The sequence below is a fragment of the Electrona antarctica genome (genome assembly GCF_951216825.1).
Source record: "Electrona antarctica genome assembly, chromosome: 2".
NCBI lineage: Eukaryota > Metazoa > Chordata > Actinopteri > Myctophiformes > Myctophidae > Electrona > Electrona antarctica.
Genome location: NC_136807.1, coordinates 867,921 through 937,920, shown reverse-complemented (window position 1 = coordinate 937,920; position 70,000 = coordinate 867,921). Strand labels below are relative to the sequence as shown.

At 43.5% G+C, this 70,000-nt stretch overlaps 1 protein-coding gene and 1 long non-coding RNA gene across 2 annotated transcripts; both read right to left on the bottom strand.

Annotated features, from left to right (window-relative positions):
• Positions 1-36,993: 36,993 nt before the first annotated feature.
• LOC306936151 (complement C1q-like protein 2) lies at positions 36,994-47,854 on the bottom strand. The gene is made up of 4 exons (XM_079519620.1): positions 47,784-47,854; positions 39,757-39,840; positions 37,690-37,818; positions 36,994-37,332 (listed from the first exon to the last, which is right to left on the bottom strand). The coding sequence occupies exons 1-4, from the start codon at positions 47,836-47,838 to the stop codon at positions 37,043-37,045; spliced, it is 558 nt and encodes a 185-aa protein (XP_079375746.1). The 5' UTR covers positions 47,839-47,854; the 3' UTR covers positions 36,994-37,042.
• A 7,699-nt stretch (positions 47,855-55,553) lies between these two features.
• LOC306937101 lies at positions 55,554-68,278 on the bottom strand. The gene is made up of 3 exons (XR_013791585.1): positions 68,187-68,278; positions 61,161-61,229; positions 55,554-55,602 (listed from the first exon to the last, which is right to left on the bottom strand). It is a non-coding gene; the product is annotated as an uncharacterized lncRNA (long non-coding RNA).
• Between the last annotated feature and the right edge of the window lie 1,722 nt (positions 68,279-70,000).

The following is a 70,000-nucleotide window of genomic DNA, read 5'->3' as shown; positions in this document are numbered from 1 at the left end:
AGTGAGGGGCGCTTTACCAACCCTTATCATCTTACATCAGATTCGCGATATCATAACATACATAACATTATATGCCGATTTGCTCAGTGACAGTCGAAACAAACATTAAACTCTGTTCATTGTTAATGGCATTTAATGTTTGTGTTATAGTGACAAAACAAACATTAAACCTGTATATAGGAGGGGCAAAAAAATAAGGTTTTCTTAATTTCCTGAAAAACATTATATGTTTCATTTCCTGAAAAATGGGACATTTTGGAGTTAGGTGGTTTCTTCCTGACAGCAGAGATATGCATTATTAGGCCACAGATTATTTTAACTCTGAGAGCCTTAGATACAAAGGGAACCAAATGGACCATGAAGGGACCAATACGGGTCCATTTGGTTCCTCTTAACTATCAACTATTTAGCTGTGTGTGGATTCTGTGGAACCCTGGTTGGAAAATCCTCATGGACCCCTCCTGGTGGTCGAGAACCAGTACTGTAAACAAAGGCCTATTCATACCCTCGGTGACAACCGAAAACTACAACATGACGTCACGCCGCAAGAAAACTACAACATGACGTCACTGGTGGTAAGAGACTCACCGCTCACCCAAAACACATCTCTCTGTTTTTACTAAAACTACAACATGACATCACTGAGCCGCGGTGGTAAGAGACTCACCGGCGCCGCTCACCCAAACACATCTCTCTGTTTTTACTAAAACTACAACATGACGTCACTGAGCCGCGGTGGTAAGAGACTCACCGCTCACCCCAAACACATCTCTCTGTTTTTACTAAAACTACAACATGACGTCACTGAGCCGCGGTGGTAAGAGACTCACCGCTCACCCAAACACATCTCTCTGTTTTTACTAAAACTACAACATGACATCACTGAGCCGCGGTGGTAAGAGACTCACCGCTCACCCAAACACATCTCTCTGTTTTTTACTAAAACTACAACATGACATCACTGAGCCGCGTGGTAAGAGACTCACCGCTCACCCAAACACATCTCTCTGTTTTTTACTAAAACTACAACATGACATCACTGAGCCGCGGTGGTAAGAGACTCACCGCTCACCCCAAACACATCTCTCTGTTTTTACTAAAACTACAACATGACGTCACTGAGTGTAGGCCTATATTTGTTAGTGTATATATTATACCCTATTATATTATACCTTATTTGTGGTTGATGGAGGATAAAGTCAAAAGTCAAACTGCACAAAAACCTTTAACTATCGTTGTTTTACCCAAGTAGCCTAAGTAAAAAGCACTTTTGTTTGGTGAACAAAGGCTACACTCCTGTCGACTCTGTAGTGTGCATGCTCCTGTAGTGTTCGTATAATTGATTTATTAGCACCATATCATGACCACTTGTATAATTGATTTATTAGCACCATATCATGACCACTTGAATGGAGGGTACGCACGTGACATCATCATCATACCCGGAGGTTATGCAGGAACGCCTACAGAGTGGCAAAAAAATACTTTTCTGGCCTTGACAGCCCATAAGGAGAAAAGTCCTAAATTTGTGCATTAAACGATGTTAAAACATTTTGGGCATTTGGTGTTTTAAACATTATGTTATAATTTAGCTATTGAAAAATAGCAGATCTACAAGCTCATAGCGCGCCACCGAGTGGCGCGCTACGAGCTTGTAGGTCTGCTATTTTTGAAAAATCGTGAAAATATTTATTTCAGAAAACTGGAGGATTTAGAAGACATTTTTTAAATGTCGACGTCAGGTCTAAATGGGTTAAATTACGTTAAACTCAGTTTGCCTCTCACTTTGCCACTCGATTTGCCATTCACTTTATGCATGCGCATACCCTCTATAATTGACAGAATGTAGAGATATTCTGCTTCTTTGGGGCGGCTGTGGCTCAGGAGGTAGAGCAGGTCGTCCAATGATCCCTGGGTCAGCGGTTCGAGTCCCGGCTCCTCCTCCTGTCCACATGTCGAAGTGTCCTTGGGCAAGACACTGAACCCTACATTGCCTCCAATGAGTCGGTCGGTGTGAGCTCGCCACCGTTGGTGTGTGAATGTGGGAAGTGAGGACGCTGGCGTCGACTGTTCGTCACTTCACCTCCCAATGTATGAATGAATGAACCGTTGTAAAGCGCTATAAAAATGCAATTCATTAAAAAATGCAATTCATTCCATGACAATGTTGATTTACAATATTACAATCACAATGTTACGTAAAATAGGCTTTGCATGTGAACAGTGTAACGACGAAACTAATAAATAACACACATACAGTACATGTTTAGTTGAGTGTTTGCGCTTTTGTTGTTTATCAATCTGTATTAAATACAGCTAAAATACATTTTATTTTAGCTCTTAAATTTTTTTGCACTTTTTCCAGACACATGCATGCACTGTGCTTTTGGCAGTGTTATTTTATTCTATGGTGTTAATTGTTAAGCCAATTTAAAGCAGGACATACAGTTGACAGATAGATGGGTGGCCTGTTTGTATTCACATTCATAATTAGTGCATATCATTTTGAAAACATGGATATCATGAAAACATGGATATCATGAAAACATGGATATCATGAAAACATGGATATCATGAACAAAACAAATGATCCTTCATTGAACTGGTCATTGGTGTTATACTGTATGCTTTCTACCACCAACTTTGTCCTGAATAAACTATAGAAATGATAACAAAAGAGATTAACTCGTTTGTTTTGGTATGAATGTAGAATATAGGTAGATTTGACACTTCTTGTCATTCTATAGTATAGTTTATATGTATAGTGTCATTATATAGATATGTTCTAGTTATAGTTTATATGTATAGTGTCATTATATATGTTCTAGTTCTAGTTTATATGTATAGTGTCATTATATAGATATGTTCTAGTTATAGTTTATATGTATAGTGTCATTATATAGATATGTTCTAGTTACGTTCTTAGCTTACGCATGTTTCGCGATAAATGCATTTTACATATGTGATGTATTCCCATGCTTTTTGTTCTTGCTTAATGTAAGTCGCTCTGGATCAAGAGCGTCTGCTAAATGCCTAAATTGTAAATTGTCATTCTACAGTTCTTAGTTAATTGAACAGGACTTTGCAGCTGCAGACCTTGAGGTCTCGTCGTGGGCGGGGCTCACAGAGAACAATCCTCATTGTAGTACAATTAAGGCCACATGGGAGGAGCAACACACACACGTGCACACACACACACACACACACACACACACACACACACACACACACACACACACACACACACACACACAGTGACACACGCACGCGCACACACACACACACACACACACACATAGTGACACACACACGCACACACGCACGCACGCACGCACACACACACACACACACACACACACACACACACACACAGTGACACACACACACGCACGAATGCACGCACGCACACACACACACACACACACACACACACACACAGTGACACACACATACACACGCACACACGCACGAACGCACGCACGCACACACACACACAGTGACACACACGCACGCGCACGCACACGCGCCCACACGCACGCACGCACGCACGCACGCACGCACGCACACACGCACACACACACACACACACACACACACACAAATGCAGCAGAGAAACCAAGATGGTGCATGGGTAAAAGGATGAAGGGAAAGGAGGAGATAGCGATGGGGGGGGTGAGGGGTGTCTGTCCATGTTGAGGAAGGGGAGGGGATGCTTTGAAGGGGTTGGTGGGTGGGGTTGGTGGTGAACTGCAGGGCATGTGGAATCGGGGGCAAACAGGAGACAGCGCCCTACCCTACCCTCTACAACACACTCCCCTTCCCTGATGTCAGATCAGACTCACCGCCAGACCACATCGCTACACCACATGGCCTCCGACCGCATGGATCCAAGTACTTTCCTTTGGGTCGGTCTTTATTTTCTCTTTCATTTATTTAGATTTTTTTATTGGGGTTGTTGCATTTGTTTGTCGCTCCCTGTATGTGTATCTGTCTTTCTCTCTCTCCCTCTCTCTCTCTCTCTCTCTCTCTCTCTCTCTCTCTCTCTCTCTGACTATCCATATACTTACAGTATAGTTTTCTTCCTATTACCTTCTTCAGTTTTATTTAATCTCCTTTATTCATTGTGTCTTTCTGAATATGAATATTTCCTGTTTTCCGTCCTTTACCGTAAACCTGTCTTGTGTATTTATTTTTTTGGTCATTTCATGGGACAGCTCTGTGGTGTGGAGCTGATGGGGCGGGGGGGGGGGGGGGGGGGGGGGGGGTGCTGCCCAGCTGGAGTATACAACCTGAGATCCAGACAAATTAGTAAAGTTCTTCTTTCTCTTTCTCTGTTTAAAAACGCCATTGACAATGAAGGGAAAATGTACGTCATAATGTGCCTCATTACGTCATATTGTCTCTTTATTGTTAATGGCATTTAATGTTTGTGTTTGTTTTACATCACCATTACATCACCTAATGAACATGAGTTTGACTTTAATATATTAGGATTATTTAATCTAGGCTACTTGTTGACCTCTCTCTCTCTCTCTCTCTCTCTCTCTCACACTCATTCACTCACGTTCTCCCTCATCTCTGTCATTCAGTGTGTCTGTATATCTCTATATGTTGCAGCCATGTCCAAACTCAGGGTTTACCCCTTTGAGCTGCAGTGTCCCGTGGCTAACCGGTTATGACACTGCATGGCGTCCCTGGCCCCCTAAAAGGGTGTGTGTGTGTGTGTGTGTGTGTGTGTGTGTGTGTCTGTGTGTCTGTGTGTGCGTGCGTGCGTGCGTGCGTGTTTAAGAGCCTCAAGGAAGGGAAAGCACATGATTCCTCAGTTTAATCTCACGTGAGAGAGAAAGAAACACATGACGTAGCCATTTTGTCTCATGCATATTCTGCATTGCCTCTCTCCCTTCTCCTTCTCCAGGTCAGGTCAGACAGACAGACAGACAACGTCCATCAGTGGCTCACGTTTGGCCTACACGTCGCCTCACAGCTCGACTGATTTCCTCTGGTGTTCAGAGTGGATTGGAAGTTTTCTAGCACCATTTGAAATCGGTTGCGTTGAAAGGGAACTGCAATAAGCTAGCACAGACCAGTGCATATTCATCATCATCATTTTTCGACCGCGGTCGAGATCATGGATTTCACAATGCCACGCCAGACTTCCCGGTCCTTCATTGCCATCCCCAGTTCCTGCTTACTGATGCATGTGTCCCTAGCGATGACATCAGGGAACGACAGTTTTCTACCTCTGGTTGATTAGATTAGTCGATGGGTGGCTCTTCCAAGACAGATTTTGCGTTCTCATTAGAAGGCGGGTATAAGTGCCATCCAACCGTTTCTCTAGTTTCTTTGAAAGTGTCCATGTCTCAGAACCATAGAGTAGAATCGGCTCAACGGTCGTCCTAAATATTTTTACTTTTAATATCTTAGTGCATATTAACGGCATGCGTGTGTCTCACTCACAAGTGAGTGATTTTGAAAGCATCATGACGTTTTCATAAATAACAGACAAACTTAATCTGCAATTTAATTTAAAAAAAAGTGTGAATAAGGCTTAAACATAATAATGAACCCCATGCGTGCTTTCTGGGCAAACATGGCTCTGATTTGCCATTTTCTGTGAGATTTGGTGTAGAGGAGAAAAAGGAGGGGATCAAGTTCAGACCCCTGGGGGACCCCAGTTATAGGGTTTAAGTGGTTAAACTATAGATATGCTATATGTCTATGTGACCAACTTATTAAACTATAGATCTGCTACAGTATATGTCTATGTGACCAACTTATTAAACTATAGATCTGCTACAGTATATGTCTATGTGACCAATTTATTAAAATGCAGGACATTGATTTGTGTGGGATGGTAAAATGTCATAATCATTTCAAATGTTTAAATGTAATGGCAGACTGAATAATAAACATTATGCTCTAACCAGGGTGTGAATGATTCAGCTCATGTTTCTGTAATCGTGTTGAGTGTATAAACTGCTCTAAAGTTGTTGCAGCTGCTCAAATGTAACGTATTTCTTTGTCACTTGTCAGTTTTATATGATGTCTTAAGACAGTTTGAACAACAGAAAGTCTGCTGTCTGCAAAGTGAGTTGCAGGAGGAAGGAAATCAATTGTAAAATGTTATACATCGAATGTGTGTGTCTTTATTAACCTGTCATAATACATCACCAATACACCAAATAGTTTACGTAAGGAGAAGTCCTGCACGCTTCAGCCAGAAGAAGGTAGAAGGGCTCGTCGGCGCTCATCAGGGACAGCTTTTTTGATGAATTGAACAAGGTGGACCCTCTTGTAAACAAGTGTAATGCTTTATTGGGTCGTCCACTCACAGTTAACAGTCTTTGTATTGAGTTGTGCTTGAAATGTGCTGTAATTCTGCAAACTGTTAATAAATATCATCATCAATCAATCAATCAGCTCGCATCACAGAGAAGATTATGATACCTGGGAAGTGGCTGTCACATAGTCCTGTCACATAGTCCTGTCACATAGTCCTGTCACATAGTCCTGTCACATAGTCCTGTCACATAGTCCTGTCACATAGTCCTGTCACATAGTCCTGTCACAAAGTCCTGTCACATAGTCCTGTCACATAGTCCTGTCACATAGTCCTGTCACATAGTCCTGTCACATAGTCCTGTCACATAGCCTCCTGTTCCTTGGGGTTAGGATCCCTGTCACATAGTCCTGCCACATAGCCTCCTGTTCCCTGGGGTTAGGATCCCTGGTCACATAGCCTCCTGTTCCCTGGGGTTAGGATCCCTGGTCACATAGCCTCCTGTTCCCTGGGGTTAGGGTCTGTCACATAGCCTCCTGTTCCCTGGGGTTAGGGTCTGCCACATAGCCTCCTGTTCCCTGGGGTGGGCACAGGGAAAACAAGGCCCCCTGTCCGTCCACACCAAACACTAGACTGGATTATTCATCCCTGTTGTGGTTATAATAGCTGTGGCGTGGACTCTTGCCATCCACTGGAGTTAGAATCATTTTTTTAAACTATTATTGTTGTAGTGTTTGGTCTGGAGGGACGGCCGTTTAAAAGATTCACCGTACAGCGGTTGTGTTGCCCGGCGCAAATAGCCGATCTACAAACGTTGCATTAGTTACGGCCTCGATACTAATTGAGGATGTGGTTAAAACGTTTGGATGTTTGAGGGAGGGAGGATTTTCTTTGGACAGGGTCTTGTGCTGGGGCGGACCCACTTAAGGGTCTTGTTCTGGGGCGGACCCACTTAACACTTTGATTGCTACAAGATCTCGACAGGCCTATTTGGATGTTGCTACCGTTTAACATTGCACAAAGGCCTTGTTCGGGGGCCCACAGCAAAATGTTCTCTTATAGCGAGAATCACACGCATACATCAAAAGAAAGCTGAACTTGTCCACTTCAATTTAAAAAATAAATCTTTATTTTACCATGTTCCATTCTGGAGATATTGACCTTTTTGCAACACCTGCATTTGCCTGGAAGTGGTTATCTTGAACAGCGAGCAGAGTTATGGATGGTTTAAAGTCAGAGACATTGACAGGCAGATATAAAATTGAACCCAATAAATATCCTATACATCCTATACACCGAATGAAAGCCCTGAATGTGTACTTTTACGAGGAAAAGAGTAAACATTGATCCCATGTACAGTTAGACAGTAATTGGTTATTGAATGCAGCTTGTGCCCACCAGATAACTTCAGAGAAGACATGGACGTGAACTCCTCAATATTCACAAAATAAGGCCTATAGCGACATATAAATACTATATACCGTATGAAACAGAAGACTCTCTGCTTTCATAAGAAAAAAACTTCTACTGTAGTAATAATAAAAATCACACCCATGTGAAGTGAGTGGTGCAACTCTGTCCCATATTCTGTTCTCTGCTTATTCAATACAGCTCGCTATATACGGACTGAGGCAGAAAGTCATGTAAACCTTTTATTTACAGTTTGGTCTGTAAACTTCTACTGTAATAATAAAAATCACACCCCTGTGAAGTGAGCGGTGCAACTGTTCTCTACAGTTGCACCGCGCAACTGTAGAGAACAGTTGCACCGCTCACTTCACAGGGGTGTGATTTTTATTATTACAGTAGAAGTTTACAGACCAAACTGTAAATAAAAGGTTTACATGACTTTCTGCCTCAGTCCGTATATAGCAAGCTGTATTGAATAAGCAGAGAACAGAATATGGGACAGAGTTGCACCACTCACTTCACATGGGTGTGATTTTTATTATTACTACAGTTGTATTGTTTATTGGATCTTGTTTAGTCGATACACTCAATTGTTTTAGCTCATGCTCATTTGATTTAGCTATTTTGTCTCATCTGGTTAAGGAAATAGGTAGCTGATATATTGCACTTTTACCTTAGCGCTAGGTATACTCTTGGTTGCTTGTTTTTGCAGAAAATGCACTAAAGACTTCTGGTGATTAGTAGTTTTTGTTCCCTACCTATGTTGAATACACTTATTGTAAGTCGCTTTGGATAAAAGCGTCTGCTAAATGACTGTAATGTAATGTAATGTAATGTAGAAGTTTTTTTCTTATGAAAGCAGAGAGTCTTCTGTTTCATACGGTATATAGTATTTATATGTCGCTATAGGCCTTATTTTGTGAATATTGAGTTCGGGTCCATGTCTTCTCTGCAGTTATATCTGGTGGGCGCAATGTGCATCCACCCAGTAACCAATTTATGACAGACTGTACATGGGATCAATGTTTACTCTTTTCCTCGTAAAAGTACACATTCAGGGCTTTCATTCGGTGTATAGGATGTATAGCATATTTATTGTGTTTATTGCTATATCTGCCTGTCAATGTCTGACTATAAACCTTCATAACTCTGCATCCTTTAGATGATGATTCACTGCTTTCATTGTTTTGATCGCAGTAACATTGGGGGGGGGGGTCATGGGCACATTGGGCAGCAAAAGTCTTGATCGTACGGCTATAAAAAGTCCCATTCCACCGTTCGGTTCAGAACTATAGTATAACGGTGAGACGCGTTGTCATCATGAGCTGATTTTGTTTTTCAAGCTAGTATAGGGAACATGCCTGGGCATGCACGGTTTAGGACGCGGAAAAGTTCGTTATACATTACACCCGGGTCGATTACGTCCCCGACGCGTTCATTGCGGTCTTATCACTACAATTATAATGAATAAAAAAGCGTTACAATCACACGTCTGAGCGATCTCCGATTATGACGGCTCTGCATGGCGATACGTGATCCACCAACGGTAGACTGTCTGTTGTCATGGCGGCCCCTCTCGATACTGTAGTTCGTTTGTTAGTTCGTAGTATTGTAGGCTCGGGGATCGTTTGGTCGCTACAGTATGAAGAAGTAAACATGCATCTGTCCATGTGTGTTGCAGACGTTGTGCAATGTCTGGTGCAGAATCTGCAGATCATGTGTTAGGCAGCGTAACAGCTTTCCGTTCATGTTTTTTCCCGAGACATGAGCCCCCATCTCGCAAGGCCCTCCTCCTGCAGGAGAAACAGGAGGGGAGGGGGGAATCGAGTATAAAAGCCAATAGGTGGAGGAAAGCCTGGTGAGGCGAGGTTAGGTGAAATTTGATTCTTTTCACACACAGGCTAGATCGGCATGGGCGCATCCATTACACTGGCTTCTACACGTAAAGCGGCCCGCCCTCCTGTTTTCAGGAGGGGAGGGGTTTTTTTTTTTTTGTTTTTTTTTTCTGATCACGTGAGCGGGACTAAGCAGCAATGATAGGGCGATGGTTCTTCATTGTCCGGGTGGGTAAAAAGATGAATGAAAGTATGCTATAAAAAAGTGATTGAAACGTATTGATACGTGATTCGCACCCGACGTTTGATTAATTGATAACGTATTGATACGCGATTCGCGTCGGCTGTGTTAAGTGCACTTTCCGCTACATTTTCTTTTTTTAAGAGGTTGTCTTTCCTGTATCAATTTCAACAATGTTTGTTTAGTTTTCTGTTTTGTTGTTTTTGTTTTTTTCGGTTGCTTGTGGTGCCTCGTGCAAATGAGCGAGCTCAACGAAACGGACCTTTGTATGATGTCGTTAGGATGGTTTGATGTTGAAAATCCTCTGCGTTGAATCGAATCGTCCTTCATGTCAAGGACCCCCATTTGAAGATATATGCCAAGGACCCCCATAAGGCCAAGGACCCCCATTTGAAAATATATGCCCAAGATTTTTGCAGCCCTAGTGATTTTCAACCATTTTCATTTCAAGGGCAGTTTGACCTGGATTAGGCAATTAGCCTACGGCCCCCTATTTAATGGCATATATATATATATATATATATATATATATATATATATATATATATATATATATATATATATATAAACTTTATTACAGGCTCGTGGCCCCACAAGGTAAGACAATAAATCACATACAAGAGAATAAATAAAAATACAATACATTTACCCTGCAGCCCCACAGGTTACTACTCTAATCGTAGAAGTATACCTGACCAGAACTACGGCCTGGGTCTGTCTCTGGGACCCCCAATTAAATTTATATTGTAAAATCACTGTTCATTTAACTCTGAGAGTGTTAGCCTACAAATGGAACCCAATTTGGTTCAACGTTTGTACTCTCTCTCTCAAGCCCTGACCACACCAAAGGGTCGAGGCGGTTTTAGCGTTAACTCCTTGCAACCGTTTGGACCCAAGGAGTTGCATGGTGACCCTTTGATGTTGGTTAGGGCTCTACAGACCCTTAAGGGTCCATTATCATCTAGCTGGGGACCCCCTGGACCCCTAGGGGACCCCCTGGGACCCCCCTGGACCCCTTTAGGAACCACCGTGTTCGAGGACGCACCTCTAATCAGTTCCTCCTCCAATAATCGATGAGCATGGAGAGACGCAGAGCTGACGAGTGACTCCGTTTGTGCGTTTCGTCTTTTTTTCCATTTCTAATGTAATATAAAGTTTGTTATCTTTTAATGCTGTTCATGTTGTGGATGCATGTATTTTTTTTCTTCTTTTTTTCTAGAAATGTAATCTGATAAAAAAAATGTCACAGTCACTATAAAAAAAAATCTAAAAAGTTTATATACGAATGTAACCGAGATAATTATTGTAAAACAAATAAACAGTCTTTCTGTTCACGTTGGCTTGTCTCTGTCCCTCACGTTTCTGTTCATGTTGTAGAGATGGGATTTATGGCTCTTTGAAGGGAGCCGGATCTCTGGGATCCGTTCCTTTCAAAGAGTCGTTCAAAAGACTGGCTCTTTTGAACGACGTTCCCGATGGGGGGGGGGGGGGGGGGGGGGGGGTGTGGAGAGGGGTGGGGGGTGTGGAGAGGGGTGGGGGGGAAGGGGGGCAAAAAAGTCTGCCCAGTGTCCCCCCCAGTGCCTCCCCAGTACCTCCCCAATATCTGCCCAGGGCCTCCCTAGGGACTCCCCACTCCCCAGTGCCTCCCCAGTTCCCCCCCCCCCAGTTGAAACCCCCCTGCCCCCCTCCTCCTCTAAAAAGGAACGGCTCCCTACTGTGAACCGGATCCCATCGTTCCTTTCAAAGAGCCGTTCAAAAGATCCGACTCGTTCACGAACGTCACATCTCTATCATGTTGGCTTGTCTCTGTCTTCACGTTTCTGTTCACGTTGGCCTGTCCTCATGTTTCTGTTCACGTTGGCTTGTCTCTGTCTTCATGTTTCTGTTCACGTTGGCTTGTCTCTGTCCTCATGTTTCTGTTCACGTTGGCTTGTCTCTGTCCCTCACGTTTCTGTTCACGTTGGCTTGTCTCTGTCTTCACGTTTCTGTTCACGTTGGCTTGTCTCTGTCTTCACGTTTCTGTTCACGTTGGCTTGTCTCTGTCTTCACGTTTCTGTTCACGTTGGCTTGTCTCTGTCCTCATGTTTCTGTTCACGTTGGCCTGTCTCTGTCTTCACGTTTCTGTTCACGTTGGCCTGTCTCTGTCCTCATGTTTCTGTTCACGTTGGCCTGTCTCTGTCCCTCATGTTTCTGTTCACGTTGGCCTGTCTCTGTCCTCATGTTTCTGTTCACGTTGGCCTGTCTCTGTCCTCATGTTTCTGTTCACGTTGGCCTGTCTCTGTCCTCATGTTTCTGTTCACGTTGGCCTGTCTCTGTCCTCATGTTTCTGTTCACGTTGGCCTGTCTCTGTCCTCATGTTTCTGTTCACGTTGGCCTGTCTCTGTCCTCATGTTTCTGTTCACGTTGGCCTGTCTGTCCCTCATGTTTCTGTTCACGTTGGCCTGTCTCTGTCCTCATGTTTCTGTTCACGTTGGCCTGTCTCTGTCCTCATGTTTCTGTTCACGTTGGCCTGTCTCTGTCCTCATGTTTCTGTTCACGTTGGCCTGTCTCTGTCCTCATGTTTCTGTTCACGTTGGCCTGTCTCTGTCCTCATGTTTCTGTTCACGTTGGTCTGTCTCTGTCCTCATGTTTCTGTTCACGTTGGCCTGTCTCTGTCCTCATGTTTCTGTTCACGTTGGCCTGTCTCTGTCCTCATGTTTCTGTTCACGTTGGCCTGTCTCTGTCCTCATGTTTCTGTTCACGTTGGCCTGTCTCTGTCCTCATGTTTCTGTTCACGTTGGCCTGTCTCTGTCCTCATGTTTCTGTTCACGTTGGCCTGTCTCTGTCCTCATGTTTCTGTTCACGTTGGCCTGTCTCTGTCCTCATGTTTCTGTTCACGTTGGCCTGTCTCTGTCCTCATGTTTCTGTTCACGTTGGCCTGTCTCTGTCCTCATGTTTCTGTTCACGTTGGCCTGTCTCTGTCCTCATGTTTCTGTTCACGTTGGCCTGTCTCTGTCCTCATGTTTCTGTTCACGTTGGCCTGTCTCTGTCCTCATGTTTCTGTTCACGTTGGCCTGTCTCTGTCCTCATGTTTCTGTTCACGTTGGCCTGTCTCTGTCCTCATGTTTCTGTTCACGTTGGCCTGTCTCTGTCCTCATGTTTCTTATATCAGTGGTTCCAAACTTTTTCACGTCAAGGACCCCCAAATTGACACTCATTAGCCCCGCGGACCCCCATTTGAAAAGATATGCCAGAGACCCCCCCCCCATGAGAAGATTTTTACGGCTCTTGCAGTGATTCTCAAACGCGTTTCGCCGTTTGGCTTCGTCAGGTGCTTGCATACATGTACAGGTGTGAATTTCACAGTCATTTATAGTGACAACCCATCATCCCATGATCAGATAACTCCGCCCCTATACCTATATATGGCTACACAGGTCATACAGTTGTATAAATGTATCAAAGTGGGCAGGTTAAGAATGCAATATAAATGCAATATATATAAAAAATCACACCCGTGTGAACTGAGTGGTGTAAGGTCTTATATAGCCTGATCAGCTCTGATCTGACGTAATGTCTGACGTAATGAAATCACACCCGGGTGAACTGGGTGACGCAACCATGCTCATTTTTTGAGCACAGACAGACAGACAGACAGACACGTAAACTAACAAAGCCAGTCGTAGGAGTGGTTTACACCACTCAAAAATAATAAACAGACAGAAAATATATACAATACAACACAATGTTTAACAAGAAACCCAGTGTGGTGTAAACATGAGGTGCTTACATCCACACAAAATGTATATATACATATTCAACATGACACCTTAACACTTTGATTGCTACATAATCTACCCAGGCCTATTCTGATGTTGCTACCGTTTAACATTGCACGAAGGCCTTGTTCGGGGGCCCACAGAAAAAATGTTCTCTTATAGCGAGAATCACACGCATACATCAAAAGAAAGCTGAACTTGTCCACTTCAATTTTAAAAATACATTTTGATTTTACCATGTTCCATTCTGGAGATATTGACCTTTTTGCAACACCTGCTTTTGCCTGGAAGTGGTTCTCTTGAACAGCGAGCAGAGTTATGGATGGTTTAAAGTCAGAGACATTGACAGGCAGATATAAAAATAAACACAATTGATTGATTGATTGATTGAAGAATTTATTAACAGTTTGCAGAATTACAGTACATTTCAAGCACAAACTCAATACAAAGGCTGTTAACTGTGAGTGGACGACCCAATTAAGCATTACACTTGTTTCCAACAGGGTCCACCATGTTCAAATCATCAAAACATTTAGAGACGTACAAATAGACACTTCTATAGACAGAACAGGAATTCATCAAAAAGGAGGTAAAAAGGGAAAAGAAATATATACAGTGAGGGGAAAAAAGGGGGGGGCGGGGGGGGGATTCAGATTTTACGGGGGCCAGTTTCGAATTGCAGCCATCCGTAGGTGCCCTTTGAGAGCGGTTTTGAAGGAGTCAAGGGATTCGCATGTCTTAATGACAGTTGGTAGGGCGTTCCACATTTTGGTGGCATAGGAGCGAAAAGAATTTAGTCCCTTGTTCAGGAGGGGCGAACTCCATTTGCGACCGCGACGGGTCGCTTCGACGGCTGTCTGAGTCGTCGCAACGAGTGCCCATCGTCGCGGGTGCCTGACTCGTCCCGACGGGTCGCCACAGGTGCCCATCGTCTCGACGGGGGCCTGTTTTTGTCGGTGTTTCTGAGTCGTCGCGACGATTGCCCATCGTCTCGACGGGGGCCTGTTTTGTCGCGACGATTGCCCATCGTCTCGACGGGGGCCTGTTTTTGTCGGCGTTTCACCCGTGCGTCGGAGAACGGGCGCTCGTGCTCGCATCTGCCTCTCTCCCTCCATCCTATGTGTGTGCTTCCCCCCCCCCCCCCCCCCCACCCGACCGCCTCCCCCTGTGGGGTAGGGGGTCGGGTGGGGGTCCCTGCGGACCTTTGGGGGGGGGGGGGGGGGGGGTCCGGGTCCCCTTGGGAATCCCTTTACGCATGCCTTCATTTGTCCCCGTGAATTGCTGGAACTTGTGTTCCACGGCCTGCAGCCTGCAGGGCCCTGTGAGAATGATAGACAGTTTAGACACTGCACGTGCACACATAGACATAAAAGGGGGCTTGAGCCCCTGCCCTTTTACCCGTTGGTAAAAAGGTGCCCTCTCCAGACCATGAATTATAGCCGATCTACAAGCTCACAACGCGTCCCAGCGCGACGAGTTGTGAGCTTGTAGATCGTCTATTTTCGGTACGCGATACAGCGCGCAACGAAGTATGCGCGCTGATTTGTACTAAAGAATGTTTATGAAGGAGTGAATTATTATTGAATGCTAGGGTTTTAACAAATTGCCTTTGTTATGCAGTACGATCTATAGGACTGAAACCCTGGCTGCCTGCCTCTCCAAGGCCCATGTACTGCTGAGAGGAAGACGTTTGTGTTGTATTTTATAAAGGCTCTGGTTGAGGCAGATATTCTGGCTGTAACGAAGACTCTGACTAGGACGTTGGGCTATATGACATATGACATGTATGACAATCCCTATATTTGGGCCCGAGCCGACCTAGTGCTGATATCGGATAGATATGTATATGGATAGATCTAACTGGCTTAGTCATCGTGACAAGCATAGTCGGAGAGTATATAACTAGGGTCGGCTGCAGGGAGAAGGCAGAAGTCGAAGCATCCTGGTTTAAGTTCTAACCGGACACCACTGCGGGGTCCTAACCTAGTAATCAGCAATACAGCATTGAGCTATTTTATATGACTCCTCTTGAGAAAGCCCCCAAGCTGGGCCCTGGCTATCTGGCTGGCAGGCAGGACTGACTGGCTGACTGACTGACTGACTGACTGGCTGGCTATATAACTGGCTGGCTGGCTGGCTGGCTGGCTGGCTGGCTGACTGGCGGAAAGCCACTGGCTGGCTGGCTGGCTGGCTGGCTAAGTATATGTATGTTCATGTTGGACCCATTGTAATTTAATTTCACATTTCTTATTTGATTTGTACTAAAGAATGTTTATGAAGGAGTGAATTATTATTGAATAAAAATGGATGACTAATAGATCTTAATTACTTTGTTGTGGTACTTTAAGGTTTATTTAGCATATTTAGAGTTATTTTTGCTCTAAACACATTGATTATAGTCCTAGATAACTGTCTAAAACCTTAAAAGAAAAAAAAACACTCCGCAGAATCCCTCCTGCCGTAATCACCGCAGAAAAACAGAAAAAAAACAGCAGATTCCGTTTGGCCTTACTTATAAGCACATTATAATGCATTATAAATTAGCTTATAATGCATTATAAAGGCGACCTTAATATAAAGTGTTACCAAGTTGTATTTCAAGATATGTAGAATTCAGTTCTTCCTAGTAACAATAACGTTTTGGGTCTGGGTTATCTGACATGACAGGCTGTGCCACTCTGGTTTTTGTGCTTTCTGCCGCGCGATGTGCTCGCAGCCAAGTCTTGACTCTGGATTCCAGGACCTGAGCGGAGGTCCATACTGTCTAATAAACATCAGAGCCGACACACGTTCTGTATGCAGTCGCGAACGGAGTGATGTTATGAGGTTCAATGTTCATCAAACTAAAGCCGCACTCGCATTCTGCCGAGCATGGAATGAGCATATAAGGGGTACAAGTGCAGCTGGTACCTTTCTCCCTCCACATTCTATGTAGGCCTATAGTCCCTAAAAGCATTCACTGAAGATTTTTCTAAGGGTTTTCTAAATCTCACCTGCACAACCCAATATTATGCTGTTGTTACAAATTTAATGCAGTAAACATGAACGTGCTGTCACAGATGATCCGATCATCTGTGACATCGGCTGAATGTAAATGCACACGCAAAATGGGGGTCCCCAATATGGTAGCCTACATCTACTTTTGTCAATTGTTTAAAGCTTACAAAAGAAACAAAAAGGATTTGTTTGAATGTATTGACTTTTGAGGACTGCATACGCCTCTGTAACTGTAATAAACAACATTAACAATATAATCAGAATCCAGTCTTTATACTTTATTAATACAATGGTTTTAAAATTGCAGTCATTTTAAAATTGCATTAATTTCATTATGTTGATGGTATTTATTTAAAATGATTTAAGGACGTTTGGTGGTTCATTCGTTTTGTATAAAATAACAGAAACCTTTGAGGACAAAAAATGTATTGTATTACAGCTGCTTCGATATAAAGGACATTGTAAAGCGACTACGTGAGAAATAAACTTTAAAGTCGCTGAGAGGCGATGGGATGGGCTATGTTGTCAGACGCGCTCCGCTCCACAAACAAAAGGAATTCGCTGGGTCCAAAACAATGCGTTTAAGGGGTTTTATTAAAGAAATGTGAATAACTCAAAGAGTGCTCAAACAAACAGCGATCAACATAAATAAAAGAAAGCAAAAATAAAGCGGTCAACAAAAGGTATGGCGTTCCATACCCCCCCTCTCTCTCACTGTGTGTGCCAAACAGGTGACGTTTATGAATTAATCAGGCCCCGTCAATCAAGCGCATTCATTTCATTGACCAAAGATATAATCAACATAAACACACATTGCAACAATCCCATTCATGGCTCCTATACAGACATAATTTCCTTAAAGCAGTAAATTGAATGAAAGAATGAATGAATGAATGAATGCATTAATGAATGGATGAGTAATTTATTTCGGTGCTGAATAGTTCAATGGAAAACTTAAACATGTCTGTCTGTCAGCGTGCGCTGACAGACAGACAGACAGACAGACAGACAGACAGACAGACAGACAGACAGACAGACAGACAGACAGACAGACAGAATACGTCGCAATGCGCGGCTTTCGCAAAGAAGCAGATATGAGCTCGTAGATCGGCTGAATGTAAATGCATTGTATAGTGTGATTTCTGTGTTATCTATTGCGTTGGGGGGGTCTCCCAGGGACCCCCCAGAAGGACGAGCGTGAACACATTCCGTCTGCGTGCGTGCGCTCTCTCTTTCTCTCTCTCCCCCCCCCTCTCTCTCTCTCTCTCTCTCTCTCTCTCTCGTGCGTAAAAGGAAAAAAAAAAGAAACACTTGACTTTTCAATAGGCCATTAAACGTTCAAATCGAATAAAAAAAAAATCCTTATTTCCGGAGGTTATTGAAGTTATATCAATCGATAAAATGTGATGCAACATATGGTTATTGGATTAAAATAATGGAAGCAATTCACGGGGACAAATGAAGGCATGCGTAAAGGGATTCCCAAGGGGACCCAGACCCATTGCAAGTTGCTGTACTCTGTCGTCGACCCTAAGCCATTCCAGCCTGTCGAAGTGGGCAGGGGTGAGGTGGGTTCGGGGGGCTAGATCAAGTAGGAGCCTGACCAGTTTGTTTTGGGAAGTCTGGAGCCTGGTTTTAAGGGCCTTTGAGGTGCTGTGGTACCAGGAGGTGCATGCATAGTCAAAGAAACCCTGTACAAGGGCTCCTGTTAAGGTCTTCAAGGTGTTTTTGTTGACCAGTGAGGAGATCCTGTAGAGGAATCTTGTTCTATGGTTGACTTTTTTGATTACGTTGGTGGCCATTTTATCACCGGAAAGATTAGCCTCCAGGATGGAACCTAGGTAGGTAATTTCATCTTTACGTGTGATAACATTGTCACCCACTCTAACCAAGAAGCCATTTGCCTTGCTGAGATTACTAATAGAGCCAAAGAGAATGGATTCAGTTTTTCCCAGGTGTAAAGATAGTTTGTTATCAGCGAGCCAGGTGCAGATTCTACCGAGTTCAGAGCTGAGGGCATTTTCAACCTGCAGTTTGTCCCTGTCCGAGACCAGCAGTGCTGAGTCATCTGCGAACAGGAACAAGTTGCAGTCACAGGCTGAAGTCATGTCGTTTACATATATTAGGAACAGTAGAGGCCCTAGTATGCTTCCTTGTGGAACGCCACAGCTCACTGGGAGGGGGGGGGACAGTGTTCCGTTCACTTCCACCATCTGTTCTCTCCCCTCCAGGTAGGATTGCATCCAGCTCACTGATGTGCTATCGAAACCAATTGCTTTTAGCTTGTTAACCAGTATGGAGTGGTTCACGGTGTCAAAAGCCTTTTGGAGGTCCAGCATGACCATGCCGCAGTATTTGCCAGCGTCCACCTCTTGTTTGATGTGGTCGCTTAAATAGAGAAGGCATGTGTCAGTGGAGTGGGATGTTCTGAAGCCAGATTGGAACTCGTACAATAATTTGTTAGTGGCAAGATACTTTTCAACCTGTTCATAGACAATTTTTTCCATCACTTTCGAGATGGAACTAAGAATAGAAATAGGGCGGTAGTTGCCGGGGTCTAATTTACTCCCTTTCTTGTGCAAGGGGGTTACTTTGGCCAGTTTGAAATCTTGGGGGACCTGTCCCTGTTTGATGGAGAGGTTTACTATGTGGGTGATGATTGGAGCTATAGAGATGGCTGAGTCTCTGAGAAATTTGGAGGGAATGTTGTCATGGCCTGTGGCCTTGTGGGGTTGGAGGGCACTCAGTTTCTTAATTATCTCATCAGTTGTTACCATAACTAGTTTAAAATCGTCTTTACAAACACCTAGGTTTATATGCTATACATCCTATACACCGAATGAAAGCCCTGAATGTGTACTTTTACGAGGAAAAGAGTAAACATTGATCCCATGTACAGTTTGTCATAAATTGGTTACTGAATGCACCTTGCGCCCACCAGATATAACTGCAGAGAAGACATGGACCCGAACTCAAGATTCACAAAATAAGGCCTATTGCGACATATACCGTATGAAACAGAAGACTCTCTGCTTTCATAAGAAAAAAACTTCTAAGTTGATCTTGTAACCGGGCTCAGCTCGGGAGGGCTCAGCCCTAAGACTTTAAGTTGGTTGGAAACCCAGAAACTACCGTTATTAGTCGCTTACAGGTTGTCTAGACAGGAGGTTACTGATATATATAGCGGGATTATATATATATATGCATGTTGTACTATTGTCTTAATTGTATATATATACCTTCTGTCTATTGTATAAAGCCTTATTGAAATGGTGTGAATAAACATGAATTCACTTGCCAGCCCTGTTGCGTCCTTTAAGTACCCCTAGACACATAAAGGAAACGTAACATGTAGTAATAATAAAAATCACACCCCTGTGAAGTGAGTGGTGCAACTCTGTCCCATATTCTGTTCTCTGCTTATTCAATACAGCTCGCTATATACGGACTGAGGCAGAAAGTCATGTAAACCTTTTATTTACAGTTTGGTCTGTAAACTTCTACTGTAATAATACAAATCACACCCCAAAAGTTTATTTGGAATATTAAAGACGATTCTATGATTGCACTGCTTCCACTGCTGCTTTATTTCCATGTGTGATTCATAGTATCTTGTTACTTGTAGTATTATTTTCTGATGGTGATAAAAACAAAGTGTGGTGACTCAAAACTAGTAACTAAGGTTTTCAAATAATTGTCGTGGAGTAAAGTACAATATTTGTCATTGATATTTAGTAGAGAAAAAAACTAGAAAAAGTGCCCCTCGGGGCACAGGTCTCCATATAGGCCAATGTGAAAAATGTGCTATTGGGATTTCTATGTGTGTATGTAGGACTAGTAGCATGTCAAAGTTTGTGCTATTGCCATTAAAAATGCATTGGGAGTTTAAGTTAAATAACTCATAAACTACAAAACATTTCAAAGTCAAAAGTTCCGGCATGTGTACCCACAGTAAGCTGAATTATAAAAAGTGTGAATGGAGTTTCTAGGTGAAAGTGATTTTTTGACGTGCCAATATCTGCCATTGAGCCCCATTGTAAATTTCTCAAATTTGAAAGCACTATATTTCTAAAACTATGAAACATTTCAAAGATTCCTTGTCAGGCAAACATGTCCACCATAAGATGCACCTAAATAGGTTTGAATGGGGTTTCTAGGTGTAAGTATGTAGGTCTAGTAGCATGCCACAGTTTGTGCTATTGCCATTGAGAATGCATTGGGCGTTTAAGTTAAATAACTCAGAAACTACAAAACATTTCAAAGTAAAAAGTTCCAGCATGTGTACCCACAGTAAGCTGAATTATAAAAAGTGTGAACGGAGTTTCTAGGTTAAAGTGATTTTTTTTATGTGCCACTATCTGCCATTGAGCCCCATTGTAAATGTCTCAAATTTGAAAGCACTATATTTCTAAAACTATGACACATTTCAAAGATTCCTTTCAGGCAAACATGTCCACCGTAAGATGCACCTAAACACCTTCATTCACGTCACTTCATTCATCCGTCCCTCTCATCCATTCACAAATCCTGTCAGCCAATCACACCACGTCATTTTCCTCACGTTACCTACCCCGCGTCAGTCGAATACTCGACCAGGAAATCACCCCGCTGTCAGTGTTCCACCACACCAGCGTTACACAGCAGAAGCGGCCATAGCACTGTCTGTCAGTGTTCCACCACACCAGCGTTACACAGCAGAAGCGGCCATAGCACTGTCTGTCACTGTTCCACCACACCAGCGTTACACAGAAGAAGCGGCCATAGCACTGTCTGTCAGTGTAAAGTATTCCGTGTAGAGCCCGTGCCAGTCCCTGGCCCCGTGTGTATAGGCCGCGTCGGCAGGAGATAGTTTGGACGGAGGCGCGCTACTTGACATGAACACAACGCTCGGCGAGCAGAACAGCTTAGAGTTCTCATCGGGCCTGAAAATTAAGGCCCGGCCCTACCCTACCCTAACTGGGTCGGCCCGAGGCCCGGCCCGACCCTAACAATTACCATAATGTCAGGCCCGAAAACCCGAAAAAGCCCGAGTGAAAAAAAAGAGAAAAAAAGGAAAAAGAAAAATGCCACTATATGGCCGCGGCGCCGTGGATTATTGAGACGACCGTGTCAGAGAACGCACTAATAGTCTAGTCGCCGAAATAAAGGATTTATGTAACTCACGTTAATTGGCTGATAATGTTCCATTTTCAACATTCTAATGGTTTCCAGCAATTTCCAGGGGTGAGTAAACATCTTCTGAATCAAAGTAGCAGCGATCCTCTGAAGTGACACAGTTAATTATGTCCAATAGGCTACTGGCAATATTATGACAATTGTCAATTTGGCTATAATCTACTAGGTTACTGTATAGTTTACATTAATCATTGCCTCTCAAACCCACATACCACGCGTAATGTGCGTTGCCTAACCTAAAGAACAGACATACAAACCATCAACATGCCGCTCGATGGCGTGTCGAGTCTGTCGACAGCTTGCAGATCTTTTATTTTGGGCAGTGGGCACACAACGAGGCGCGCTGCGCTACGATGGGGAAATTAAATAGCTGTAGGCTACAGCGCGCTGCGATACGATTTGTAAACCAAATAGCTGTAGCCTACAGTGTGACTGTAACATTGCTTGGTCATCATGTAACTATATTACGTGCAGGCGCTTTCATAGTTATATGGAGCATTTACCGTTGATTAGGTAGCCTAATTTAGCTTATTCACCCAGCTGGGTTCAACGAGACAGCAGTGTCTCGTTAAGCCCCGACGTTTCCAAAACGAGCTATTGCGGATAAATCGATGGTCTTATAAAACATTTAAGCATATGGCAAGTTGACTTAAGTTATATAGTTGATGCTGAGCAGTAAGCAGCTCATTTGGTTGGCAAACCAGAGGCCAGCCAGCGGTAGCAAGTTCAACAACCACCGTTCTATTCTGTCACTTTGGTGCGCTGCTGCCTGCTGCTGATCATCGCCTCCTCCTCCTTCAGTCACATATAGTATAATAGCCTAAACTGTAAAAGTTAATCGCCAACATTCACCAGCTCAGCCCTCTTCATATTAAATAAATTAAACAAACAACAGAATTGTTATTTTTGTTATAATAAAATTATTAAAAAAAAAAGAAATCACGGAAAATCACAGAGCCCGAGGCTCGGCCCGGCCCGACTAATTATCGTGCATTTTGGGCCCGGCCCTACCCGAAAATGTCGGGCCGGGTCGGGCCGGGCCGGATTCGGGCAGAGATTGAGAACTCTAGAACCCAGGCATCATCAACAACGGCGGACCCGGCCATTTAAATCCGGAGGATCTGTCGCTCCACCATGGTACTGAGGTAACTCACTGTTTGGCTTCCGTGGAGTGGTCGGGTGAAGTAGCCTAGAGCTCAAACAGACAACGGTCTGAGGAGGATCTGAGCGTTTGGGTTTATTTTGTATTTTTTACGTCTATTTTGTTTATTTATGTATTATTTGGGAGGGGCCTGTTTATTAAACAGTTGATTTATTTTGCATTTGCTGAACTGAAGCATTTAAGTTGTTTTTTCACCTGAACTGAAGCATTTCAGTTGTTTTTCACCTGAACTGAAGCATTTCAGTTGTTTTTCACCTGAACTGAAGCATTTCAGTTGTTTTTCACCTGAACTGAACCGAACTTTACCAATAAATCTTGTGAGGTATCATTTTCATTTAAATAAGGACGCAGTGTGGTTTACTGTGGAACATATTGATACTGAATATAATTGTGTTTATCTATTGTTTAGTCTATTGTCCGATTTACTGTGATATATTTGGTGGTGTTTGTACGTTAATGGGTGCATTTTTTAATGCATGTGCCCATGTGGGTTTTGCTCTTGAGGTAGCTCCTTTCGGAACCCTACGTTAAAGCTTCTGACATTTTGATGACTTTATGTAGGGTTCCTTATCACCGGATTCAAGCGACATGGGATGCAATCTGACTTTCCCTGTTTTACCTCTGTGCTGCGGTGTGGGTGTCACGCTGACATATTCCAAAATAAGCATATGAACGCTATAGGAGACAACGAACCTTCTGACCCCCCCCGCGAACGGCTCAGAAGCCGTTAAGTATTTTTAATGTTTGTACGACCGTTTTGGCAGCTCTGAAATTCTCTCTTGTTGACATCCCTTTGTACCGCCTCCAGCATATCGGTTGGCTAGCTGCGCCTCCCTACGCGCCTCGTAGGCGCAGCTAGCCAACCGAGATGTCAACAAGGAGGGACCGAAGAGAGAATTTCAGAGCTGCCAAAACAGTCGTACAAACATTAAAAATACTTAACGGCTTCTGAGCCGTTCGCGGGGGGGGTCAGAAGGTTCGTTGTCTCCTATAGCGTTCATATGCTTATTTTGGAATATGTCAGCGTGACACCCACACCGCAGCACAGAGGTAAAACAGGGAAAGTCAGATTGCCTCCTATGTCGCTTGAAGCCGGTGAGACCGGACCCTACGTGGTAGGTCCAAAGGAGCTCAACCCGGGGGGTCCGGAGACGGGCTACTCTTGAGGTTAAAGGTATTTAAACCCCGACATATTGTCGGATGAAAAGCCGACTGGCAACCCAAGCACATTTAAAGGGCAATCCGCTACAGTATGTAGGACTAGTAGCATGCCAAAGTTTGTGCTATTGCCATTAGGAATGCATTGGGCGTTTAAGTTAAATAACTCCGAAACTACAAAACATTTCAAAGTAAAATGTTGCAGCATGTGTGCCCACAGTAAGTTGAATTATAGAAAGCTTGCAGCTATATTATCTTCTTTCTTCAAAGTAAAGTATCAGAGTAAAGACCAGAGTGGGATTTGAACCCACAACATCTGGATCATGTGGACAGCCACTTAACACATTGCGCTACCAGGCTGTCTGTGTCCTGTCATGGTTTCTCCTCTGTATTATCTGATTAACATCCACGATAACACTTAAAAGCACTAAAGACACCTTTGATGCACATCACCATTCAAATGCTCTGTACATGATCCCAAGGCCCCATTTGAAAAGTGACACCAAGAAGAACAACTTACAACCTAAAATCAGTGACACCCTTGTTAAGATGACGTCCATGTGAGCCAGAGGTTGTGAGTTCAAATCCAGCTGAGTTCCTCCTACTTTCACTCATGTTGAAAGCATGTTTTGGAGAATAACATCCAGAAGAACACTGGAAAGAGATGGAAAGCTGAGGAGATTCTCAGAGAGCATGGTGGCACCCTGTGATAAGCTGCTGTCTATGTGAGCCACAGGTCGTGGGTTCAAGTTCAGCCCATGGCCTCAGACGGCATACTATAGAGACACACGGGGACTACAAATTTCACGCCCCCAAATGAGACAGCGGCCCCACTTCTGGTCCGTTTCAACTGTGTACTGCAGCTGCCAATGCAATCCCTATGAGAGGCATCATGAAATACTTTTGTGTTCTAATAAAGTGTCCCATATGTTTGATTTGTCCTTTTCAATGTCACATACCTGCCATCTCAATATACATCCTACAATGTACTATAATATACTCCATCAGTTTGTGAAAAGTACTAGCATTGTAATTCTCAAGTCAAAGTTGTCGCACGGTATATACGTCACGGATGCATCCCTTGAGGTTTTCAATACCCAGATACATTTGTTGTATTTCGTTTCATATGCTATGCATTTGTTGAAAATGATCTAAACAGCATCTTGCAAGACTACTATTAATACTCATCTGGAGAATTCACTAGGTAGTTGAAAATGTCAGGATGTCACTCCTCCATTTAGCTGGGTTATTTTCCCATGCAACTATTCAGCAAAGTTAATTATACAACAAGTTGACAGCGGTAAAACACACCGTCGGAGCTCCGTGGTAGGTAGAACATATATAGTGAGCCCGTGACATGTTCAAAATATAGACGTGAATAACAAAGTCAGTCGGGATCGGGATGTATATTGAGAATTCCACTCTTCAAAGTCGGCGCTCGTAGCCTCGTAAAGGCAGTGACGTCCCTTAAAAGCGACAGGTTCTCTGTCTGCCGTCTCCCCTCTGCTCCGTTAACATTATGGGTAACTCATTCAAGTGGTAAATTAAATGTGAAATACATCCTCTATTGAGAAAACAACAATATATGTTGACAAAGACACTTCATACATTTGGAAACATATTTTTAATCAAATCAATATAGTCTTCAGTTCATTTCATATTATTTTAAAAGTAGGCTAACTACAGTTGAATTTCAACGGACTTCTATGGGCTGGCCTGCAGTATCCGTGCCAACGGACCAGAAGTCGGGACGCTGTCTCATTTGGGGGCGTGAAATTTGTAGTCCCCGTGTGTCTCTATAGCATGCCATTTTTCATTTTTGAGGATTTGAAAAAAAGACGAAAATCACTCCGAGACCATGGGCTATGGCCCATGGCCTCGGACGGCATACTATAGCATGCCGTTTTTCATCATTTTTGAGGATTTGAAAAAAAGACGGAAATCACTCCGAGCCCATGGGCTATGGCCTCGGACGGCATACTATAGCATGCCGTTTTTCATAATTTTTGAGGATTTGAAAAAGAGACGGAAATCACTCCGAGACCATGGGCTATAGCACATGGCCTCGGACGGCATACTATAGCATGCCGTTTTTCATCATTTTTGAGGATTTGAAAAAAAGTCGAAAATCACTCCGAGGCCTCGGACGGCATACTATAGCATGCCGTTTTTCATCATTTTTGAGGATTTGAAAAAAAGACGAAACTACAAAACATTTCAAAGTAAAAAGTTCCAGCATATGTGTCTCCACAGTAAGCTGAATTATGAATTTCTCAAATTTGAAAGCACTATTTCAAGGTTCAAGGTTCAATGTTGTCTTTATTTCTAAAACTATGAAACATTTCAAAGATTCCTTTTCAGGCAAACATGTCCACCGTAAGATGAACCTAAGTAGGTTTGAATGGGGTTTCTAGGTGTAAGTATGTAGGACTAGTAGCGTGACGACGAGTATAATAAACTGGAAGAAAAGTAACGAGTGTGTGTTCTGGTCCTGTTGATTGAGCTGAGCAGGAGCCAGGTTTCTAGGTCCTGCTCAGCTCAATCAACAGGACCAGAACACACCTGGGCTCAGTGGGCTGGCTGCCAGGATCACATCCACCAATGGGGAGGTCAGCTGCATGGTCACTAAGTACTTTTACTTAAATGAAAATGAAATGTAAATGTGTCTTCAGCACACCGGCAGTCAGTTTACAACAATAAAACATTACATAAAATACACAGATGCATTACAATACTATATAAAATGCATTCACATAAACACAGCAACAGTGATCATGAACAGTGGGGATTAGGTGAACTATTTAAACATTTTCTTATTTAAAACGTCCACAGCAGTATTGGCACAAACAAAGTCTTGTAACCCTTCTTTTTAGCTGATCTTTGCAAAATTCAGAGCAGAGGGTGGGTAGAGTCATTGTAAATCTGAATTGCTTTTTTGGTTATGGAGCGGTTGTATATGTCCTGAAGTTGTTTTTGGTTATGGAGCGGTTGTATATGTCCTGAAGTTTGTCCAATTGTTTGTCTCCAATGATCATTAGGTAGTTAGACATAGGCCTACTATTTGTACCGTCCCCACTTGATATGTAAAAGATTGAACATGTCACAGGACCAGGGGGCATCACATTTAAAGATGGAGTGCCGTGATTTTTTCCCACACTTAAACATGATCATCAGGTGTTATTGTTATATAAGGAGGTATAATTTTTTCAAAAAAGTGTACAGTATTTGTTAAAATGATGGTTTTATGTGGACACACCCACCAGTTCATTAGGTATGCGTGAGTTTAACCTTAGCACCACCCACCTAATCCAGTCCCTCCGCCTCCTCCTTTAAGACCACCCACTTGTCCTAGTCCCTCCGGCCCCCTCCTTATAAAAGGACAGCCCATGGCTCTGCCCCTTTGTTTACAAAATGACAAATTGGTGTCTGTAACAAAAATGTTAGAAGTTAATGTCACCCAACCAGGGCTCAATCATATACCCCTGAGACACCACAATCAGCAGGCAGGTCGTTATAGAAAAGTAACAAAGTTTATTATAATCTCAAATATAAAACAGGTAAGTATAAAAACATGTAGCAGTATATAAATGTAACACTATACAATTGGGGCAAAAATGTAAATTTAGTAGTTATAGAAATGTGACAATTTATATAACAGGCAATTACTAAAATGTGGCAATTTAAATAGGCACCGTATACATAGGTAAGCAATAATCACAAGCTCCTCCCAAAATGGCCGCCTCAGGAATCTGGATAAGAGCCCAGTGTTTGTTCCCACCCAATCTCTAAGCAGCCCAAAGAATAGTACACACTTCAACCAACAAAATATGCCACGGCAAATCAAGTGCACACCAAACGATCACTGCAATAAGCCTATATCAAAATAGGATAACACTTCTATCGAAATCACAGCAGTAAAATGCAAACATGCGTGTTCACCAATAGGGGGCGGTAAGAGACAGGTTAAGACAACCCTGAGAATATTCCCACCCCTGCAAGCAGCCCTCTGAAGTCTGAATGACCGCTGTACCCAATGTACTGTAGGCCTACAATACAATAACAATAACAATACAATGTGCCACACAGTTAGCAAATGCCCAACAATAATAGTTCAGAAACCACCAGGAATAATACCTTGAAAGTTGAAACTCATAACCCTGGCCCTACTACTATCGCTCCCCAACTCACGGCCCAGAGCCCAGATTGTCCGTCCTCCCTCGTGACGTCACTGTCTCTTATCCAACAAGGACTCCGAACGAGGGGAAGCCCCGTATGTGGCGTCGGTTGCCTGGCAACGAGGACTGTCAAGCGATGGTATGCAGAGCCGTGTTGACAGTTGGTTGTCGTTCCACGCTCCACGGCCGTGGACAGAAACTGGGGAGGAGGAAACAGACTCTGTAAGCGATGGTGGTAGGAAACAACGTAGCGTCACACTCACACAAAGTTGAGACTCGGATTGACCGTCCCTTTTAGGCCGAGTAGGCTGGCATGTAGCAGTAGACAATCTGCATCGGCGGTCCTCGGGGAGACGGCGGGGCGATCAGCGATGCGGCCCGGCGATCCAACACTGTTCTGCGGCGTCCAGGACAGGGAGGCTGGGAAGGAGAATATTTGACTCGTCAGTGACGGTGAGCGAAGTTGAATATAGCACCACACTCACACAATGTTGAACTCGGATTGACCGTCCCTTTTAGGCCGAGTAGGCTGGCGTGTCACAAGGCAGCAGTCTGGTCAGGAGCTCGGCGTGTAGTCGGATGGACGGCGTGACGGTGATGGCGTTGGTAACAAGACAACCCAGACCCTGCTGAATTCTCCTTGGGACAGACCCAGAGCCGTAGCCTTGTTCCCCCCAGTGTGGTAGGTCTTTGGGACAGACCCAGAGCCGTAGCCTTGTTTCCCCCAGTGTGGACAGACCCAGAGCCGTAGCCTTGTTTCCCCCAGTGTAGTAGGTCCTTGGGACAGACCCAGAGCCGTAGCCTTGTTCCCACCATTGTGGTAGGTCCTTGGGACAGACCCAGAGCCGTAGCCTTGTTCCCCCCAGTGTGGACAGAGCCGTAGCCTTGTTCCCCCCAGTGTGGACAGAGCCGTAGCCTTGTTCCCCCCAGTGTGGTAGGAAATTGTCACACTGCCCTGCAAGGAGCAGTGCAGTATTGGGCGGTGATACACACAGACTACACACACTAGAACTGGACATTGTCTCACGTATATAATCCACACACCCTCTGCCCTGTGAGGAACAGTGCAGGCTGTAACAGTCAACACTAAGGTTTAGGCCCTTTGTGTCTTTGGGGACTATTTCATATAGCCACTTAGTGGTGTAAGGGTTTATTGTCAATTGATGTGTTTTTATTTATTGTCCTGGTTATTGTAGTATGTGAAGGGCTTATTTTTGGATTCAAATCCTAATTGAGGAATTGATTTTGAAATGCATTGAATACTAAACTGAGGGGGCACAGTGGCACAGTTGGTAGTGCTGTCGCCTCACAGCTAGAAGGTCCTGGGTTCGATTCCCGCTCGGGACGCTGTGGGTGCTGGCGGCGTGTTTCCTCCTCTGCGTCATCATCAGTGCCCATACCCGAGGCTGGGTAGGCGAAAGGGCCTTTCTGTGTGGAGTTTGCAGGTTCTCCCTGTGTCCCCTAGTATAGGTACCCTCACATGTTCTCCCCGTGTCCCCTAGGGTAGGTACCCTCACAAAAAACATGCAGTAATCCTGGTCTCTAAACTGCCTCCCCCTGGCCAGCCGGGGCGCCTGATGGAGGGGAAAGGAACTGGTTGGAATAACGTGTTCCTTCCACACGCTACGTCCAACCAGGGAAACTCCCCCCTGTCAGGTGTAAAGGAGCAACTTGGACACTCATGCATGAAGGAAGCATGAGTTCAAGTCCGTTGCTCTCCCCATGTCCCCCATACTGTATATGGGGACTAGGTTGGCGGAGGGTGTGTAGAGCCCAGGGTCACATTAGATAATTGACACAGGGGTGAAAAATGGGTTACAAAATCGTGGGATAAAAAAAGAATACTAAACTGTACTGGTTTCAATACTGCAACAGTTGCACAAGGTGTCAATCAGTCAGTGTAGTTGGGAATGGGAGCACCCACAGATTTAAAAACCCCTGAGGTTTAAAAACCTAAGATTCATCTATTGATATCAAGGTACCTATTTAATTTGTTGTTTACTGTCTGGCCTCATTATTTACCCCTCTGGCTCCAGTAGACGAACCTAACTAGTCCTACGTCTAACCCTTCATTGTAAACTGTTCTACACTATCTATACGACACAGGTGTTACATTATATTGTTTTTAAGTGTGCAACTTTAATTGCTTGTACAGTTGGAAATCTCCTACCAAGTATTCCTTTACAATTTTTTTTTTTTTTTTACATGTATACTTATAACCTACAGTTTTATATTAACATTTTAGGAGTGAATACATATGTTTAGATGCCTGTCGGCTGGTCAGTCAATGCTGCTCCGCTTTTCTACGACAGAAAACCAGGTGAGGACAAAGCCTACGGCAGCTCCCGACCTGGCGTGATATTTGGCCGGGCGCACGCCAAAGTTCAAGTTCACGCTGGAATGATGAATGCGGAAAATTGCGGTGATTACGGCGTACGCCCATATTTATGTTATATATATATATATATATATATATATATATATATATATATGTGTGTGTGTGTGTTGTTTAGTGAGCAAGACTTTACTATAGCAGTTCCTTAAAGGACCACTTCGCCACCTTTCAACTTATCTTCATATAATTGGTCCTGACTAATGTTCATGATAAAATACCACAATCCCTTAGATAGCACTTTTTGTAGACTTAGATTAGCATTTGATACAGACTTATAGCATGTTATGTAGACAGCACTAGAATTACATTGTATGTAGTCATAGCACTGCATAGTATATGTATAGCATAGTATAGTATATATGTATAGTTTCATTATATAGATATTCCACTGTTGCGTTCTTAGCTTACGCATGTTTCATGATAACTACTTTTTATGTATGTGATGTATTGCCATGCCTTTTGTTCTTGCTTAATGTAAATCGCTCTGGATTAAGAGCGTCTGCTAAATGCCTAAATTGTAATCCCCGTGGGCTCCCCCAGAGTTAGTGTCGAAGTGTCCTTGAGCAAGACTCTGAACCCCTGATTGCTCCTGATGTGCTAGTTGGTGCCTTGCATGGTTTCCTCCGCCATCGGTGTGTGAATAGGTGAATCTAATGCACAATCTATGTAAAGGTGTGTGAATGTGTGTGTGAATGGGTGAATGTAATGCACAATCTATGTAAAGGTGTGTGAATGGGTGTGTGTGTGTGAATTGATGCACAATCTATGTAAAGCGCCTTGGATAAAGGCGCTATATAAATGCACCATTTACCATTTTTATTTACCATTTTGAAGAACACCATGGGAACAATATTTACATTACTATAATATTTATAATTTTAGAACACCAGGAACAATATTTCACTACATAAAAAGAAACTGTGAGGAACAACTTGGAGGACATTTGCACGCCTTTTATTGATTCCTTTTTTTAAGAGTTAAGTTTTACAGAAAGTAATCAAAAAAAGAAGGGAGAGAAATCAACTCATATTAATCTTTGCTTCTCGTTATTTTCCAATTAACAGTTTTACTGCCCTTAACATTATTTTACATAATTGATTGATTGTTTGATTATATTAAACAGAAAACAAAAATAATCACATGAAACAAAGTACAATCAAAGTGTACATCTCCATATAAGGACAAATTAACCTATTCGTTGGAAGAGAAGGTTTTCCCCAGGACCAAACCTGCTAAATTTGAATTCCCATTAATCGATCTAAACAAATGCTAACTAGTAGAACAATTTCAGTTTAACGATGAACATCTTGCCATATTCACCAGGTCACCAGAAACGTCCTCCTAGCCAGACTACCACCACCCTTTACATTTTATACCCCCCCATTCACCTGTCATCCAGTCATTAGGCTATAGGGTCCATAGGTCCACCTTCTCTGTCCATCAACCCTTACACAATAACACAAAAATAGGAGGAAAACAGCACATAAAGTTCCCTTTTCCTCACCACACAGAGGGGGTTTTCTTCTCTCTTATCACCTTACTTCTCCTAGCCTGCTTCTCTTATTCTAACCACTTCTCCACCCCCTCATCATGCCCAGCCAATGGCTGGACAGCTAAGCCCACCCCCCTCATGATGCCCAGCCAATGGCTGGACAGCCTCTCCACCCCCTCATCATGCCCAGCCAATGGCTGGACAGCTAAGCCCACCCCCCTCATCATGCACAGCCAATGGCTGGACAGCTAAGCCCATGTCAAAAGGTATGGAGAGATAGCAGGCCGTTATTACCCAACTCTTGACCAACACCATGCATTATTTTGCTGTTTCTGAAACCCCCTTCCAACCTGGCAACCTCACACCCCCAATGAGGAGAGAACTGAACACATATGCCCCATACACACATGTATAACACATGTTCTGTGTTCTGTCTGTGTTTGACCTCAATGCCTTTCCAATGGGAGTCACATGGTTTGACCACACATTTGTGTTTGATGGCTGTGTTCTGCCCATCAAACACACATGTTTGGTCAAACCATGTGACTCCCATTGGAATTGCATTGTGGCGGCCATTAAACAAAGTCAAGACGCATAACATGTGTTCTGAATGTGTGTATGGGGCCTTACAAAACATTTCAAATTGAACAAGATACTTATCATTATAAAAGTAACAGGTCTATAATCTGTTATTCTTCATCAATCATAATCTAAATGATTAAAAGCCATTACCAACTACATGCACATGTAAAATGTTTATCAAAGCAGTTTTATTTAATCAGAACAACTAATCCATTGATTTAAACTCCTGATCTCATCTTGTAAAAACATTTAGCTGGGGACCCCTTTGGAACTCCCTCAAGGACCCCTGGGGGTCCCCGGACCCCACTTTGGGAACCACTGGTCTATTTAAAGCCTTTAGGCATTTAATGCTCAGCTAGTTATTATGGAGCTAAAAACATGACATTGTTTGTGCCAGCGTGGAGGATTACATTTATTTCTTGATCGCCTCTTGTCTTGATTGTTTAAACATGACGTCATGGGCCTTGATAAGCCCAAAGCTGATAACGGGTACTGGATAAGCCCAAAGCTGATAACGGGTACTGGATAAGCCCAAAGCTGATAACGGGTACTGGATAAGCCCAAAGCTGATAACGGGTACTGGATAAGCCCAAAGCTGTTAACGGGTACTGGATAAGCCCAAAGCTGATAACGGGTACTGGATAAGCCCAAAGCTGATAACGGGTACTGGATAAGCCCAAAGCTGATAACGGGTACTGGATAAGCCCAAAGCTGATAACGGGTACTGGATAAGCCCAAAGCTGATAACGGGTACCGGATAAGCCCAAAGCTGATAACGGGTACTGGATAAGCCCAAAGCTGATAACGGGTACTCAATAAACCCAAAGCTGATAACGGGTACTGGATAAGCCCAAAGCTGATAACGGGTACTGGATAAGCCCAAAGCTTATTGATACCGGGTACTCGATAAGCCCAAAGCTTATTGATAACAGGTACTGGATAAGCCCAAAACTGATTGATAACGGGTACTGGATAAGCCCAAAGCTGATTGATAACGGGTACTGGATAAGCCCAAAGCTTATTGATAACGGGTACTCAATAAGCCCAAAGCTTATTGATAACGGGTACTGGATAAGCCCAAAGCTTATTGATAACGGGTACTCAATAAGCCCAAAGCTTATCGATAACAAGTACTGGATAAGCCCAAAGCTTATCGATAACAGGTACTGGATAAGCCCAAAGCTTATTGATAACGGGTACTGGATAAGCCCAAAGCTTATCGATAACAGGTACTGGATAAGCCCAAAGCTTATCGATAACAGGTACTGGATAAGCCCAAAGCTTATTGATAACGGGTACTCAATAAGCCCAAAGCTTATTGATAACGGGTACTGGATAATGTTATCGGATTGTTTCGGGTATCGGTTACCAAGCTCCATCCCTAGGTACGGTAGGGTGCGGTGCGGTACGGTACGGTACGGTATGGTACGGTACGGTGTGGTACAGTACAGTATGGTACAGTACAGTACGGTACAGTACGGTACGGTCGCCCCTAAACCATCTCGCCCCTCGACCGCTCGGTGCCGCGGTCTTCTATTCTTTATTTGTTTTACTGAGAATAAGGTTAGAAATAAGGTTAGGTTTAGACATAGTTTTACTGAGGTTAAGGTTAGGAATAAGGTTAGGTTTAGACATAGTTTTACTGAGGTTAAGGTTAGGAATAAGGTTAGGTTTAGACATAGTTTTACTGAGGTTAAGGTTAGAAATAAGGTTAGGTTTAGACATAGTTTTACTGAGGTTAAGGTTAGGAATAAGGTTAGGTTTAGACATAGTTTTACTGAGGTTAAGGTTAGGAATAAGGTTAGGTTTAGACATAGTTTGAGGGTTAGGAATAAGGTTAGGTTTAGACATAGTTTTACTGGGGTTAAGGTTAGGAATAAGGTTAGGTTTAGACATAGTTTTACTGAGGTTAAGGTTAGGAATAAGGTTAGGTTTAGACATAGTTTTACTGAGGTTAAGGTTAGGAATAAGGTTAGGTTTAGACATAGTTTTAGGGTTAGGAATAAGGTTAGGTTTAGACATAGTTTTACTGGGGTTAAGGTTAGGAATAAGGTTAGGTTTAGACATAGTTTTACTGAGGTTAAGGTTAGGAATAAGGTGTGGGGGGACTCGTTTGGTATTCAATTAAAAAACATTCGCGGGACATCTTACATAGCGGAATTTTACTTCCTTTCTCTCAGTTTCCTGGTAAAACCGCTCTAATGCTCTAATGTTGAAGTGAACTAGCCTGGCTAATAAGCCAGACTAATATCACACAACACTGTCGCGGTATATCAGTCTGGGCTGGCTCTACTTGGATTTCATTTCCCGGGGAACATTTTCTCTTTGACGCAATTGGTCAGAGCTACTGTCAGTCAAAGGTCTCAAGCATTGAACGTCACTGTACCAAAGCCCGCCTATATTGCATACCGTGTCCCGATTGGTCCGACCTGTTCTCTGCTGTAGGAAAGAGGCGTGCTACTGAGCCTCGCCAGACCGTAATCCGCTGGTAGGCAACTTTTTTTTGCCAACGGCTGATTCGGTCTGGTTTATTAACCAGGCTAGAAGTGAACGGCTGGCGATCTGTGAGTTCCTTTTCAACCACTAGATGGCAGTGTTGGAAGTAAAGGAGTTAAAGGGACACTTGACCTTATTTTATTACCATATAACCAGATCTTTATTTTAATGATGTTTGGGAGACAAGAAACACTTTCCTGGGGTTTATTATGTGGGTAATGATTAATAAAATGTGTTTTTAGATATTTTAGTATTTCAAAGTGTCCGTGATGTCATGGACACTGGGCTCACTCCCTTCCTGGACTACATGTTGTCTCAGTAAGACAGCCCCCCCCCACTCCCCCATATCCACAAGGAGGAGCAGTGCACCAAAGCTTTATGGGGATTGTAGTGCAGGAAGGAAGTGAGCTCAGTGTCCATGACATCATGGACATTTTGAAATACTAAAATATCTAAAAACTCATAACTATTACCCACATAGAAACCCCAGGACAGTGTTTCTAGTCTCCCAACTCATAACTGTTACCCACATAATAAACCCCAGGACAGTGTTTCTAGTCTCCCAACTCATAACTGTTACCCACATAGAAACCCTAGGACAGTGTTTCTTGTCTCCCAACTCATAACTGTTACCCACATAGAAACCCCAGGACAGTGTTTCTAGTCTCCCAAACATCATTAAAATAACATCTGGTTACAAAATGGGTGAAGTGTCCCTTTAATGTAATGCTAGCAGGACCAGTGGAGGAAGAAGTACTCACATTTGTACTGGAGTAAAAGTAAAAGTTACAATATTAGACGTTTATACTCTTATCCACAATTACCTATAGTAAGTATAACCACCATGTAGAAATACTCTGCTACAGGATACAGGCCTGTAAAAGTACAACTGTATTGTGATAAAAACATACCTACAGTACTCATTATGCACTATTTCACTTTCTGTCAAAATCTTTCACAAATAGCAGATCTACAAGATCATAGCATGGTGCATTGCAGCACATTGTGAGCTTGTAGATCTGCAGTTTAGGAAGAAACAAAGTAGTAAATTGTGCTTAAACGGTTAATGCATGTTTTGTATTAATATGGAACAGTAAAGTAAAAGTATCTGTACATTGTACTCCAGTATAGAGTATGTGAGTACATGTACTCAGTGAGTCTCCATCAGTGTTACAGAGGATAGAGTATGTGAGTAAATGTACTCAGTGAGTCTCCATCAGTGTTACAGAGGATAGAGTATGTGAGTAAATGTACTCAGTGAGTCTCCATCAGTGTTACAGAGGATAGAGTATGTGAGTAAATGTACTCAGTGAGTATCATCAGTGTTACAGAGGATAGAGTATGTGAGTAAATGTACTCAGTGAGTATCATCAGTGTTACAGAGGATAGAGTATGTGAGTAAATGTACTCAGTGAGTTTCATCAGTGTTACAGAGGATAGAGTATGTGAGTAAATGTACTCAGTGAGTTTCATCAGTGTTACAGAGGATAGAGTATGTGAGTAAATGTACTCAGTGAGTTTCATCAGTGTTACAGAGGATAGAGTATGTGAGTAAATGTACTCAGTGAGTATCATCAGTGTTACAGAGGATAGAGTATGTGAGTAAATGTACTCAGTGAGTATCATCAGTGTTACAGAGGATAGAGTATGTGAGTAAATGTACTCAGTGAGTTTCATCAGTGTTACAGAGGATAGAGTATGTGAGTAAATGTACTCAGTGAGTTTCATCAGTGTTACAGAGGATAGAGTATGTGAGTAAATGTACTCAGTGAGTTTCATCAGTGTTACAGAGGATAGAGTATGTGAGTAAATGTACTCAGTGAGTATCATCAGTGTTACAGAGGATAGAGTATGTGAGTAAATGTACTCAGTGAGTTTCATCAGTGTTACAGAGGATAGAGCAGGAAACCACTGAAGGTGTTGTGGTAGTTTGAGTTATCATAGAGCCTGAAGTCACTACGACCAGGTATCCTCATGTCTACTGTGTCTCCCAGCTCCAGCTCCACCACCACTGCATTAGACATGTATTCTAACCCTAAATGATTATTTTGTCCATAGTTCCAAATGAGTAGCTGATTATTTTTATACATGTAGATACCCATATACTGTGATGATCCCAGGGTAGCTGCAGTGAAGGTGAAGAAATAAACACCTCTGGATGCAGCGTGAAAAAAGCCTGCAACACACACAGGGGTCATGTTGGGGTCATGTTGGGGTCATGTTGGGGTCATGTTCACGCACGCACGCACGCACGCACGCACGCACGCAGGCAGGGGTCATGTTGGGTTCATGTTCACACGCACACACGCACGCACGCACGCACGCACGCATGCACGCAGGGGTCATGTTGGGGTGATGTTGGGGTCATGCTCACACGCACACACACACACACACACACACACACACACACACACACACACACACACACACACACACACACACACACACACACACACACACACACACACACACACACATACCTTAATCACTTAATGTAAATCTCATTAACATAATGAAGTTAATCACCACCTACCTGTAGATTGATTGTAGGCGTTGCCGATGTTACTGAAGACTCCCTGATAAACCAGAGTGGTTGTAGAACTATATGGTCCAATATATCCAGCACCCAAATAATGAGCAGAGAAGGCCACCTTTGGTTGGTCTGTCAACACAAGAGAAGAGATTATCACGTTATTCATATGATTATAAAACCTTTATTAGATTATTAATTACATGAGAGAGAGAGAGGAGAGAGAGGAGAGAGAGAGAGAGAGAGAGGAGAGAGAGGAGAGAGAGGAGAGAGAGAGAGAGAGAGAGAGAAGGAGAGAGGAGAGAGAGGAGAGAGAGATAGAGAGAGAGAGAGAGAGAGAGAGAGAGCTAAAAGAGAGAGAGAGAGAGGGGGGGGGGGGGCAGCTCATTCTATGATCTTGTAGATTTGATATTTGTGAAAGATTTTGACGGAAAGTGAAATAGTGCATAATGAGTACTGTGGGTATGTTTTCATGACAATACTGTTGTACTTTTACAGGCCTGTATCCTGTAACAGAGTATTGTGTACTTTTACAGGCCTGTATCCTGTAACAGAGTATTGTGTACTTTTACAGGCCTGTATCCTGTAACAGAGTATTGTGTACTTTTACAGGCCTGTATCCTGTAACAGAGTATTGTGTACTTTTACAGGCCTGTATCCTGTAACAGAGTATTGTGTACTTTTACAGGCCTGTATCCTGTAACAGAGTATTGTGAGTGAGTTTCTTCATCTTGTTTAAATACATACAAACTTCTAAAGTAAACAAACATTCGGGTGGTTCATGTTGTGCGTAACGAGACGCGGCTATCCAAAGAAATAGGCGAGCATGGGACCTTCAGCGCGTTTGAGAAGAGGGTGCGCTGTGAGTGGCCAGTCTGGGGTCATCCCTATGTTCCCCAGGTTCTATGTTCCCCAGGTTCTATGTTCACCCCCGCAAAAAAGGTTCTATGTTCCCCGCTTACCCAAAAAAGGTTATATGTTCCCCAGGTTCTATGTTCCCCAGGTTCTATGTTCACCCCCGCAAAAAAGGTTCTATGTTCCCCGCTTACCCAAAAAATGTTCTATGTTCCCCAGGTTCTATGTTCCCCAGGTTCTATGTTCCCCAGGTTCTATGTTCACCCCCGCAAAAAAGGTTCTATGTTCCCCGCTTACCCAAAAAAGGTTATATGTTCCCCAGGTTCTATGTTCCCCACTCACTCAGCCCCCCCAAAAAGGTTCTATGTTCCCCAGGTTCTATGTTCCCCACTCACCCAGCCCCCCAAAAAGGTTCTATGTTCCCCGCTCACCCAGCCCCCCCAAAAAAGGTTATATGTTCCCCGCTCAACCAAAAAGAGGTTCTATGTTCCCCACATAACTAAGAAAATGTTCTATAAAAGGTTCTATGTTCCCCACTCAACCATGGAGGCTATGTGGACGGGAGCGTACCTATGTTCCCCAGGTTCTATGTTCCCCAGGTTCTATGTTCACCAGGTTCTATGTTCCCCAGGTTTTATGTTCCCCACTTACCCCTGCAAAAAAGGTTCCATGTTCCCCACTTACCCAAAAAAGGTTCTATGTTCCCAGGGTTCTATGTTCCCCACTCAACTAAAAAAGGTTCTATGTTCCCCATTTAGCTATAAAGGTTATATGTTCCTCATTTTCCTCTAACAAAAGGTTCTATGTTCCCCACTCACCAAAAATACAGGAAATATTAATTTTGAATTTCAAATTATTAATATCATCTCTAAACACACATAACGGAACATAATGGGGAGAAATTACTATCAGAAACCTGCCCTTTGGGCGACGCACGCACGCACGCACGCACGCACGCGGGCGGGCGGGCGGGCAGGCAGGCAGGCAGGCACACACACACACACACACACACCCGCCTACTTTTGGGGACCGGGGCCGGAACACACACACACACACACACACACACACACACACACACACACACACACACACATCCCTACTTTTGGGGACCGGGGCCGGCACACACACACACACATGACTACTTTTGGGGAGTCATACTTTTTTGCACCACTCAGTTCACACTGGTGTGATTTTTCTAAATGTGAAGGTAAGTACCTGCATTCTCTCTGGCCAGTTGCTCCACTCGACTCACACTTTGATTCAGCCTCATTTCTACACTGGACAGCTGAGCAAGGTTGGCTGAAATCACAACAATATTAACATTAAATCACTCATTAATTAATGCAGTTTGATTAAAACACCATGTAGTGCTTATATAGTTAAATAATGTTTCTGAATTCTATTAATCAAATGTGGTTGAGGGAGAGATTTCTGTTGACCCTGAATTTATCCTGAAGATCATGTATTCTAATACAATCCGCCTGTGAAGAAAGGTCTTTATTTTTTATGGTATTTTAATTTCATAGTTAAACTATTTATTTTACACTAAAGGGTCATTTTGACCCAGCCAGTATGGTTAGGTGTTAAAACACTTCTGGGGTAGTTTATCTACTCTGGCTTCGGTGTTTCACCCCAGACATTTAAAACACTTCTGGGGTAGTTTATCTACTCTGGCTTCGGTGTTTCACCCCAGACATTTAAAACACTTCTGGGGTAGTGTATCTACTCTGGCTTCGGTGTTTCACCCCAGACATTTAAAACCCTTCTGGGGTAGTTTATCTACTCTGGCTTCGGTGTTTCACCCCAGACATTTAAAAATCTTCTGGGGTAGTTTATCTACTCTGGCTTCGGTGTTTCACCCCAGACATTTAAAACACTTCTGGGGTAGTTTATCTACTCTGGCTTCGGTGTTTCACCCCAGACATTTCAAACACTTCTGGGGTAGTGTATCTACTCTGGCTTCGGTGTTTCACCCCAGACATTTAAAACACTTCTGGGGTAGTTTATCTACTCTGGCTTCGGTGTTTCACCCCAGACATTTAAAAAACTTCTGGGGTAGTTTATCTACTCTGGCTTCGGTGTTTCACCCCAGACATTTAACCGTCTGCCTGCCGCCATTCATTAATCCCTCGATTGCGTATTGCCAAGGTTTTATCGCGCGTAACACTTACTTTGAAGATCCAAATATCCGTAATCGCATTGTTCCTGTGAAAAGCTGCTGTGTGTGGTATCATGACCGGTTGTTGTTGTCTCGCTCGGCGGTGGAAAAAGCTGACCGCGAGTATCACAGCGCCTGCTACAGGCCGTTGAAAACGCTTGTCTGGGACAAAGCGTCCTCTGCAATGTCGCTTCTGTGAGATAAAGCCGTCTGAAACCAGAGCCGGCAATGTAAGTGGATGCGCGCGCATTTTCAAAATGGCCGCGCCCATTGTGTCAGAAGCATAACAAAGCTAACTGACGGTAGATTTCGATACGATCGTATTAAAACATGCATTAATTAATACATCGCTGTTAAAACGGCTTTTCCGTTTGTGGCAGGCCACAAGATTCTACGTTTTAAAATTCCTATGTTCCCGGCAGGCCTCGTGTTAAAACACTTCTGGGGTAGTTTATCTACTCTGGCTTCGGTGTTTCACCCCAGACATTTCAAACACTTCTGGGGTAGTTTATCTACTCTGGCTTCGGTGTTTCACCCCAGACATTTAAAACCCTTCTGGGGTAGTTTATCTACTCTGGCTTCGGTGTTTCACCCCAGACATTTAAAACCCTTCTGGGGTAGTTTATCTACTCTGGCTTCGGTGTTTCACCCCAGACATTTAAAACCCTTCTGGGGTAGTTTATCTACTCTGGCTTCGGTGTTTCACCCCAGACATTTAAAACACTTCTGGGGTAGTTTATCTACTCTGGCTTCTGTGTTTCACCCCAGACATTTAAAACACTTCTGGGGTAGTTTATCTACTCTGGCTTCGGTGTTCACCCCAGACATTTAAAACACTTCTGGGGTAGTTTATCTACTCTGGCTTCGGTGTTCACCCCAGACATTTAAAACACTTCTGGGGTAGTTTATCTACTCTGGCTTCGGTGTTTCACCCCAGACATTTAAAACACTTCTGGGGTAGTTTATCTACTCTGGCTTCGGTGTTTCACCCCAGACATTTAAAACACTTCTGGGGTAGTTTATCTACTCTGGCTTCGGTGTTCACCCCAGACATTTAAAACACTTCTGGGGTAGTTTATCTACTCTGGCTTCGGTGTTTCACCCCAGACATTTAAAACACTTCTGGGGTAGTTTATCTACTCTGGCTTCGGTGTTTCACCCCAGACATTTAAAACACTTCTGGGGTAGTTTATCTACTCTGGCTTCGGTGTTCACCCCAGACATTTAAAACACTTCTGGGGTAGTTTATCTACTCTGGCTTCGGTGTTTCACCCCAGACATTTAAAACACTTCTGGGGTAGTTTATCTACTCTGGCTTCGGTGTTCACCCCAGACATTTAAAACACTTCTGGGGTAGTTTATCTACTCTGGCTTCGGTGTTTCACCCCAGACATTTAAAACACTTCTGGGGTAGTTTATCTACTCTGGCTTCGGTGTTTCACCCCAGACATTTAAAACACTTCTGGGGTAGTTTATCTACTCTGGCTTCGGTGTTTCACCCCAGACATTTAAAACACTTCTGGGGTAGTTTATCTACTCTGGCTTCGGTGTTTCACCCCAGATATTTAAAACACTTCTGGGGTAGTTTATCTACTCTGGCTTCGGTGTTTCACCCCAGACATTTAAAACACTTCTGGGGTAGTTTATCTACTCTGGCTTCGGTGTTTCACCCCAGACATTTAAAACACTTCTGGGGTAGTTTATCTACTCTGGCTTCGGTGTTCACCCCAGACATTTAAAACACTTCTGGGGTAGTTTATCTACTCTGGCTTCGGTGTTTCACCCCAGACATTTAAAACACTTCTGGGGTAGTTTATCTACTCTGACTTCGGTGTTTCACCCCAGACATTTAAAACACTTCTGGGGTAGTTTATCTACTCTGGCTTCGGTGTTTCACCCCAGACATTTAAAACACTTCTGGGGTAGTTTATCTACTCTGGCTTCGGTGTTTCACCCCAGACATTTAAAACACTTCTGGGGTAGTTTATCTACTCTGGCTTCGGTGTTTCACCCCAGACATTTAAAACACTTCTGGGGTAGTTTATCTACTCTGGCTTCTGTGTTTCACCCCAGACATTTAAAACACTTCTGGGGTAGTTTATCTACTCTGGCTTCGGTGTTTCACCCCAGACATTTAAAACACTTCTGGGGTAGTTTATCTACTCTGGCTTCGGTGTTTCTCCCCAGACATTTAAAACACTTCTGGGGTAGTTTATCTACTCTGGCTTCGGTGTTTCACCCCAGACATTTAAAACACTTCTGGGGTAGTTTATCTACTCTGGCTTCGGTGTTTCACCCCAGACATTTAAAACACTTCTGGGGTAGTTTATCTACTCTGGCTTCGGTGTTTCACCCCAGACATTTAAAACACTTCTGGGGTAGTTTATCTACTCTGACTTCGGTGTTTCACCCCAGACATTTAAAACACTTCTGGGGTAGTTTATCTACTCTGGCTTCGGTGTTTCACCCCAGACATTTAAAACACTTCTGGGGTAGTTTATCTACTCTGGCTTCGGTGTTTCACCCCAGACATTTAAAACACTTCTGGGGTAGTTTATCTACTCTGGCTTCTGTGTTTCACCCCAGACATTTAAAACACTTCTGGGGTAGTTTATCTACTCTGGCTTCGGTGTTTCACCCCAGACATTTAAAACACTTCTGGGGTAGTTTATCTACTCTGGCTTCGGTGTTTCTCCCCAGACATTTAAAACACTTCTGGGGTAGTTTATCTACTCTGGCTTCGGTGTTTCACCCCAGACATTTAAAACACTTCTGGGGTAGTTTATCTACTCTGGCTTCGGTGTTTCACCCCAGACATTTAAAACACTTCTGGGGTAGTTTATCTACTCTGGCTTCGGTGTTTCACCCCAGACATTTAAAACACTTCTGGGGTAGTTTATCTACTCTGGCTTCGGTGTTTCACCCCAGACATTTAAAACACTTCTGGGGTAGTTTATCTACTCTGACTTCGGTGTTTCACCCCAGACATTTAAAACACTTCTGGGGTAGTTTATCTACTCTGGCTTCGGTGTTTCACCCCAGACATTTAAAACACTTCTGGGGTAGTTTATCTACTCTGGCTTCGGTGTTTCACCCCAGACATTTAAAACACTTCTGGGGTAGTTTATCTACTCTGGCTTCTGTGTTTCACCCCAGACATTTAAAACACTTCTGGGGTAGTTTATCTACTCTGGCTTCGGTGTTTCACCCCAGACATTTAAAACACTTCTGGGGTAGTTTATCTACTCTGGCTTCGGTGTTTCTCCCCAGACATTTAAAACACTTCTGGGGTAGTTTATCTACTCTGGCTTCGGTGTTTCACCCCAGACATTTAAAACACTTCTGGGGTAGTTTATCTACTCTGGCTTCGGTGTTTCACCCCAGACATTTAAAACACTTCTGGGGTAGTTTATCTACTCTGGCTTCGGTGTTTCACCCCAGACATTTAAAACACTTCTGGGGTAGTTTATCTACTCTGACTTCGGTGTTTCACCCCAGACATTTAAAACACTTCTGGGGTAGTTTATCTACTCTGGCTTCGGTGTTTCACCCCAGACATTTAAAACACTTCTGGGGTAGTTTATCTACTCTGGCTTCGGTGTTTCACCCCAGACATTTAAAACACTTCTGGGGTAGTTTATCTACTCTGGCTTCGGTGTTTCACCCCAGACATTTAAAACACTTCTGGGGTAGTTTATCTACTCTGGCTTCTGTGTTTCACCCCAGACATTTAAAACACTTCTGGGGTAGTTTATCTACTCTGGCTTCGGTGTTTCACCCCAGACATTTAAAACACTTCTGGGGTAGTTTATCTACTCTGGCTTCGGTGTTTCTCCCCAGACATTTAAAACACTTCTGGGGTAGTTTATCTACTCTGGCTTCGGTGTTTCACCCCAGACATTTAAAACACTTCTGGGGTAGTTTATCTACTCTGGCTTCGGTGTTTCACCCCAGACATTTAAAACACTTCTGGGGTAGTTTATCTACTCTGGCTTCGGTGTTTCACCCTAGACATTTTATGTTGCAAATTCATGTCTTACGACATCCTATGTGAACCTATTGTGACTTGAAAATCCATTTTAACCATGTTAGACTAATTGAAAACACACGTCTGCTTCTGGTGACTGATATTGTACTTTTAACCCTGTAAGACCCGGATGTATTTGTACTTGCATTTTTTTTTTTAAACCTTTCAGATGGTCTTGTAGGAGTACTTTGGAGAGGAAAATATAATGTTTTTATTTTTTTAATCTTTTGGTACATTTTATGCAAATGTTGCCATATAGCAACGTTGGGTCCATCACATAGCAACATTTCCTATAGGCCCTTTTTATGGATAACATGGCGAATGTGTAATTACTTCACTAAAACAACTTAAGGATTCATTTATATGGTTTATTATTTGGCCTCAATTATGAATAATATTTGGCCTCAGAACAGTATACATTATGAATAATAACACCAATAAGCCATATTTTTTAATCAATTTTATTAAAAGAACAAAATAAAAATCAGTACAATATATGTAGTAAAGAAACATAATAACCTAAACCATTTTCAGTGGTCACACAATACTGTCTGGCCAACTCACTGATTTGCATTGATAAAAGGATGCTCTGGTCCTTCTCGACTCTGTATTCAAAGGCCCCCCTCCCCTTCTTCTTCAAGCTTTTGTCATCTTCGAGGGTGAGGTTTGGTAGGCGGACCTGTGTGATTGAATGAAAGAATGAATGGTTTTATTAGTAAGTTGTACAGAAGCACACATACAGAAGCAATATGAAAAGGATAACCAAAAGCATATAACTTGTTATCATTGTGGTCATTACCTGTCTTGCTGTCCCCGTGTAGTGAATGCCGCGACCATGGAGCCTCTCTACCAGTGGAGCAGATGTGAAGTAGTTGTCCGCGTATATCTTGTAGTTCTGCCCGTTGGGCAGTGTCGAAGCAAGCTTCATGACGACATCCCCCGACAAGCCAAGTTCAGATTTGGCTCGTACGCCATCGATGCTCCCTTGGTAAACGTCAAAGTCACAGATGACGCCACTGATCTCTGTTCTGACCCACACTTTGAAGCCCCAGGGGTGTGGCTTGCCTCTCATGTACTGCTTGATGGAACTGAATCTTCCCTTGAATGGAATCATCATCTCATCCACAGAGTTGTGCTCTTCTGGAACCACCTGTAGGCACTTCTCTCTGAACAAATCCAGCCATGGTCGGAGTTTCCAGAGTTTGTCCTTCTTGTCCTTCTCTGGCATGGTCAAGTTGTCAACCAGATGTAACGAGGTCAACAAAGACTGAAATCGGTTGCGTGGCATCACATCAGCTACAGCCGCGTTTCGTGTGTCTGCTTCCCAGTACATCCGGCATCCATTCATTTGAGAAATGCCCATTCTCAGATACATCCCCAACATTTGCTCAATTTCTTTTGGACTTGTGTTGACTGATGTTCCTTTTGTTTGAAGGCTGTAAATGTTTGTGTTCGTTGTGAGAGAGTCAATCATGTCTTTGGACACAAACTGGCGGAAGTACTGCAGTGGTGTTTGGAGAGAACTCAAATCTTCAGAGGTCAGAGGTGGGCCAGAAAAGTCTGTATTAGGGCTGATGAAGTCCTTCTTCAGCCACTGATATCTTGAATCACGGCGCTGAGCGGGTTTGGTCAGTTGGGGCGGCTGAATGTCTGCTGGGCGGTCAGTGGGTTCACTGGGTGGTTGGTTTTCTTTGGACCCCACGCCACAGTCCTCTTCATCTGACTCTTCATCAGTCTCATTGATGTCTATGTCAACATCACTCTCTCCGTTCATCACCATATCCAGAACATCCCTTGCTGTGAAGCGAGGCCCTTTCTTTAGTTGTGGCATTCTGAAAGGCATTCTGAAATGAAATAAAGACATACCGTTAGTACATTTAGTAGTGCTAAGTTCTTACACATCACTGCTCACTGCAGGACAACATTTCACAAGTCATACAATACTGTCTGGCCAACCTATTGTGTGATGATGATTGCCCCCAAGTACCCACCACCCCTCGAATGAATAATGAACAACCCCCACAACCCCCCAACAATTACCACATTGGTCCCACTGTCCTTCTAGTATTGAAAGAAAATTAAACATACTGAGAAATAACAAGGGAATATATTGGTTAAACTATAGTTGAATATTTATTGTTTAGGGGGAGAGAGAAAGTTTGGGTGGACATTTTCTGAGGCTTACAGCTCAAAGCAAACAATTCAGTTTTTGTGAACAAAGGAACCAGCTGAGGACTCCTAACATAAAATTGTATGGTTCTGACTGTTGGTATGGTTACAAATATCATTGGAAATTAGAAATTAAAGTAAAAATGCACATATAGCCTACTCTCTCTCTCTCACTGTTTCTCTCTCTCTGATTAAACTGATTAAATCTATTGTGAAAACTATATATAAGGCTGAACAGTAGCAGGTGAACATTAGGCCTATACCCTTGTATTTTTTGCCACCAAGATAGGCCAACGTTGACCAAAAGCAACAAGTATGAATCATGCTCTAATTTAAATGTGGGACATATATTTCACAATAATAACATATGTATGTATGTTCTAGACATTGTAATGTTCACCAAAACAAATATTACAGGCATATTACTTACGTTTTTGTGAGGAATATCTTCCAGAGAAAAAAGTGATGTTGTTCCAGCAGAGATTTTTCAAGTTGTGATGATTCCTGGCTCTGTGGGGGGTATTTATATGCAAATATCCTGGCCAATGGCATTGTAAGACTAAACAATAGGACCCACTGAGGATTTAGAGGTGGCAAAATAACAGAAAAACAAATTATTTAAACTCCTTTCTTTATAAAATATAATTGTTGCTAAAAAGCATCGCTGGGTCTTACAGGGTTGTATGAGTGGGCTGTGAATTTACACACACACACACACACACACACACACACACACACACACACACACACACACACACACACACACACACTCATGCATGCACATACACAGTTACACACACACACACTACACACACTCATGCATGCACATACACTCACATAGTATTTATTATAGTACGTCAAATGTTTGCTAAATATGAAGTTAATTACCTTCATTCTTTTTCGCCAGTTGCTCCAGTCGACTCTCACTTAGATTAGCCCTCATTTCTACGCCGGACAGCTGAGCTGAAATCATCACAATATTAACATTAAATCTCTCATTCATTAATGCAGTTTGATTAAAACACCACTAGTGATTATAGTACAGTCATGAAATGACTTTATTTCTAACGTTTACTTTCCCGGTGATTTCAGTCACAGATAGTTTTCAATATTTCTTAACATTGAATGAAGAATACAAAAATGAAGAAAAACCATTGAATGTAAATAATCGGAGAAGTTATTGTCTCCACCAGGCCGAAGGCATGGGGAGAGAGTATGTTTTGCACTCCGTGTGTGTGTGTGTGTGTGTGTGTGTGTGTGTGTGTGTGTGTGTGTGTGTGTGTGTGTGTGTGTGTGTGTGTGTGTGTGTGTGTGTCCGTCCGTCCGTCCGTCCGTCCGTCCTTCCGTCCGTCCGTTACCAGCTAATCTCCGGCACCGTTAATGTGATGTTTTAAACCTCAGCGTTTGAATTCTATGAATCCAATATGGTTGAAGGACAGATTTATTTTGACCCTGAATTTATCCTGGAGATCATGTACTGATTTTAATTCAATCTGCCTTTTTAATACAGTTTAATGTTTTATGGCAGTGGTTTTCAACCAGGGGTCCTTGAGGGGTTCCAGGTGGTCCCCTGGCCGCAGCTAAATGATGCAGAGGTAGTAACCAAATGGACCCTTATTAGATCTTTAACTCTTGAGAGCGTAACATGAAACCAAATGGACCCTTACGGGTCCATTTGGTTTCATTGTACGCTCTCAAGAGTTACACTAAGTTGTTAAACATCTTTGTTACTTAATTTAAGCTAAATGTCATCAAATGGTCCGTGGCTCAAATGCTGAATAAATAATGGGCCTTGATATGAAAATAGTTGAAAAGCTGAGCAAGGTTGGCTGAAATAATCACAATATCAACATTAAATCTATCATTAATTAATGCAGTTTGATTAAAACACCACTAGTGATTATAGTCCCCAGAGGGGGTGCCCAGAGGGGGTGCCCCCCAGAGGGGGGCACCAGACGGGGTGCCCAGAGGGGGTCCCCAGAGGGGGGTGCCCAGAGGGGGGTGCCTAGAGGGGGTCCCTAGAGGGGGGTGCCCAGAGGGGGGTGCCTAGAGGGGGGTGCCTAGAGGGGGGTGCCCAGAGGGGGTCCCCAGAGGGGTTGCCTAGAGGGGGTCCCCAGAGGGGGTCCCTATGTAATATTAATGCTAGGGTTGTTCCGATCACGTTTTTTAGCTCCCGATCCGATTCCGATCATTTGAAAATTATGTGATCGGCCTCGATCCGGTCGGGACAACCCTAGTTATAATAGCGCACGTATAACTAGTTATAAACTAGCTTAACTATTTATAAACTAGTTAAGTTAGTTAAAAACTAGTTAAAAACTAGTTCAAAACTAGTTATAATAATGCATGGTGTCTGGTCAATATTCATTAGAACAATGTGAAGTTATAAACCTGCATTCTGTCGATTCACTTCTTCACTTGCAGCCAGCCGGGCTGAAAACAGAACAAACAGAACATTAACATTCAGTCAATCATAAATACTAAATAGTTTCATTTAAATGTACCTGCCGAAATACTCCATTAAGATACCTATGTAGCTGTCTAAATACTTTGATTGATTGATTGATTGATTGATTGATTGATTGATTGATTATTAACAGATCGGAGAATTACAGTACATTTCAAGCACAACTCAAAACTGTTAACTGTGGACGACACCATAAAGTATTACACTTGTTTACAATAGGGCCCACCATGTTCAATTCATCACATCAATAAAAGACATACAAATATACTCTATATAGCCAAAAACAGGAAATCATCATAGAGGAGGTAAAAAGGGGAACAAAACATATACAGTGAGGGGAAAAGGGGGGGGTGGTGGATGGGGGATTCAGATTTTACGGGGGCCAGTTTCGAATTGCAGCCGTCCGTAGGTGGCCTTTGAGAGCGGTTTTGAAGGAGTCAAGGGATTCGCATGTCTTAATGACTGTTGGTAGGGCGTTGCACATGTTGGTGGCATAGGAGTGAGAATAATTTAGTCCCTTGTTTGTGCCGAATCTGGGTTGCACATGGTTTGTTGAGCTCCCTCTGGTGTTGTGGGTGTGGACTTCGTTGACATTAAGGAAGTATTTAGACAGGTACATGGGTATCTTGGTGCTGTATCAAATCTTGTGGACCAGATCCATTACAAGATGCTGTACTCTGTCGTCAACCCTAAGCCATTACAGTCTGTCAAAATGGCCATGGGTGAGGTGGGTTTGAGGAGTGAGGCCAAGTAGTAACCTGACCAGTTTGTTTTGGGAAGTCTGGAGCCTTGTTTTAAGGGCCTTAGAGGTGCTGTGGTACCAGGAGGTGCATGCATAGTCGTAGAAACCTTGTACTAGGGCTCAGGTTAGGGTCTTCAAGGAGTTTTTGTTGACCAGTGAGGAGATCCTGTATAGGAAACTTGTTCTTTGGTTGAGTTTTTTGATTACGTTGGTGGCAATTTTATCACCGGAAAGATTTGCCTCCAGGATGGAACCTAGGTAGGTCATTTCATATTGTTGTGATAATATTGTCACCCACTCTAATCAAGAAGTCATCAGCCTTGCTCAGATTATATTTGAACCAAAGAGAATGGATTCAGTTTTTCCCAGGTGTAAAGATAGTTTGTTATCAGCGAGCCAGGTGCAGATTCTACCGAGTTCAGAGCTGAGGGCCTTTTCAACCTGCAGTTTGTTCCTGTCCGAGACTAGCAGTGCCGAGTCATCTGCAAACAGGGACAAGTTGCAGTCACAAGCTGATGCCATGTCGTTAACATATATTAGGAAGAGTAAAGGTCCTAGTATGCTTCCTTGTGGAACTCCACAGCTCACTGGGAGGGGGGGGGGGGGGGGGGGCAGTGTTCCGTTCACCTCAACCATCTGTTCTCTCCCCTCCAGGTAGGATTGCATCCAGCTCACTGATGTGCTATATCAAAACCAATTGCTTTTAGCTTGTTTACCAATATGGAGTGGTTCACGTTGTCAAAAGCCTTTTGGAGGTCCAGCATGACCATGCCTCAGTATTTGCAAGCATCCACCTCTTGTTTGATGTGGTCGCTCAAATAGAGGAGGCATGTGTCAGTGGAGTGGGATGTTCTGAAGCCGGATTGAAATTTGTACTTTTTTTTTTTGTGGCAAGATACTTTCCAACCAATTCATAGTCACTAAGATACCCTTGTAGCTGTCTAAATACTTCCTTAATGTCAACAAAGTCCACACTCAAAAGAGGAAGTTCAACAAACCACGTGCAACCCAGATTCGGCTAAAGCAAAGGGTTAAATTAATTTAGCTCCTACGCCACTAAAATGTGTTTTTTATGTCCAATGTTTTTGTATTTAAGTTAATAAAGTTAACATAAATAGTGGCCCTCTGGAGTGAGTGTGGAACTATAGTGGCCCTCTGGAGTGAGTGTGGAAATATAGTGGCCTTCTGGAGTGAGTGTGGAACTATAGTGGCCCTCTGGAGTGAGTGTGGAACTATAGTGGCCCTCTGGAGTGAGTGTGGAACTCTAGTGGCCCTCTGGAGTGAGTGTGGAACTATAGTGGCCTTCTGGAGTGAGTGTGGAACTATAGTGGCCCTCTGGAGTGAGTGTGGAAATATAGTGGCCTTCTGGAGTGAGTGTGGAACTATAGTGGCCCTCTGGAGTGAGTGTGGAACTATAGTGGCCTTCTGGAGTGAGTGTGGAACTATAGTGGCCCTCTGGAACGAGTGTGGAACTATAGTGGCCCTCTGGAGCGAGTGTGGAACTATAGTGGCCTTCTGGAGTGAGTGTGGAACTATAGTGGCCCTCTGGAGCGAGTGTGGAACTATAGTGGCCCTCTGGAGTGAGTGTGGAACTATAGTGGCCTTCTGGAGTGAGTGTGGAACTAGTGGCTATTGGCCATATTCAGACCGCAGCCATCTTGCCAGCAACGTGATACCTAGGTGATACTTCCCATAGACAGCTCTTTCATCCAAACAGAAAAGTCCTATCTAATTATATTAAACAATGTCAAAATCACCAACATTGCAGCTGTAGGGAAAGCTTGAATTGTCTTTCAATCTATAAAGTGTTTTTTTCATAAAATTCCACCGTAGACATTTTATGAGCTACTTCCTGTCAAGCAATTCCTTGCAAGTGTTGGAGTTTGGAGCTCGTTGAATATCACTCAACAGCCCATGCGTACCACCCGTTTTGAATGTGCACATAGTGCAGCAGGAGGTTCCTTTACTGATAACGAGCGCTTCCATACTCTGATACTTAAAAAAAAAAAATCATCTGCAAGGAATGTATTGACAGGAAGTAGCTCGTAACATGTCTACGGTGGATTTGTATTAAACAAAAACAGATTGAAAGAGGATAATTCAAGCTTTCCCTACAGCTGCAATGTTGGTGATTTTGACGTTGTTTAATATAATTAGAGAGTACTTTTCTGTTTGGATGAATGGGCTGTCTATGGGAAGTGTCACCTAGTATAGTATAGGCATCACCTTGCTGGCAAGATGGCTGCGGTCTGAATATGGCCTATTGTGTCTGGTCAATATTCATTAGAACAATGTGAAGTTATAAACAGAACAAACAGAACATTAACATGAAGTCAGTCATAAATACTAAATAGTTTCATTTAAAAACGCAGCATTAAGTTGAGTGTTTATTAACCCTAGAAGAACACTAGACCCAACCTTTGTCACACCATCACTAAACCCGCGTATATTTAATCAGATGTAATATATTCCATGACAAAATATTTCTCAATATACTAAAGTTCACTAAAGTACAATTCAGGACAATTTGAAGTACTCTTCTTTAATTTTTCAATTTCTTCATGACATTTCACAAGAAAGGAGGGAAATAGAGGGTCCTATCATAGTGGGGGGGGGGGGGGGGGGGGGATCTGTGAAACATATTGGAGCTGGGAACGTCTCCTTTGGTCCACCCACCTCACCCCTGCCCATTTTGATTGGCTGGAATAGCTTAGGGTTGACGACAGAGTACAGCATCTTGCAATACACGATTCTCTACACCACTAAGATACCCATGTACCTGTCTAAATACTTCACTAAGATACCCATGTAGCTGTCTAAATACTTCACTAAGATACCCATGTAGCTGTCTAAATACTTCACTAAGATACCCATGTAGCTGTCTAAATACTTCACTATGATACCCATGTACCTGTCTAAATACTTCACTATGATACCCATGTACCTGTCTAAATACTGCACTAAGATACCCATGTACCTGTCTAAATACTTCACTACGATACCCATGTACCTGTTTAAATACTTCACTAAGATACCCATGTACCTGTCTAAATACTTCCTTAATGTCAACACTCACCACCAGAGGGAGTTCAACAAACCTTGTGCAACCCAGATTCGGCTCAAGCAAAGGGTTAAATTAATTTAGCTCCTATACCACTAAAATGTGGAACGCCCTACCAACAGCCATAAAGTTATGGTACTGCATTGTGTTTGGTCAGTATTCATTAGAACATACATGGTTAACAGGCAGCCCGGGGGCCACATGTGGGCCCCACCTTCACTTAATGAGGCCCTCAGGTTAATATCAACTGGCGGCCCGGGGGCCACATGTGGCCCTCACCTTCACTTAATGAGGCCCTCAGGTTAATATCAACTGGCGGCCCGGGGGCCACATGAGGCCCTCACCTTCACTTAATGCGGCCCTCAGGTTAATATCAACTGGCGGCCCGGGGGCCACATGAGGCCCCCACCTTCACCTAATATCAGAATACTGATATATTATAGATTTCAGGATTCCAAAAAACATGACCTGCTTTAATTACTTCAGTCTAAATTAGTAGCTTAATGAGTAGTATTAATGAGTAGTATTACAATGTTATTGTCTTTTTAATATCCAATGTATTTGTATTTGTATTTAAAGGGATAGTTCAGATTGTTTTTACTTAAGCTGTATGAAATACTCTCCATTAATATAGTGGTTGCAACTGTATTAATTGATTGCCCGAGTCCCGTGGTGGAAGTTCTGCTCTGGTTTTGGTGAATATTAAGTAGTTCCGGTCATTTTGTGGGGGACACTGGGGCCACGCAGTAAAAGTAAATTAATTCACAAAACTAACGTCATTTGTATTGTTGACCTATTTCTAAAATATTACCGCAACTTTCATTCAACTGACCCCTCTATGGAACAACTTTTTTGGGCGTAGTTATATGGACATATGTGATATTTTAGAAACAGGTCAACAATACAAATGACGTTAGTTTTGTGGATAAATGTACTTTCAATGTGTGGCCCCCTGTGCCCTACCGGGAACACAGGGAGAACATGTGAGGGTACCTACCCTAGGGCCGTGTCCCCTAGGCCCTAGGGGACACGGCCAATGGCCAATGGCCTTTCTGTGTGGAGTTTGCATGTTCCCTAGGGCCTAGGGAACATGCAAACTCCACACAGAAAGGCCATTTCGCCAGCCCCACCTCGGGTATGGACACTGATGACGTGGAGGAGAGAACACGCCCCCAGCGCCTCCAGTGTGAATCGAACCCAGGACCTTCTAGCTGTGAGGCGACAGCACTACCGACTGTGCCTTTCACTAGCCTTTAAGCACAGTAATACCATGGTCAGTGCAGCAATGACATGTAGTTTTGGCTTTGTGGGCAGGAAAAGGAAATGATTGTGTTCTATCTATGAAACAGTGGTGATTTGGGGCCATGTTATGTGCATGTTGTTGGTCCACTGACAGTGAAAACGTTACTCCAGGTCAACACAGCCATCTACCAGGAGCTTTTAGAATAGGCCTACATTGTGCTTCAGTATGTTAACAAGCTTCATGGAGATGCTGATTTTACTTTCCAGCTCGATTTGGCACCTGCCCTCAGAGCCAAAACTACTATTAACTGGTGTACTGACCATGGTATTACTGTGCTTAACTAACCAGCCAACTGGCCTGACCTGAACCCCACAAAGAATGTATATTGTATTGTCAAGAGGAAGGTGTGAGACACTAGATTCAACAATACAAATGAGTTTAAAGCTGTTATCAAAGCAAACCTGGGCTTCCATAACACCTCAACAGTGCCACAGGCTGATCACCTCCATGCCACGCCCCATTGGCTGATCACCTCCATGCCACGCCCCATTTATGAAATAATGTGTAGCTCAGACCACGTATTGAGTGCATAAATAAATATACTTTTCAGATTGTCGACATTTCTGTATTTTAAATGTTTTTTCTCATAACATATTCTAATATTTTGAGCTGTATGCCAGAATCATCAAGATTAAATCAAAACAAAGGTTTAAATATTTCACTTTATGCACAATGAATCTATAATATATGAAAGTTTTACTTTTTTTTATTATATTATGGAAGAAAATAATAAATACATTTAACAAAATGAATATTGTAATGTTTTGAGGTGCAGCTGTGTAGTGTCCCTCTCCATCTCCCCTGAATGAATATTGTAATGTTTTGAGGTGCAGCTGTGTAGTGTCCCTCTCCATCTCCCCTGAATGAATATTGTAATGTTTTGAGGTGCAGCTGTGTAGTGTCCCTCTCCATCTCCCCTGAATGAATATTGTAATGTTTTGAGGTGCAGCTGTGTAGTGTCCCTCTCCATCTCCCCTGAATGAATATTGTAATGTTTTGAGGTGCAGCTGTGTAGTGTCCCTCTCCATCTCCCCTGAATTAAAACAACGTGAAGTTATAAACCTGCATTCTGTTGGTTCAACTTCTCACTTGCAGCCAGCCTGGTTTCCATGGCTGTCAGTTTAGCAAGGAGGGCTGAAAACACAAGAGCATAACATTCAGTCAATCATAAATACTAAATAGTTTCATTTAAAAACACATCTATCTGTAAGCGTGTGACATCTTCATCATACCTGGAAGTTATGATGAAGAGCATTATTTTTGCACAAAAACACTCCTTGGGCTGAATTAGGCCATAGCCACTTGCCCAAATGTGCTGCCTGACCTCATCACATTTGTGATGACGGCTATGGCCGTTTTTAGCCCAAGGAGTGTTTTTCGTGCAAAACTAATGCTTGGAATGGATTCAGAATCATGAAAACCCCCTAGTGATTTGGGGCCCTAAGGATGAATACAAAATGAATATCAACATCCTAATAGCCTACTGTCCAATATTATTTAGATAGGGAGGGCGGAGAAATTATGACAGTTTGCTGTCAAACAACCTCTGTGTTTTAAATGGACGCTGCTAGTGCTTTCTAGGGTAAAAAGCACTTTGTGTTTGAAATAGACACTCATGCTTTCTAGGTGATTTGGGGCTCTAAAGGATGAACACAATGAATATCAACATCCTAATACTGTCCAATAATTAGTCTAGATAAGGAGGGAGTGAAATTATGACAAAATATGACTCCCTAGTCAAAAAACACTTTTTTTGACTAGGGACACTGTGTTTGAAATATCATGCTTTCTAAGGTGTGATTTGATTTGGGAATATCAACTTATCTTAATACTGTCCAATACTTCGATACGGAGGGGAGGGAAATAATAATACAAAAATAAATACTAAATCACACCAGTGTGAAGTGAGGGGCGCTAATATATTAAAATCTAACTCATGTTGATGAGGTGATGTAATGGTGATGTAAAACAAAGGGCTCCAATTTTGTCTCCGACTTTACCCGCAGCGCGGCCCGCAATTCAGCCGCTGCCCGAAGATTACGAATATAGGAGCTTTCTCTGTCCCTTAATGGTATTTTCGTCCAGCATCACCCGCTATCTTTTTGGCTGACACCGGTATTTGCGCCTAGAGGTGTGGTCATGGGCGTGTTGGCACGCTTTCCCCTAAATTGCTATTGGTCACATACATTTGGGAAAGCGATAGTGGCATTTAAATGTTTTTTTTGTGGCTTTCGCCTTTATTTTATATTTTTTATGGAGGGACAGACAGTAGGCTGACAGGAAATGGGGAGAGAGATGGGGGGAAGACATGTTACGATGCAGAGTGATTTGAACCCAATGTGCAGAGTCACAGGAAACAAGTGTTGATTTTCAAAGTATTTAATAAAGAATAAATGGCAAAAATCTTACACTGACGTAGAACTCAGGAATCAAGGCAAAAGTCTCACACTTTAGTAGAAATGCAGGAAACAGGAATAATTCTTATCCTTGAGTAGAACATAGGAATAGATCTCACTCAGGAACCGAACAGACAAATGACATGGTAGTCAAGCTGGATACATACATGCACCGACAACATCAAACTATGATCTGACACTGAATGTTTGTAATGAGTCCAGTCTTATAGGGGGAAGGTGATTGTGGAATAGTTCACAGGTGGGATGACGAGGGAGTTGGAGACAGGTGAGTAATTGGGACTGCAGTGTGGAATGGAAAGTGGGAGTGGCCAGGGCTGACATGGTCTGTGGAGAGACAGATCATGACAGTACCCCCCTCTCAAGGGACGGATACCAGACGTCCTACAACATAGACGAGGGACGAGCAGGGCGGGTGGAGGGGGACTGGAGGAGGGAACCTGAGACAAAGGACCAGAGCAACGGGGATCTTCAGGGGGGCGGCCAGGACTACGGCCAGAGGCAGGGCTGGTGACTTCAGGGGGACGTCCAGGAGGATGGGCGGTGGCAGAACGAGCGCCATCGGGGGGACGGCCAGGATGCTGGGATGAGGCAGTGACATCATCCGGAGGGCGGCCCGGAGGTCGAGACGAGGCGGAGGAGGCGCCGTCAGGAGGGCGACGCCGGAGGTGCTGCAGGCAGAGCTGCAGGCAGAGCTGCAGGAAGAGGAGATGGAGCTGCAGGCGGGACTGCAGACACAGGAGGCGGGGCTGCCAACGCAGGAGGCGGGGCTGCAGGCAGAGCTGCAGACACTGGAGGCGGGACTGCAGGCGGAACTGCAGACGATGGAGGCAGGGCTGCAGGTGGAACTGCTGACACTGGAGGCAGGGCTGCAGGTGGAACTGCAGACACTGGAGGCAGGGCTGCAGGCGGAACTGCAGGTGGAGCTGCAGACGGGACTGCAGGCGGAGCTGCAGGCGGGACTGCAGGCGGAGCTGCAGGCGGGACTGCAGGCGGAGCTGCAGGCGGGACTGCAGGCGGAGGAGGCGGAGCTGCAGGCGGAACTGCAGGCGGAGGAGGCGGAGCTGCAGGCGGAACTGCAGGCGAAGGAGGCGAAGCTGCAGGCGGAACTGCAGGCGGAGGAGGCGGAGCTGCAGGCGGAACTGCAGGCGGATGAGGCGGAGCTGCAGGCGGAACTGCAGGCGGAGCTGTAGGCGGAGAAGGTGGAGCTGCAGGCGGAACTGCAGGCGGAGCTGCAGGCGGAACTGCAGGCGGAGAAGGTGGAGCTGCAGGCGGAACTGCAGGCGGAGCTGCAGGCGGAACTGCAGGCGGAGCTGCAGGCGGAACTGCAGGCGGAGAAGGTGGAGCTGCAGGCGGGGCTGCAGGCGGAGCTGCAGGCGGGACTGCAGACTCAGGACAGGCGGAGGATGCTGCAGACTCTGGAGGCGGGACCCCCGAGGACTCTGCACTCCCAGGGGACAAGGAGGATGCTGCAGACTCTGGAGACGGGACCCCAGAGGACTCTGCACACCCAGGAGACGAGGAGGATGCTGCAGACTCTGGAGACGTGGAGGATGCTGCAGACCCTGGAGACGGAACCCCAGTAGACACTGCACATCCAGGAGACGAGGAGGATCCAGGAGACGTGGAGGATGCTGCCGACTCTGGAGACGGAACCCCAGTAGACACTGCACATCCAGGAGACGAGGAGGATCCAGGAGACGTGGAGGATGCTGCAGACTCTGGAGACGGAACCCCAGTAGACACTGCACATCCAGGAGACGAGGAGGATGCTGCAGACTCTGGAGACGGAACCCCAGTAGACACTGCACATCCAGGAGACGAGGAGGGTGCTGCAGACTCTGGAGATGGAGAGCCGGCAGACAGCATCGGACGGAAGCAGCCGAACAAAAAGCCCAGGGCCAGAGCTTCCATCACCTCGGTCTGAAACCGATCACCATTGGAGATGACCGACAAGGGCTCTGGCAGGTCACTGGCTGATAGGACTGTCGAGGGTGCAGAGGGCGCAGGCAGGACATCTAGGGAGATGGCTGGCAAGGGCTCTGGCAGGTCGGCAGTGGATATCACCGGTGAGGGTGCAGAGGGCACAGGCAGGTCAACAATGGAGACAGCAGGCTGGGAGGGCTGGTGGATGCTGGGCGAACTGGGCGGTGGAGAGCTGGGCAGCGGAGGTTCCTGGTGGTGTTGGCGGCCACGCCTTCTCCTACCAGGCCCACGGTTCCCCCCACTGTCAGGACAGGCGTGGCGGGTGGGCTTGGTGGCTGGGAGACCCCCCCGCCTGTTGACACAACGGGGCCCCCCCCTAGAAAAATAATCCATAGACTGGGTGCCCTGCTGGTTAGCATCCAGGCTAGTGGGACGTAGGCTCATCACTCCAACCCTAATTGAGTGAGGAGCTGACTGGGAAACATGGGGTGAGCTGGTCTCCACAAAGCTATTAAGCCTCCCATTAACCACATCCAGGTAGGGAACAAAATGGTTCGTCCATGGCCTCTCCTTGAACCACTGCTGGTATACTGTAATCTCCTTCTGGAGTTCAGCACACAGGTTTGGAGGAGATGCCACAAGACAATCAACAACATTTTCAAAGTTCAGCACCTTCCTTGTCAACACTAGTAACTCTGCTGGGTTCATACTCTTGGTCAGATCATACTGTTACGATGCAGAGTGATTTGAACCCAATGTGCAGAGTCACAGGAAACAAGTGTTGATTTTCAAAGTATTTAATAAAGAATAAATGGCAAAAATCTTACACTGACGTAGAACTCAGGAATCAAGGCAAAAGTCTCACACTTTAGTAGAAATGCAGGAAACAGGAATAATTCTTATCCTTGAGTAGAACATAGGAATAGATCTCACTCAGGAACCGAACAGACAAATTACATGGTAGTCAAGCTGGATACATACATGCACCGACAACATCAAACTATGATCTGACACTGAATGTTTGTAATGAGTCCAGTCTTATAGGGGGAAGGTGATTGTGGAATAGTTCACAGGTGGGATGACGAGGGAGTTGGAGACAGGTGAGTAATTGGGACTGCAGTGTGGAATGGAAAGTGGGAGTGGCCAGGGCTGACATGGTCTGTGGAGAGACAGATCATGACAAGACATGCAGTAAAGGCTGTCGGGATCGGGAGTCGAACCCGCAGCACACTGCCAGACTGGATTACCAGCCAAGGTGCCTGGACCACTGAGCCATGGCCCAGGCCGATAGTGGCATTTAAAAGCACCCGTAAGCCGTACCGAATTAGTTTGGTAAAGAGCGGCCACCGCGCGCTTCAATGGAGATGTCCAGGCACAGACTAGTCAGGCTGCCTCATCTCTCCAATATTCATATTGCATCTCTTTGTTATTTTCCTATAAAGTGAGTGCCTGCCACTTCCTTAATTGTGTCCATTGTGTTTATATAATTGTATAGTCAAAGAAGTTATTTGTGCCAGCCTGCCAGCCATTGTGCGGCTTGTGCCGCGTGCGCGATTCCATTTGCTCTTCAGTTCATCACCAGCGCAGCAAATGGTTTAATCCGACTAGCCGAACTTTCCTTTTCGCTTCATACCGTTCTGTAGAGAGGATCTACACGCACGATCTATATACCGAATGAAAGCCCTAATTTCGTAGTTTACATAGCACTTTGAAATTTAAAAAATGGGCTAGATTTGAGCAAGTTGTGACTCAATGAAAAGACGAGTGTTATTGGCTCTTTGTGTGTGGAAAACAAAAAGAACGACACGGGGGGTGGGGAGTGCAGCACAAGTGAGGCACATTCTGGCGTAAAGTTTCCCTTCATTGTCAATGGCGTTTATTAAACAAACTTTGAACTAAAGACAAACATTAAACCTAAAAAATAAATAGAAAATGAGTGAAATCGACACACGTGCTTTCTAAGGTGTGATTTGGGGCCCTAAAGATGAATTTGGTAACACTTGCTAGGCATCCCAAATTATCTTTATAATGTGTTTATTTTTTATAAACATGAACTTTGTTTTAATAATTTAACATCTATAATAATGTATTATGAATGTTTGAGAAATAATAATAATGCTAATGTTATAAACATGGAATACATAGCAAGTTATGATATGATAAGTCATTATAATACAGTTTATAATGTGTTATGATTAAGCCTATAAAGTATAATGATTATTTATCAGTGCCTATAAATATAATTATACATGTTTATGAGAAGATTATAATGTCTTATAAGTTAAATGCGTTTTAAACATGGGATGCATAGCAAGTGTTACCGAATAATAATTAAAACATTGACGTTCTCACCTGCATTCACAGAACTTCCTCCTGGTGCTTCCACCTCATTCTTACTGGAATTACATTTGTTGTCCTTTTCTGGAAAATATACAAAAAAATCACATCATGTCAAACAAACGTAGAAAACAAACTCACTCGCTCATTTCATAAATATCCACCATATCTATAGGTCTACATGTCATAAATATCACCATATCTATACATGTCATACATTTCACCATATCTATACATGTCATAAATATCCACCATATTGCACACACACACACACACACACACACACACACACACACACACACACACACACACACACACACACACACACACACACACACACACACACACACACACAAACACACACACCGAGTATAGGCTACCGCTCTAGGCTCTCCTCTGACTGAACTGAACTGACGTCTCAGGAGCTCCGCAGTCCGCAATAAAAACAATTTAAATACTGCGGGAGCATTATTATTATTATTACCACACTAAACAAAGTTGGATTTGTGCAGAAACTGCAGATACATAACGTAAGTGTTCTTATTATTGTGGGTCTGGGTTTTATAATGCAGCGTGAGTCCGCGAATGGCCGATCTACAAGCTCACAACGCGTTGCGCTGATTGACAGACAGTGCACGTGCAGCAGTTACTGTATACAACTATAATTAAGTAGGCTACTTTTTAGTGTGATGTCTGTCTGTTATTGACTTCTTGTCCGTAATGTGGGTTTATCAGAGCGCCACATTAGTGCAGCTGTGAGTGAGTGGCAGCTGCTGCTGCGTCCAGGCACCAATAAAGCCACCGGCAGCGCGCATGCTAGAAATAATAAATACAAATATGTCGGGCTTCGGGCCGGGCCATGTACTTTTACTGCGGCCCCAGTGCCCCCCACAAAATGACCGGAACTACTTAATATTTCACCAAAACTAGAGCAGAACTCCCACCATGGGACTCGGGCACATGAAAATATAAATATATTTAGGAGAAAAAAAATGTGAAAATGGAACCCATCGTTCTCACAATACTAAAAATCTAAATAAACATATATATATATATATATATATATATATATATATATATATATATATAAAATCTTGTTTAAAAACAATGTCTCCAGCATTTGACACAGTGAACCACCAGCTGCTCCTAGACACCCTAGCGGATCTAGGCATCGGCGGGACGGCACTAAAGTGGTTCTCCTCTTACCTCACCGACCGGACCTACCAGGTCTCCTGGAAAGGTCTGTTATCATCCCCCCGAACCCTCCAAACTGGGGTCCCACAGGGATCTGTACTTGGTCCCCTCCTTTTCTCACTGTACACTAAATCCCTTGGCACTATCATCTCTGCTCACAATATATCCTATCACTGTTATGCCGATGACACACAACTGTTTCTATCCTTCCCCCCCTCTGCCACCCAGGTGGAAGAGCGCATCACTGCTTGCCTGGCTGACATCTCACAGTGGATGTCCTCCAACCACCTCAAGCTGAACCCAGACAAGACTGAGCTTCTCTTCTTCCCAGCTAAGTCCTGCCCGATGCGGGAGCTAACTATTTCCGTAGACAACGCCCTGGTAACGTCTGTCCCAACAGCCAGGAACCTTGGTGTTGTCCTGGACAGTCAGCTCTCGTTCAAAACTCACATCACAGCTGTCACTCGATCCTGTAGGTTCACACTCTATAACATACGACGAATTAGACCGTTCCTCACCCAGGAATCATCCCAGCTCCTAATCCAGACAACAGTCCTGTCAAAACTTGACTATTGTAACTCTCTCCTTACTGGCCTACCGGCATGTGCACTGAAGCCTCTCCAACTGATCCAAAATGCCGCAGCTCGCTTGGTCTTCAACCAGCCAAAATTCTCACATGTCTCCCCCCTGCTCCGCTCCCTGCACTGGCTCCCGGTCGCTGCCCGCACAGAATACAAAACTCTGATGTTGGCATTTAAAGCAACCAAAGGTATGGCTCCCCCATATCTTGCCAGCATGATTGAACCCTACAAACCCTCCCGCGCACTCAGATCAGCCAACGCAGGGAAGCTGGAAGTACCCTCACTAAAAACGCCGGGACAACGCTCCACACGTCTCAAACTCTTCTCCCTTCTGGCCCCAAAACTGTGGAATGCACTTCCCGTTGCAATCAGAACTGCAGCATCACTCCCGATCTTCCGCCGTAGTCTGAAAACCCACCTTTTCAGACTCCATCATGGCCCATAGCACTTACCCTACCCCCCTTAGACAGCACTTCTTAGACTTATATAGCATTTGAAACAGACTTATAGCATGTCATGTAGACAGCACAATAAGTGCATTGTATGTAGTCATAGCACTTCATAGTATATATGTACAGCATAGTATAGCATATATGTGTAGTTTATATGTATAGTGTCATTATATAGATATGTTCTAGTTATAGTTTATATGTATAGTGTCATTATATAGATATGTTCTAGTCACGTTCTTAGCTTACGCATGTTTCGCGATAAATGCATTTTTACATATGTGATGTATTCCCATGCTTTTTGTTCTTGCCTATTGTAAGTCGCTCTGGATTAAGAGCGTCTGCTAAATGCCTAAATTGTAAATTGTAAATTGAGTAGAAAAAAAAGGTGGTTGAAAAGTGTGACCAGATTTGACTGAGAGCTGCCATCGTGCAACCTCCAGCTTTTCACCAGAGGAGAAAAACTGAATGTTTATTTATATTTTATCCAAAATGAGTTAATAGCAATTCAAAGTGCTGATCTTATTATATACAATAGTTATTGTCATTACCATAATTATTAATAATAATGATTATTGTTATTATACATTGTAATTATATATTTAGTTGTATTATCTTATATAGACTTGATTGTTTTTTTGTTTTTTTTTGTATTTCCATTTTGTTATTATACTGTGAGTGTGTAAAAAAAAAATCAACCTGAATATAAGTTTTGATGTATTGAGATACACAAAGAAGGGGTAGGACTCGATACGTTTTTCAATAAACTTCTTCCTACTCCTTTTTCGAACATAAACATAAGTTAAGGATTATGAAAGATCATTATTATTATTATTTTTGGACGCTTCTTTTTTGTTTTTAATATTTACTTTGTCTTTTCTTGTTTATATTGTTCGGAAATAAATAAATGAAATCGACATGTAAATATGAAATAAATGCTTAAACATGTAGCAGGTATAATGTTAGCCTCGGAAACCCAGACATTTTTATTTCCAGGGAGAAAAAAAAGTCTGGGACCGAGTCCACTTCAATTCGGCATAGAGTAGTGCAAACATCACTCACTCTCTGCTGATTTCTGATCGTCTGCACCTTTGTTAAATTGACACACACACACACACACACACACACACACACACACACACACACACACACACACACACACACACACACACACACACACACACACACACACACACACACACACACACACACACACACACACACACACACACACACACACACACACACACACACACTCCTCTCTCTCTCTCTCTGTTGCTCTAATCAATTAGTCTCATGTCTAGCAGCTGCGCATAGTTTCTCCCGGCGGATCCTGCCAGGAGCTGCCTATGCCATAAAAAGCATAGGTGAGTTCCAGGCTAGTGTAATGTATAGAGACCACAGAAGTGAACCTTTCAAGCCTGTTTTCTCAACTCGCTGTTTCTCTGCAAGACATTACTCTATAAGCCATATCTCCAAAACTGGTGGGTCAAACTGAACAACCAATATGTCTATTTGAAGCTATGATTCCCTGCTTTGACATGACGTGAAAAAAAAGTCTGGGACCGAGTCCACTTCAATTCGGCATAGAGTAGTGCAAACATCACTCACTCTCTGCTGATTTCTGATCGTCTGCACCTTTGTTAAATTGACACACACACACACACACACACACACACACACACACACACACACACACACACACACACACACACACACACACACACACACACACACACACACACACACACACACACACACACACACACACCTCTCTCTCTCTGTTGCTCTAATCAATTAGTCTCATGTCTAGCAGCTGCGCATAGTTTCTCCCGGCGGATCCTGCCAGGAGCTGCCTATGCCATAAAAAGCATAGGTGAGTTCCAGGCTAGTGTAATGTATAGAGACCACAGAAGTGAACCTTTCAAGCCTGTTTTCTCAACTCGCTGTTTCTCTGCAAGACATTACTCTATAAGCCATATCTCCAAAACTGGTGGGTCAAACTGAACAACCAATATGTCTATTTGAAGCTATGATTCCCTGCTTTGACATGACGTGAAAAAAAGTCTGGGACCGAGTCCACTTCAATTCGGCATAGAGTAGTGCAAACATCACTCACTCTCTGCTGATTTCTGATCGTCTGCACCTTTGTTAAATTGACACACACACACACACACACACACACACACACACACACACACACACACACACACACACACACACACACACACACACACACACACACACACACACACACACACACACACACACACACACACACACACACACTCCTCTCTCTCTCTCTCTCTGTTGCTCTAATCAATTAGTCTCATGTCTAGCAGCTGCGCATAGTTTCTCCCGGCGGATCCTGCCAGGAGCTGCCTATGCCATAAAAAGCATAGGTGAGTTCCAGGCTAGTGTAATGTATAGAGACCACAGAAGTGAACCTTTCAAGCCTGTTTTCTCAACTCGCTGTTTCTCTGCAAGACATTACTCTATAAGCCATATCTCCAAAACTGGTGGGTCAAACTGAACAACCAATATGTCTATTTGAAGCTATGATTCCCTGCTTTGACATGACGTGAAAAAAAAGTCTGGGACCGAGTCCACTTCAATTCGGCATAGAGTAGTGCAAACATCACTCACTCTCTGCTGATTTCTGATCGTCTGCACCTTTGTTAAATTGACACACACACACACACACACACACACACACACACACACACACACACACACACACACACACACACACACACACACACACTCCTCTCTCTCTCTGTTGCTCTAATCAATTAGTCTCATGTCTAGCAGCTGCGCATAGTTTCTCCCGGCGGATCCTGCCAGGAGCTGCCTATGCCATAAAAAGCATAGGTGAGTTCCAGGCTAGTGTAATGTATAGAGACCACAGAAGTGAACCTTTCAAGCCTGTTTTCTCAACTCGCTGTTTCTCTGCAAGACATTACTCTATAAGCCATATCTCCAAAACTGGTGGGTCAAACTGAACAACCAATATGTCTATTTGAAGCTATGATTCCCTGCTTTGACATGACGTGAAAAAAAAGTCTGGGACCGAGTCCACTTCAATTCGGCATAGAGTAGTGCAAACATCACTCACTCTCTGCTGATTTCTGATCGTCTGCACCTTTGTGAAATTGACACACACACACACACACACACACACACACACACACACACACACACACACACACACACACACACACACACACACACACACACACACACACACACACACACACACACACACACACACACACACACTCCTCTCTCTCTCTGTTGCTCTAATCAATTAGTCTCATGTCTAGCAGCTGCGCATAGTTTCTCCCGGCGGATCCTGCCAGGAGCTGCCTATGCCATAAAAAGCATAGGTGAGTTCCAGGCTAGTGTAATGTATAGAGACCACAGAAGTGAACCTTTCAAGCCTGTTTTCTCAACTCGCTGTTTCTCTGCAAGACATTACTCTATAAGCCATATCTCCAAAACTGGTGGGTCAAACTGAACAACCAATATGTCTATTTGAAGCTATGATTCCCTGCTTTGACATGACGTGAAAAAAAAGTCTGGGACCGAGTCCACTTCAATTCGGCATAGAGTAGTGCAAACATCACTCACTCTCTGCTGATTTCTGATCGTCTGCACCTTTGTGAAATTGACACACACACACACACACACACACACACACACACACACACACACACACACACACACACACACACACACACACACACACACACACACACACACACACACACACACACACACACACTCCTCTCTCTCTCTGTTGCTCTAATCAATTAGTCTCATGTCTAGCAGCTGCGCATAGTTTCTCCCGGCGGATCCTGCCAGGAGCTGCCTATGCCATAAAAAGCATAGGTGAGTTCCAGGCTAGTGTAATGTATAGAGACCACAGAAGTGAACCTTTCAAGCCTGTTTTCTCAACTCGCTGTTTCTCTGCAAGACATTACTCTATAAGCCATATCTCCAAAACTGGTGGGTCAAACTGAACAACCAATATGTCTATTTGAAGCTATGATTCCCTGCTTTGACATGACGTGAAAAAAAGTCTGGGACCGAGTCCACTTCAATTCGGCATAGAGTAGTGCAAACATCACTCACTCTCTGCTGATTTCTGATCGTCTGCACCTTTGTTAAATTGACACACACACACACACACACACACACACACACACACACACACACACACACACACACACACACACACACACACACACACACACACACTCCTCTCTCTCTCTCTCTCTCTGTTGCTCTAATCAATTAGTCTCATGTCTAGCAGCTGCGCATAGTTTCTCCCGGCGGATCCTGCCAGGAGCTGCCTATGCCATAAAAAGCATAGGTGAGTTCCAGGCTAGTGTAATGTATAGAGACCACAGAAGTGAACCTTTCAAGCCTGTTTTCTCAACTCGCTGTTTCTCTGCAAGACATTACTCTATAAGCCATATCTCCAAAACTGGTGGGTCAAACTGAACAACCAATATGTCTATTTGAAGCTATGATTCCCTGCTTTGACATGACGTGAAAAAAAATCCAATGGCAGTCCCTCAGTCAAATTTGGCCACAAGTGGTGAAGTGGTCCTTTAAAGGAGAATTCCATGCTAGAAGGCTTACTTACTTACTTTGTAGCTGTTACGTCCCCACCAAAGAGGTCCAGGTGTTATTTTGTGCAAAAGCGCATTATTGGCTATTTCCCCTACCATAAGCCCTCAATGAATTGCATTGAATTGCATTGAATTGAGGGCTTATATTACTGAGAGCATCAGCCTCTCCATCATCCTTACCTGTGAGGTGGTTTGTGGGCTGGTCGTCGTGGTGGTTGAGGCTCACCTCCAGCGTTGCTTGGTCGTCATGGTGGTTGAGGCTGAGGTCCAACGATCCTTGGAACTGCAGGTCGGTGTCGCCTGAACACAGGCAGAAGAGGACGAGCAGGAAAACGGCAGCAGTCTCCATCTCGAAGATTTGTCGATGCTGTGGCAAGCAGCATATTATATACTCTACCTAGCTACCGCCCAACAGGATGAGACTTAACAGTTTTTTAGCGTGGGTATTTCCCAGAGTATAATTTTTCAGTACGTTTTCCTTGTTCTTTGTTCCGTGTATTTTTTTTTTTTTTACCTTGTTCGTCTGGTTACATTTGGCAATGTGACAAAAGGCTGAGTCACACCTGACAACAGACCATTGATATTAAATGGGTCATTCCAGAATTGTAGGACATTTGACGTCCCACCCATGAAATTTCAAACAATCCATGTAAAAAATACAAAATCATACATTTGTTGTGTAACTTATACTAGTCCTGAGACCAAATCTAAATCAACTGGGAGAAAAAAGGTTTTGAAAATATTTTTGAAAATATAAAATAAGTCGGGAGTACCCCCTAATATGCCATTTCTCTCTTGTCCCAACCCCTTGGTGACCAGATTGAATATCTGATAACACTGTTAAAATTACATTTAAATCTACTTTGTTCTCTTTGGTCAGCTTTTTCCTGTGTGAAGTGAGGGGCGCTAATATATTTAAGTCTAACTCATGTTGCTATGATTAGGTGATGTAATGGTGATGTAAAACAATCGGTGACAAAACAAATACATTCTCTTTATTGTTAACGGCATTTAATGTTGTTAGGGACAAGATGACATTTTCCCTTCATTGCCAATACGCGTTTTGATTGATTGATTGATTGATTGATTGAAATATTTATTAACAGTTTGCAGAATTACAGTACATTTCATGCACAAACTCAATACAAAGGCTGTTAACTGTGAGTGGACGACCCAATTAAGCATTACACTTGTTTCCAATAGGGTCCACCATGTTCAATTCATCGAAAACATTTAGAGACGTACAAATAGACACTTCTATATAGACAAAGAACAGAACAGGAATTCATCATAAAAAGACAGAGTTTGCCCCCCCCCCCCCCCCACACACACACACACACCCACACACTTCACTCTGGCTTTTTCAGGCCTTACATTAATATATTACCATTATGGTCATTTTTCAGGCCTTACATTAATATATTACCATTATGGTCATTTTTCAGGCCTTACATTAATATATTACCATTATGGTCATTTTTCAGGCCTTACATTAATATATTACCATTATGGTCATTTTTCAGGCCTTACATTAATATATTACCATTATGGTCATTTTTCAGGCCTTACATTAATATATTACCATTATGGTCATTTTTCAGGCCTTACATTAATATATTACCATTATGGTCATTTTTCAGGCCTTACATTAATATATTACCATTATGGTCATTTGTCAGGCCTTACATTAATATATTACCATTATGGTCATTTTTCAGGCCTTACATTAATATATTACCATTATGGTCATTTTTCAGTCTTTTTCAGGCCTTACATTAATATATTACCATTATGGTCATTTTTCAGTCTTTTTCAGGCCTTACATTAATATATTACCATTATGGTCATTTTTCAGTCTTTTTCAGGCCTTACATTAATATATTACCATTATGGTCATTTTTCAGGCCTTACATTAATATATTACCGTTATGGTCATTTTTCAGGCCTTACATTAATATATTACCATTATGGTCATTAATATATTACCATTATGG

Excerpts from the sequence above, each read along its gene's own strand:
- LOC306936151 (XM_079519620.1), bottom strand. The coding sequence starts at position 47,838 with ATGAGGGCTAATCTAAGTGAGAGTCGACTGGAGCAACTGGCGAAAAAG. Across the intron at positions 39,841-47,783 it reads ACTGGCGAAAAAGAATGAAG|CCAACCTTGCTCAGCTGTCC; the intron begins GTAATTAACTTC and ends TTGTGATTTCAG. Across the intron at positions 37,333-37,689 it reads CGCCTACAATCAATCTACAG|GCTTTTTTCACGCTGCATCC; the intron begins GTAGGTGGTGAT and ends TGTGTGTTGCAG.